Genomic DNA, 72,089 nt, shown 5'->3' on the forward strand with positions numbered 1-72,089 from the left:
TATGGCTTCTGTCCTAGGCAGTGTATTTCCAAAGCAAAGGTCATCTCAGGATTTGATGTTTACCTTCACACATTATCTATATTATGTATTGATTGCCCATAACTTGTTGTTTATAAAGACGTGCTTTCAATTACAAAATCAAATCAATCATACCCGGCGGAGACACCAATGACAGAAAATGTCAGGAGGGGCCTTGTACCTACTCTGCTGGAAAATGTTCAGAATCCGATATGCTCCCAGCCACAGAGAATTCATATGCTTGACAGAACTTGAAATATCACATTATTGTTTTTCTAACATTTTGCCACATTTGCCACTTCAAATTATTTCATTCTGAATCTCCTAAAAATAAGAACATATATAATCACCATAGCATTATAACCTTTAAGTTAACATGAATTTAACAATGTTTTTATAATTATGTATACCCGATATTTAAATTTTCCTAGGTGCTCCAAAGATGTTTTTTTTTCCCTAAAATTTTGTAATTCACGATCCAAATTCAGAGCATCATAGCAGATGCTTTGATATTCAGCTCAGTCCCTCTTTAAGTTTAAAACACAATGTCCCCAAGTTGCCAGAAATCCTCCCAGCAGAGAGCATAAGGTTTATGTCTCTCAAGTATATTAATCTTTCAGTTCCTTCAGCCTTCTTCCTGCTTTTATGGTATTCGTATTTTTAATGGTCCAGGCTGTTCCCTTTATAGTGTCCCATCTATGTCTGTAAGTCACGGGCGGGTTTGGAGGAGACACTCCCGAAAAAGCACTGCGTACTTAACAGCGCCCTTCAGGGGCACACCACGTGTCACCGCCCCATGACTGGTAATGCTGAATTGATCACGCTGGTTCAGATGGGCTGCATGGTGACCTGAAGAGCTTTCCACTTTAGTGACGCTACAGTGGACTGAGTGTTTGTGTCCCCTTGTCCCCACTCCCACAAATCCAGGTGGTGAAGCCCTAAGGCCCAATGTGGCTGTATTTGGAGATGGCACATTTGTCTAAGGAAGTAATTCAGGGAAATGTGGTCCTAAGGGTGAGGCCCTGAACCCATAGGCTTAGCATCCTTATAGAGGAGGTACCAGAGAACTCCCTTTTCTCTCTCTCTGTTTTTCTATCTTTATCCCTCTCCCTGCCATGTGCGGACATAGCAAGAGAGTAGCTGTCTGTACAACACGAGATCTTCCACCAGACCCTGACTTGCTGATATACCCTGATTACGGGCTTCCAGCTTCCAGAACAATGAGAAAATAAATTTCCAGTTTAAGCCTCCAATGTGTGACATTTTGTTATGATGGCCCAAGAGGACTCATACAGATGCATTTCCCTCCTCTGTAGTTAATCTGTGCAGCAATCGTCACCTGGAAAATGTGACGATTTACCTAGTTTTCAACAATTATTCATTCAACGGATTTACTTGTTTGAAATATGTAGTACTTTGAAGGAGTTGAAAAATAATGATTTTTCTGATACTGTCAATTTTTCTTCATTTAGAGGTGTTTTTCTGGTAATTAGAACTTCTCTTTGTTTTTCTCTCTCCCCCCTCTATATTACTATGTACTAGCTGATTGATTTTTCTTATTAATTTATTGTAACCCTTTAACAAAATTATTATTTTGTTGCTTCAATTGACCCGTGTATCAGTGTAGGAGAACCTCTCCAAGCCAGTACCTGTCATGCTGCTCTCAGCCATAACACGTCCTCCTGTGTTCACCTTGTACATTGAGCCTGGCATAAGCCATTTAAGGAAATCAGGCCTTATTATATTGTGAAATTTTAGTTCAAGTACATGACTTGATTTAGCATTTTTCTTGGCCTTTTAATTAGATATTACCAGGACTTAGAATTCTGATTAACATAAAATATTCCATGAATTTTCTGATTTTAGGTACTAGAAGAGTTTACCTGTGTGTGAATGATACATTGATGAAAATAGTTTGCCTTAATTTACTTTGTGGAAAGGATTTGCTTTATAAATTTAAATTATTTAGTGCTAATAAGCCATTATGATTTTTGATTTCTTTTTGTACATGGCTTTGAAAGTTGTTTTTTTCCTAGAAAAAAAGATATTAAAGTTTATTGGGGTGACAATTATTAGTAAAGTTCCATAGACTTCAGGTGTACAATTCTGTAATTCATCATCTATATCTCACATTATGTGTTCACCAATGGGAGAAGATTTTTGTGAACAACGTTTCTGATAAGAGGCTAATATGCAAAATATATAAGGAACTCATACACTCAACAACAAAACAAACAATCGTATTAAAAAATAGGCAGAGGACCTGAAGAGACATTTCTCCAAAGAGGACATATAAATGGCCAATAGACATATGAAAAAAAATTTGTATTGAAATTTTCAAATGTATTTATATGTTAGTTCTAATACTCTATTACTTTTTTTTTTTACCATTTCTGTTATATGAAGTGATACACCATTTCTCTTTTCTAGTTCTTTATGCAATTTTATTTTATTTTCTATCAGTTTATTTCTAGAATTAGAACAATTTCTTAGTTTTGTCAAAGAATAGTATTTCTGCCATTGTTGATACTCGTCATTGTATGTAGATTTACCCTCTTTAATATTTGTTTCTATTTTTAATATTTATCCTTTTTGATGGGTTTGATTTGCTATCTTTCTTCTAAAATTTTCAGTTGGATACTTAGAAATTAAAGGTTGGAAAATCAGTGACTAATGCATGCATTCAAGTCTTTAAGTTCTGATTAAGCATGGTATAAGTCAGCACCACACAAGTTTTGATACATTGTATTTTCACTAAAAATTTTATTATTATTGAACTTAAATGGTTTTGAATTTCTATTATGATTTCTAACTGACCTTTTGCATTATTTACAAGTCCATTACAAAATTTTGGGAATTTGGGGATTTCTTAATTGTGTTATTATTACTGAATTCTAGCTCAAGTACACTTTGGTCCAAAACCAGGTGATTTTAAAACTTTTGGGATTCACTGAGAGTTGCTTTATGGCTCAGCATGTAGTATATGCTGGCAAAGGGTCGTTGTGCTTGGAACCATTACATCTATCCTTTCTTCGGTGTATCGATGTATGTGAGGCAGTTAGGCCAGGTTTGCTTGTCATGTTCAAGTCTTCTATCTCTCTAATTACATTTGCTCTGCTTACGCGTAATTACCGAGTGAGGTGCATTAAATTACTACACCACAACGGTGACTTTATTTCTCCTTCCAATATTTCGGTTCTTGCTTTAAGTATTTTTATTTTATGTCATTCGCACATATCAAGTTGAGATTGTATTTCTTTTTCATTGAATCGCTTTCTCAGTCATCATAAAATATTCTTCTTTGCATTCGGTAAAACTTCTTACCTACAGTCCATGTTAGGTTTGAATAGCACATATATTGTTCTTCATCTTGCTTTCGAGATATGTGCACCCTTATATTTAAAATGTGTCCCTGTGACCACCATCCTATTTAGAGCTATTCTGCCTGACTTTATATTTAACTTGAGTATTGGGTTTATTTACATGTAGTGTGATTTTTAAATATTTATGGGTTTAGCTTACGTCTCTTATCATATGTGTTCTATTTGTCATCCGCATCTGTTTCTTTTTTCTTTGGGGCTGAAAATTCCTTGCTATTTAATATCCATGTTATATTTACTTGATTGTAACCCATTCTTTTCTTTCTTCAGTGGTAAGTGTAGAGTGTGTACTTCGGTGTATTGTAGCCTAAATCATTACGCTTTCCACTTTCTAGAAAATGCAAGGACCTTTGAATTTTTCAACTATACAGTTCCCCATCAAAAACTGTTCTCATATACTACCTGAGCTAACGGTTTAAAATTTTAATTTAACAAATATTTTAAGCACCACAGACATTGTCATTACTGTTTTAGATTTTTAATATTTACTAAAAAATATTCTCTGATTTACCTTTTCGAGTATTTATCATTTTTTCTTCCATTCCCATATTTCTAATTTTATTTATCATGCCATTTAGTCTTTCATCTACGTTTTTCTCTGAAACCACCTTTATTTAACCTTCATTTTCAAAGTGTATTTCATACCCTTTGTATAGAACACCAGGATGTCAAATTTCATTTTTCTTCCAGCACATAGTTTCCCATCCATTGTTGTCTGGTTTCCATCGTTTCTTTTAAAATGTCAGCTCTCCTTGAAGGTTATAAATCGTTTCCATTCGACTTCTTCTAAAGGATCTTTCAAATATGGAAAGAAACATAAGTTATAGGATTTTAAAATTTGTATGATTGGAGCCACAAAAGCAGTAGAGAGAAGGAACGTATAAAAAGCAATCTGGGAAGAGAAATTAACCAAGATTTTTCTAAACTGAGGACAGAGAGAGTCACGAAGCTCTGCAGGATGAAACAGGATAAAAAAAATGACATGTATAAAATGTGAATTTTCTTATGTAGCTTATGTAATATTTCTACTACACAGCACTGCTACTGTCACCGTTAGATTCTCATTATGTTAATTAACTCTGCTGAGCCCCGCCGTGAGTCCAGGGGGCTGATACCCTGTCCAGCACCATGCAGGAGATAAGACAGGAATGCTGCTGGCTTTGAGACCTGAGCATCCAGACTGCACAACCGGCCTGTGAAGGAGCCTGTGGGATATCCCAAACTCCTGCTGCGCTTACTACTCAGCTTGTCTAAATCTGTCCATTTTTCAATAGAATTGTAATACCTTAGTTCACACGACCGTCGTCCCCTCTTCATTCTCAGTGCATACTCACTTGGTCCTTTCAAATCTATTGGTCATGCTATCCAGGAGGCAAGCTTATCAAAAATTAAAGAAAAGAAAAAAAAAAAGAAGACTGAGGACATCATTAAGTATGCTGATTTTTACTTTAAAAGGAAGCCATCAAAATATTTTAATTATTCATGATGCTATTGTTCTGAGTCCACATGATTTCATGATTAAAATATAAGTTTAAGGAAGGCAGGGCCATCTTTATGTTGCTGCTGTGATGTGTCTGGCACCTAATACTTTAACCTGCAAAGGGAGGGTGCTTAATGCATATTTGGTGATTATATAAATAAATGAATTATAGCGTGATACAGCCATTAGGAACCTTTCAGCATAGCTTTGTAAATGTTTTCTTTTTGTTTTCTTGTTTATTCTTAGTTTCCAGAGCAAAACTGTCACATGAAAGCTCTGTATTACGTGCTATGTCAGCATTGTCTTAGTGTTTGCTGTGATCAGCATGATATGCCTTTCTTCCAGCCGTAGGACTACCTGGGGCCAATATACCCCATCTCCCAGCTTACCCCAACTGCACATTATTCATACTTTCCTGCACATTATTTATTGTACTTTACTTTGACAAAAGCATTATGACTTCAAGTGGTTGTTTAGTGGAAGAAGGCTGGTGTCACAACGGGACCAATTACCACTTTGTACACTTTCAGAGGTGAAACAGCTGCTTTACTCACGACTTTAATTTGAAATTTGTTCCCCCATAAAGATCTGTGACCTCTAAACTTGTACATGCTTTTGACAAAGTTAGATACAGGTGATTTTAAGGATGTGCACTTCGTTCTACAGATGATCATTTATGATGATAGTATCAAATTTAAAAATTAAAGGAAAATATTATGTCATGAACTATATTTGATTTTCTCATCTGAGGTGTTTCTAATCGATTCTAAAACACTTTCCATTTAGAATTGCCTTAAAATTATTTAGATTTATTATCAAAGTTTATTTAGATTTAGAATTGCCATGTAAGAAAATGGAAGTCAGATTACGGTAGCACTAATATTTTTTCCAACTCTGAAGTTATATGAGTCTAAGTTGTATAAATCCCATGGTAACTACAAATCCTTCTTATAAATAAAAATAGTGGGTCCTATTTCTATATGTACTACATTTTAATATGTCATAAAATAACTTCTCTGAATCTATCAAAGGTTTGGAGGGACTATAACTTTGAGTTTCTTGGCACCTGCAAAATGAAAATCATAGCACGAAACATACCCAGATATTATTTTATAATACTAACACAGGAAGAAAGAGTATTGTAACTTCTTTCTAGCATCTGATTTTTGGCAAATTATCCACAGGCATTGCTGTCTTTTAAATAATGAAATTAAAGTGTGAATTCTTTTAAGATTTTGAGAAAACTTGAATTATTTGGGGGAGATTAGATCATAATTATTGTTTTCACAAGGTACCTATTTAATGAATATAATTGAATATATCATAATATTTATTATTATAGAAGGCAATTAGATAAATGAAAGAAAAAGATGGATGAGTGATATTGTGAGTTATAAACAGTACAGCATAAATTACAATCACTATATTATTTAGTTAATACACTAATTAATTTACATTAAGATACTTTAAATTCTCTTCGTACATTTATAGCCTAATTTTTGCAACTGTACATAAAGGCATAAATAGAATTCCAGAACTGTTTAATTTTCAGTGTTCCTCACTGTGGCTTCACTCTTCCCATGTGTCTAGTTTGGGCCACCTCAAAAGATGGGTCTAGGTGGTTTGACTTTACATGTCACACACACGCCAACTGATTTCCAAGGACAAAGGTCATTTTGATGTATTTCTTCGTGCCTGGGTTTCGAAGTCACACAGCATGACTTCCACTGCAGGCACAGGGTCACCCAAATATAAAAGAAGAGGGCATATGCTCCAGCTCTCGAAATGAGGATTGGCATGTTGGTCAAGGGACGGATGGATGGTAGCTGTCATCTCTGGAGACTAACAAAGGCGAAACGTAATATTCGAGGGACACAAAGATGACTATATTTACTGAATAGGATAAAGGATGTGTGAGTAAAGAATGTTTGATAATAGAATGAAGTTTGCCAAGTATGATTTCTAGATGTAATACAGAAACTCAGGTTTTCAAATTGAGAAGCACACGTGTGACTTGTTCAGTTTTGAAGGACAGTCAAGGACATCTCCGGCTGATTGGTGGTTGTGCCACTGGCAGAAAGCCCTCAGTTGTTTAATCCCCTCAGGAAAACACCTTCGCTGAAGGGAACTATCTTGAAGAAGTTCAAATGCCTCCTAGAATACCCCACAAGAACCCATCAATGTGGGCATGTGAAAGCCAGATCCCTCATGATAAGGCGAGACAAGTCTGAAGGACCATCACAGCCTCAGATCTCCCTGCAGGTTTGATTGAAAAAGGCCCTGTTCCTCCATCTCGGCTCAGCTTCTTTCTCTGCAAGTCCTGCTTCCACAGGTACTAACCCTAAAAGCAGTCCGTATCTTCCTAATGTACACTGATCTCTGACTCCGAGTTGACTTCCGGAAACCCCAACCTGCTACAGATGGTACTAAAAGAGGTACAGAAAGCAGTTACTTAGGTGAGATTTTTTGGAATGAAGCCCCTAAATCCAGTGAGAGTTGGGGTCCAGACAGCTCTTGGCACAAGGATGGTTTTCCAGTAAAATATGTCACTGGTGTGATGCATCAGACTTTTGAAAATTATAGAGGGGATGGATGATATTGATCATGGCCTAGGAAAAAAGTTAACCTAAAAATGATTAATTGGCAATTAAATTTGTGTGAATGCCAGAGGGGCTCCATCATAACATAAAAAAAGAAACTTTCATTTCCTGCAAAGAGAAGGCAAAAAAACAAAACAAAACAAAACAAAACAAAAAACCACGAAAAAGCAACAAAAAAAAAAGCAACTGAGAACAGTCCCAAAAGTTCATCACCAAGCTCCAAATAACCTTATTTGCTATGGTAGAAAAGTAAATGGTACCCTGACAGGACAGGGACATCTGACATAATGTTTTTGTATATCTTGAGTCCCTAGACTCCCCAGCGCTCTCCAGAAGTGTCTCACACCACCTGTTAGATCTCCATAGACAACGTAGGCTGGAAAGCAACACTGACACCTTTCCCCTGCATGGAGGCACACAGCCCACCTCTCCTCTTGGAATGAAAGCCACTATCAGGGTTCATCACAGTATGAAAGGTCAGCCATATGCTGTGTCTGCTGTGGGGTGGCAGATGGGAATAGCCGGTGCTCACTGAAGGGAGCTGGGAGACCACCCAAGAAGCTGAGCTCTGGGTGATGGTCTAGTCGCCAGAACATAAGCTGAGGTCATGGAGAGAAGCAGCTGAGGAGCATGCTACTGAAATATATATATAGGTGTTGACCCAACAAGGACATCAGGAGACTGTGCAAACACTACGAGAATGGCTCTTGGAAGCATAACAACAACAGTGGCCGCAGTAAGAAGGGCTGGATAATGACTGTGACAGAAGGCAAAAGAAAGGATTAAAATCTCAGAGAAATGGACATGCTAGAAGGGGAGCAGTATGTAAGGCTGAGAAATACACCAGAACACAATAGTCTAGGGCGGGTTCAGATGATAAAATGTTTTACCGGGGCAAAAAGGAATGTGTTAGTAAAAGAAGCACCCACATCATTAAGAAACTCAGTGGCGACTCTTCCCTCTAGAGCAGAACTCAAGAGCAATGCTGTAGCGGAACTAGGCTGTGTGACATTGAGCATGATGACAGAACACTAACTAGACCAGTAGAACCCACCAGGCAGAGATGAACTGTCCAAAGCCCCGGATGGAATCATGATAACGCAAGGCCAGGTTAGAGGTACATCTTTTGGGCTGGGTGGGGGGAAGGCTGACCTGCTGTTATGGAAAGGATTATGGAAGGATCAATAGACCACAGTGCCACCAAGAATACAGGCAGGCGGCCAACAAGCCCACCGCTCCATTTGTGCCATCAAAAGAAATGAAGGAATACGGACCAGAAAGCTGAACAATCATTCCATTAGAACTTGAAGGAACTTGAAGGTGAAATAAGTGAATTCTAATTGAAGCAAATACTAGAGAAAAGTACAATTGTTCTAAAAATTAAGGGGGGGCGGGAACTATCATTGTCATCTTTTCCTCTGAAATTTTTGCCTTCATGGTCACAAGGTAGCTCATATTGTCCTGAAATCATACATTACTGGACTGTCAAAGACCTTGGATTGAGACAATTACATACTCTCTCAGGAGCCTATCACTGAGTGATAATGAGGTGTGAACACATTCCTCAGAAAGCACAGATTTGCCAAAAGGGCAAGTTAACACCTCTTCAAAAGATAGATGAGATATGAATTATTCATAATGAGCTAGGCCAGACTCCCTGTGCACCATCCTCCTTCATAACACTGATTGGAGTGACACAAACTCTTAGGTGGAATGTGTGTATCTGCTCCCCAGGCAAAGGGCACCATCTTTTATCTACTTAATACTTTTGCAGCAGGGGTGCTGAGAGTGCTCTCTCTCTCTCCTGTCTCAATTTCACTATTCCCTTTACCATTTCATCTAGGATTTTTGTGTGTGTCTACACCCATGTGGAATTCAGATATAAAGATGATATAGATATAGATGATATATATATATATAGACAGATAGATAGATAGATAGATAGATAGATAGATAGATAGATACAGATACAGATATAGATATAGATAGATATGGATATGGAATGGATATATATATATATATATATATACATATACTTTACTACTAATGACTAATACTCTGTACGTACTCCCTCCCCTCTCTACCCTGCTCTTCCTCCTGCCACCCACGTCTACCTGGGAGTAAAGGGACCAGAGCGGTATCTCTGGCACCACACTAGGGATTATCAGGTAATAAAAGCTTTACCTCCATGGAATAAAAAAAAAAAAAAAGACTAATGACTCTAAATGACTAATGACTTTACTCTACTAATGACTTTAAATTTGGGTGTTTTTTGAAAATAAGTTTGGTATCATGTAACAGCATTAAAATTTATAACAGTCTTAAAAATATATGTAACTTCATTTTTATACATTATTGAAGACAAGCTGTTTTGTTCAATGTGTATTTCAGAATCCCTGGAACAGTCATATCTGAGAAAGGGCAATGTCCTAAATGTTCATCCTACTGGTGTTGACATGGCTCCAGTACATATTCTAGCCTATTCATCAGGCCACGGGGGAAAACTGCGGGATACGATGAGTGTTTGATTGGGAGAGACAAGGGAATAGAACTTAACTCATAAATGATGGCATTTCACAAACTTATCAATGACATAAATGAATTCTTTCACGTCATTATCTAAAACTGAACTCTACTTGCAAAACAAGTATATATATCCATATATATCTATACAGTCTCCTGCATTTGAAGCCAAAGACTATCAAACGTTTTCTGTTTTGTCTTTCATCTTTCCAGTCTGACTCTTGCATCTCTTGCATATTTTTGTGTCAGGATATATATGTGTATATACATATATCCTGAGTCAAAGCACAACTTTCCATCTCCACCGGTGTGACTGGGTTATGTCGGGATCCATCCACTGGGCCAGGGAAGAGGCATTGATGGCTGAGAGACAGACGACTCTCTAAGACTGGGAAACACTTTCATGGTGTTGAGTCAGCTGATGATTATATGGCCTAAACCTACCTGCTCTAAACCAATGCTCATCAGACAGTTTCATGGACATGCAATGGTGCCATTCAAATTACGTTCCACAAATTGTTTTGCAAGTAGAGTTCAGTTTTAGATAATGACGTGAAAGAATTCATTTATGTCATTGATAAGTTTGTGAAATGCCATCATTTATGAGTTAAGTTCTATTCCCTTGTCTCTCCCAATCAAACACTCATCGTATCTCGCAGTTTTCCCCCGTGGACTGATGAATAGGCTAGAATATGTACTGGAGCCATGTCAACACCAGTAGGATGAACATTTAGGACATTGCCCTTTCTCAGATATGACTGTTCCAGGGATTCTGAAATACACATTGAACAAAACAGCTTGTCTTCAATAATGTATAAAAATGAAGTTACATATATTTTTAAGACTGTTATAAATTTTAATGCTGTTACATGATACCAAACTTATTTTCAAAAAACACCCAAATTTAAAGTCATTAGTAGAGTAAAGTCATTAGTTATTTAGAGTCATTAGTCTTTTTCTTTTTTGTTTTTTTCCATGGAGGTAAAGCTTTTATTACCTGATAATCCCTAGTGTGGTGCCAGAGATACCGCTCTGGTCCCTTTACTCCCAGGTGGATGTGGGTGGCAGGAGGCAGGGCAGGGTAGAGAGGGGAGGGAGTATGTACAGAGTATTAGTCATTAGTAGTAAAGTATTAGTAGAGTACATAGAAAATAAATGCAAAGAGAAGGAATGAAAGAAGAGTTTAGAGATCAGGAAGTGTCAAGCCACTGAGATGCAAGCACTCGAAATATGCCAAGAGCTGCCTTTCCACGAGCATCTGTGGATTTTTGCCCAGCTCCCATGTAAAAATCTGTTTCCTTTCATGAAATCATAATTCCATGAGTAGCCTGAGTAACTCCCTTCTTGAAATTACTCTGCTAACCAAACTCTGCAATGACTTCTGTTTGTCTCATATTTACTTTTGTTTGCATGTTCTCTTTTTCCTTAATTATAGTAGTGGTTTCATTTAAAGACACCATCAATTTTAAGGAAACCCATCATTTAAATAGTAAACTGGGGAGGGAACAATAAAGCTTTATCAATTAAATATACATATGTATCGTATGTCACCCCCAAGGTTTTAAAAACAAAATCTTCAGTGAAAAAAATATGCTTCTTGGAATTTACAATATAGAAATATTATGCTAGAGGTCTGACTATTTGAGAGGTTTTCAATTTCAAAAAGAAAAACATTGTGATAAATTTTCAATTATGTTCTTATTTTCTAAATTATTTTAAAGATAAGTCTTTCCTTTTTCAGCTGTCCTTGAATTTATTTGCTTTTTTTTTATCTTTTTAATTGGGGAATATTGGGGAACAGTGTGTTTTTCCAGGACCCATCAGCTCCAAGTCAAGCTGTTGTCTTCAATCTAGTTGTGGAGGGCACAGCTCACTGGGCCATGTGGGAATCGAACTGGTGACCTTGCTCTTAGGAGCACTGCGCTCTAACCACTGGGCAAACCGGCCGCCCATGGTTTGCTTTTTATCTGACTTCTCACATGGACTCTTTAGTGGATTAATTTGCATTAATTTTATTTAATTACACAGCTAAGGATAAATGCTTGTTCCCGAGTAAAATATTTCTTAGATTTGAAAGGTTATGTTATGTCATCTTTATTTAGATAAATTTGCTCATGCATTTATTTTGTTTTAAAAGGTGTCCACGTGGGAGGTCCTCTATAGGTGCTGAAATAAAGTGAGGAGCGAATATCAGATCTGACACTGACATTCTAGCAGGGTGCACAGCCATTAAACTATCACACAAAGATGTAAAAATGAAATGTGACAAGCGTTAAGAAGAAATGCGTGGTACTCAGGACCATTATGTATTAAATGGTGCCTATGGGGTTTTCATTTAAAGAGGTGACTGAGGGTTGACAGGGAGAAGCTAAAGCCATTGGAAAAGTATTTATGACCTACATTCCTTGAAGGAAGGGGGCCCTCCATGCCACGCAGAGCCTCATAGGGAAGCACCAGGTTCAGTCAACAGGCGACAGGGATGATGGGAAAACATGCCCCGGAAACTTTCTTGTGATTTCCATGGGACAGGCAAGACAGAGAGGGGGAGACCTTAGGACTGGCTGCTCTGACGAGTGCCAGCAGGCTGCCAGCTAAAGGACGGGCTCAATGGTCTGTTACCTGGCCCTGATTGGATTTACTGCAAGCATTTTTTTCTCTTTCTGAGCACATCCGTTTTATTTCTTTTGTACTGTTTCTCCCGATGGTTTCTTTAGATTTTGCAGTCCACAGTTGCAGCTAACCCAAGTGTGCTTTCATATCACGAGTAGTGTGAGCACCTTATAGCAAAATAATCACATTCTCCCTGTTGTGGCTTGTGCCATCTCTGTCACTCATCTCGCTCACATGGAGGCACACATTTCTGTAAGCTACATACACAATGGAATATATGGTTGATATTATTTGGAACAAACTGTTATCTGTAAGATCAATTAAAAATAAGAAACGTAAGGTTTGTTTTACCTTCATTCAGTTCTTTATACTGCCAATGTTTCAGTCTACCTTCTTACTTTCATTTGTGAAGAAAAGTCAGATTTAATTTGTATGTCTGTTCTTCTTTAGAGAAGTTGTTTTTCCCTCCTCTGGCTTCTCTCAGGATTTTCTTTTCTTTCTTTCTTTTTGATTTTCTATAATTTGAAAATGACATGCTTGTGTTGTTTGTTTGTTTTGCGTGTATCCTGCTCCTGTTCTCTGAGCTTAGTGGATCTGTGGTTTGGTGTCTGATATCAATTTGGAGGAAATTCTCAGTCATTATTGTCTCAAGTATTTTTTTTTTCTGTTTCCTGTTCTCTTTCTTCTTTTTTTCTTTCATAATCCCATTATGCATAGTTGTCCCATGGACCTTGGATAATCGCTCTCTCTCTCTTTCTTTTTCATTCTTTCCTTTTGTTTTCTTCTTTTTCTTTTCTTCTCCTCCCTGTTTGTTTTGGGGGGATTCTATTGATAGATCTTCTATCTCAGAGATTTTTTCCCTCAGCCATGTCTAGCCTGCTATTATGCCCGTCAGTGGCATTCTTCATTTCAATTACAGTTCTTTTCTGTTCTCCAGCAATTATTTTTCATTCTTAGGTTTTTATCTCTCTGTACACCACCCATCTGCTCTTGCGTGCTGTCCACTTTGTCCATTAGAGCCCTGAGTATATTAAGCACAGTGGCTTTGAATTCCTGGTCTGAGATTTCCAACACTCCTACCATGTCTGCTTCTGATGCTTCTTCTGTTTCTTCAAACATTTTTTTTTTCCTTTTGGTATGTCTTGTGAGGATGATTATGTTGATGATTTGATAGCCAGACCTGATGTAGAAGGAAGTGCTGTAAACAGGCCTTAGTAAAGTGATGAGGTGCGGGACAGGGAAGCGCTATGTAAAAGAATAGTTTTACAGTTAGGTCTGTCTTATGGAGCCTGTGCCTCTGGACTGGGAACTTCCCAGGAGCTTCTCAGGTTTTACCGCCACCCCCCAACCCCCCCTCCCATGTGGGACAGGATGAGTAGGGTGGCTGGAGTTGGGTATCTCTTTTCCTCAGGTCTTTTAGGTTCTGAGCATTCACTAGCAGGTTAGGCTCTGGTTCACTCCCTTTCCCTGATGGCTGACCTTGGTCAGAAGAACAGAGGGCTCTGATGTATTTATAAACGCTTCCTTTCCACACTCCTAGCCAGAAGCTCAGTGAGATTTTTATCTGATATTTGCTGTGGGAAGCTGCTCGAGTTCATGGAGGTAAATCTCATAACATTGTGGGGGTCCCCTATAACTGGGTCCCCATGGAGTTTTTAGCTCAAAGCGTCACACAGGAGCCCCTAGCTACTTGTCAGATGCAGTCCAGGATTTCCCAGCCCGGCACTGGTTCCTGCGGCGATTCCTGCTTGTGAGCCTGAGCCCAGTGAGCCATCTGTCTTTAGAGTCACATGTCTGTCTCTCCAGTGGACGTGGCCGTTTGTCCTGTGTTGATTTGTCAGTCTGTCAGCGTTTCGCTTGTTAGGGTGGAGCTGAGAGTCTGGGCTCCTTACACGTAGAATTGGAAACCCTATTGCCACTATTTACACAGGTTCTTCTTAATCATTATCATAGCATTGATTATAGCTGTTTAGTGTGTGTGAGGTGATTTCTCATTATGGTTTTGATTTGTATTTACTTACAGCAGATTTTTGTGTGTATATTGGCCATTTATATACTTCTTTGAAGAAATGTCTGTTTAGATCCTTTACCCATTACTTAACTGAGTTATTTAGAATTTTATTATTGAGTCGTTGAGTCTTGTTTATATATATCAGACATAAGTCCCTTATCAGATACATGGTTTGAAAATATTTTCTCCCATTATAGGTTATCATTTCACTTTTCTGAATGCATTGTTTACAGCACAAATATTTTAAATTTAGATTACATTCAAATTTTCTATTTTTTGTTGTTGTTGCTTATATGTGATGAAATATCGTAAAAGCCTTGCTCTATACCAACAATAGAATATTTACTTCTGCATTTTCTTGTAAGAGTTTTATAATTTTAGCTCTTACATTTGGGTCTGTGATCTCCTTTGAGTTAATATTTGCATATGGTTAAGGAACAGGTCTGTTTTTATACTTTTGCATGTGGCTATCCAGTTGTCCTACCACTTTTGCTAAAATCACTATTCTTTACCTATTGAGTCGTCTTGGCATCCTTGTTGAAAAGAAATAGGTGGGTCAATTTGGATTCCACAGGCAGAGCTCGAAGATTTCGCAGGTTTGGTTCCAAACCACTGCAATCAAGTGAATATAGCAATAAAGCGAGTCACATAAAGTTGTTGTTTTCCAGTGCATATAAAAGTTATGTGTATACTGTAATCTATTAAGTGTGCAATAACAGTATCTCTAAAACAACCGACATACCTTAATTTAAAAATACTCTATTGCTAAACAACGGTAACCATCATTTGAGCCTTCAGCGAGTCAGTCTTTTTGCGGGTGGAAGGTCTTACCTGGCTGTCGATTGTAGGGTGATGGTTGCTGAAGGTTGGGTGGCTGTGACAATTTCTTAAAATAAGACAGAAATGAAGTTTGCCTCATCAATTAACTCTTTCTTTCATGAATGATTTTTCTTTAGCATTAAATGCTCTCTGACAACATTTTAGTACCTCTTTTGAAATTATACCCGATCCTCTCAAACCTTGCTGCTGCTTTAGCAACTAAGTTTCTGGAATATTCTAAATTCTTTGTTGTCATTTTCACAGTCTTCACAGCATCTTCACCAGGAGAAGACTCGCTACTCTTCCTTTCACTTGAACACTTAGAGGCCGTTGTAGGGTTATTAACTGTCCTAATTTCAATATTGTTGTGTCTCAGGGAAAAGGAGGTCGGAGGAGAGCAAGAGCCATGGGGACAGCTGGTCAGTGGAGCTGTCAGAGCACACACAACATTTATGAATTAAGTTTGCTGTCTTTAGGTGTGATTTGTTGCACCCCAAACAATTACAATAGTTACATCAAAAGTCACAGATCACCACAACAAATATAATAATAATGAAAAAAATTTGAAATTTTGCAAGAATTGCTAAAATGTGATATAGAGACAAAAAATGAGCAAACGCTGTTGGAAAAATGGCACCAATAGACTTTCTCAACGTAGGGTTGCCCAAACCTTCAATTTATTAAAAACAAACAAACAAAAAAACACACAGTATCTGCAAAGCAATAAAATGGTGTATGCCTGGTGCTCTCTTAACAAAATTAAACATTCCAGCCAGTGAACATGGAATTTCTTCTCATCTATTTAATTCTTTAGTTCTTTCAACAATATTTTATAATTTTCAGAGTACAAATTTAACATTTCATTTGTTAAATTTATTTCTAATTGTTTTGCCATTTTTGATGCAATGTAATTGAAATTTTTTATTTAATTTTAAATTTTTTATTTATTTTTTTTGCTGAAGCACAGAAATTGAATTAATTCTTGTATATTCATCTTGTATCCTCTATCTCCCTGAATTTGTTGATCAGTTCTAATCATTTTCAGCAGGTTCCTTTTCTACATACAACTTCATGTGTTCTACAAATAGAGATAATTTTACTTCTTCTTTTCCAATCTAGATTCCCTTTAAAAAAAAAAAATGTCCATTTGCCCTGGGTAGAACTTGTAGTACAATTTTTGAATAGGAGTAGTGAGAGCAGACATCCTTTTCCTTTTCCTTATCTTGGGGAAAATAGTCAGTCTTTCATCATTATGTACAGGCACAAAGTTTGCTGTTTTTGGTTTGTTTTGTAGACACCACTTACAAAGTTAAAGAAGGTACCATCTATTCCTAGTTTACTAAGTGAGGTGTTTTTTGTTTTTTGTTTTTGATCATAGAGATATATTGGGTTTTGTCGAATGCCATTTGTCTTTGTCTCTTGAGATGGTCATGTGTGTTTGTTCTTTGTTCTCTTGATATGGTATGTAGCATTATTTGACTTTGGATGTTAAGCCATCCCTATGTATTGAATCAGCTAGCACTTACTGGAAGTGAACATTTGGGTGTGACAACAAAGAAGCAGACCAGTCAGAAGCTTAGCAGGGACATCAGGACAGACACAGCTAAAGGCAACATTTCAGGGAATGTCCACCTACATTCAGTGAATGTAGCAGCTCAGGACACCGCGCCCTCTGACACTGAACCAAGGCTGGTTTGTGTTGTTCGTTCTGATGGTGCTCCTCAGGGCATGCACTCTGGGCTTCTGCCCCACCACCCAGGGTACGCTGTGGTTTAGCTGATTTTCTTTGACGACTCGACTGTTTTCCTGCCCTGGGCATATAAATTCCCACAGTATTATGAATGAAAACCTGGCCACTTTGCAGAGGCATCTGTAATGCCAGCCTCTGTGCTTGCCCTGACCAAGGAGGGCTCCGCTCAGCCATCTCTTCTCAGCTTCCCCTGTTAGACTTCTCACCACTAACTCCTCCACTTGCTGGCTTTGTGGAGACAGCAGCTCTTTGAAATTGCTCCTCGCCATGATTTCAATTGACTTGGATCCTGCTTTTAGGAGTAAAGGTATCTGGACTCTGCCCAGTGTCAGTCCGCGAGGCGGGTCAGCAGAGCTCTCGTTATTCTTTCGTTAAATTGATTTTGAACATTGATTATATTGACATATGACTTTATGTAAAGTTAAGATTTACGTGTTCATTTGCTACATTTATATATAGTGTTACGGTCGCCATTGGAGCGATATTCAGTACCTCTATCACATTACATAACTGTAGTCAATATCTTCTATATTCATTATGCTGTCCATTTATCGCTATGTGTTATTTACTACTTGTTGCAAGTTTGTATCCTTAAACAGCATCAATCTTACTCCCCACCCATGGCCCCTGTGGACTTCTCCCCCCCCCCAGGTGATTCTGGCTTGTACCAGTGCTCCCAGGGGAGGTGGCAGGGACATCAGCCCCCTTCTCTTGGAGCGATGTTCCTGTTCTAGAAGGTGCTGAATGGGAATGGTGACTGTCTTCTCATGTCTCATTTGTCATCATGGAAATATCACCCAATTAGGGAGCTGGGGCAGGAGCAATGGGCCCCCGGACTGCCATGCTTGGGGCAGAGCTTCCATTCTACAAACGGAGACTGAGGGTGGGGTCAGAGCCCCCGATCTCCTGGCTCTTTTGCGTCCAGCTCCTGGGGACAGGAGCTCCTGGTGGCCTGCCCTGCCCTGGGAAAGACTCTAGCCTGGGACTTGGGAAGCTTTTCTGCTTGCACCACACTGGCCTGGGGGCAGCAGCGGGTCACAGCCATAGACTTTTGCTGTTCTTACTGAGGCTTAACAGATTTTCTTGAATAAATGTTATTCCACTTGCTCATTTGCTGTGTGCCCTTCGGGAAATATCTAGAGACTTTAAATGGTTGTCTTTTTATAATTTTCACAAGCTGTGACTGCTTCACTGGAGGGATGATTCATTGAACTCCTCACACTCTTATTCCAGACGAGCTTCCTCCTTTTGGTTTTGGTCTTTTTTTCTTTTCATCTGTAATCAGCATGCCCCTTTTTATTCCCCATTAAAACGCACTCTAATGAACCTTCTGCATTACTGGATTATTATGTAACTTAAAATTCTATGTCGTCTTGTCCTGGGGTATTGTATGTGCATGTCTTCAGACATTATTTGAATTGTGTTCATACACACGCAGATGTGCATACACATGTTTTTAACTCAACGCTATCTACTAAAGAGCTGTTTATGCAAATCTCTAAGTTTCCAGCTCACTCCTTCTAATAACTGAAAAATATCCCATAGTACTAATGAGATATGTGGAATTTAACAGTTCTTGGCACATAATAAACTCTCTATTTTATTCATGAGATTTCCTAGTGTGAACATGCAGTGCTTGCAAGTCTCCATTCCATGGCCAATTGTGCAGTGACATTCATGTCCAGACCTCCTGATGGATGTGAGCGGGAGTGTACAACCAGGCTCACGTCTATGTATGGGGCTGCTGAGCCCGTGTGAGCCTTTGCGTGTGTTTTCCTTCAGATCCACTGAGTGCTATGCAGAACGGCCCTAGAATGCCGTGTGTCTGTAAATCATGCAAAGTTTTCATGCACACATGGATCTGATAGTGAACTGTCTGTTCTATTCCATTTGGCCATCTGTCTTTGACTGGGTTAGTTCTACAGTATTTGTGTATTATTATATATTTTGTATTTATTATTATTATTATTGATTATTCCTACACCCCGTCCTTTTAGTATGTCTTGCTATCTGCTAAGACGCATTTATTCTCATTGCTCTTCATTTTCAAAATTGTGATAAGCTTTTCACCTTCATATATATTTGGGAAAGTATATATATGGAAATTTTGACACAAATTACATTGAAATAGTACATTAATGTGGAGAGGTTTGAAATTGACATTTTTCTTTAGTAGTATAATTCTCCAGTTAAGTATTTTCTTTTTTTCTTTGAATAGAAGTTTAATTTTCAACATAACAGTCGTCTACTTTTAATTTCTATTTATAGATTTTTAAAAATATTCATAAATGGTACTTTGACCTTGTAGTATATTTTCTGGTGTAAATAGCCAGCATTCATTTTTGTAAGGTGATCTTGTGTCAATTAGCCTTGCTAACTCCCTTTAATTCACAGTTTCCTTCTTGATTCTGTTGTCACTATAGATAATGATAACATTTAAAATGGAATCGTTATCCTATAGATAATGATAACATTTAAAATGGAATTGTTATTTTCCTTTTCAAACCTCTCATTTGTTTTCATTATACTGCATTGTATTGGTCAGAACCTTCAATTCTGTATTAAAAAATAACAATTATAGTAAATACACTTTAATCTTGTTTTCAAAAGATGTAAGTTATCATAAAGTGTTTATGAGATTGTATTTTTGTTATGATCTGGTATATAAGCTTTATCAAGTTACATTTCCTAATTTTGAGAGTTAAATCACAAAAATGTTGAATTTTATGAGGTGCTTTTGTATCTAGTAAGATAATCATGTAATTTATTAATATTTGCAATTTCATTGATACATTTCCTGATATTAAACTACTCTAGTATTTCTTGAATATATTTAACTATCTATTTCATCATCTGCTGTCAGATGAAAATATTCTAAATACAATGTTATTAATTTAAAGTTAAAAAGTAAAATGGAGCTATGATTTTCTCTTATTTTTAAAAAGCAATATAATACTATATAAGGTATAAAGAAATAAAATGAAGTATGCAACTAATTGTTAAATTTTTTGTAATACATTGTATTTTACAGGGGTTAATTTTTCTTTGTGAATTTGAAAACTGTAATCCTTAAGACATTGTGGTTTTTTGTGTGTGTGTGCGTGTGTGTGTAAATGAAGATATTTAGTATTTTAATTGCTTTTCAGATATTTTTTTCAATTAATATGTGTGAAATACATTGATGTAGAATTATTGTATTATTTTGGATATGTAATTTTTTTTGTAATTCTTAAACTTTAAAATTTTATGTTTCATTTATTTCTACATTCTCTGTTTTTTCTTAAATAGTATTTTCAGATGATTTTTTTCCTCAAAATAATCCAATTTTCAAATTTTTTTTAACCTTATCTATTGTGTTATCACTTTAGATCATAATGATGTTTCTTATTTAATTATTTTCATTGCTTTCTCCCCTCATCCTTATTATATCTTTGCTTCCTTCCTTGGGTTAATTATACAGTTCCTATTCTAGTTTTTATATTTATGTTTTACACACTCATGTTTTTTCATTCAATTTTTTGGAAAATTGTATTTAAAGTTACAAATTTCCTTTTATGTGCTGTTTCAGTACCACACTGTTGGTGCACTTCTACTTTATTCTAGTTTTACGTGTTTTATGAGTTTTTAATGATTTCTTTTTCATTCCGAGGGTTAGGTAAGTGGTATGTAATTGACTTTCTAGACAATGATTTTTAAAGCTTGGTTTTATTACTGATTTCAATAGTGAGAGAACATATTCTGTCCAATGATTCTTGAGATTTAGAGACATTGTTGGCTGCCCTATGTATCAAATTTGTCAATGTTCCACATACAGTCAAAAATAACATTATTCACTATTCATTATATTTAAAATTCTGTATAAATATGTGTACATACATGCATATATTAGGATAATATTTGTGTAAAATAAAATTTTAACTATATTGTTCACATTTTTATATGATTTTTAAAAAAATCATATAAAACCATATTAAAAAACCAGTTGATTTATCAGTTTCCTAAAGAATGTTTGAAAACCTTTAATTATCACTGGCAACTCCTCTGCTGTTCCATGTCCTGGAAACCAAAGGCCCCTCCCACTCGGGCTTTGTCGTACTTCGGGAGAGTCTGGTGGCACCACCATTGTCATAGGAGCTCTGTGGCCAACACAGAAGGGGGACGAGGCGCCGATCACCGTTTTGGGAAACAAAAGCCACGTATTTAAATGACATTTAGAAAAAAACTTTCAGAATTGTTGTGCTTTCCTTATTTCAATATTTCTGCCAATGATTTTATGAACAACTTTGACATTTGGATTTTTGACGAACTGAAAGGTCCCTGTAAGTCCCTTGTTTCCCATGAGTGACATGTGAGTACGTTTTCTGACTGTGTGCTTTCCTAAGTTATTCGCATAACCTTGAAGCGAGACAACTCTTGCATATGCACAGTAAACTAGAACCCCTTTCTGTTTTTCTCCATCACATCAAAGAGCTTCTGTGACACCTGTTCCTTATTTTTGTTATTGATTGTTACACAGTCATCTGCAACTCTGGTTTTATGTCGTTTGCAGGTAGCATTTTGGCGTCTGACTTCATAATTTAGGGTAATTTCTCTTTTGTTTTAAGTCAAATGTTTTTTGTTCTTTAAATGATTTGGAATGATTCCAGGACTGATTTCTTTCATCCCAATAGTAAGATTTTGGGTTTTCCTTGGTCTTGGTGACACCTGTGCTATTGCTTTAAATTCCTTGGACCTGCAAACACCAGGTGGCTGGGTGTACAAGTGTCTCCCGGCAGAGCTGTCAGCATTCCTACTAGGAGGCTCTCCCGGTCCCTTTGGAGAATTTCTGCTGTTGTGAAGTCTTTCTTCTCACCTGTGTCATCTGCTGTCATATTTGAGACTTCCACTATTGTAGTGCCTTTACACACATGAGAGAGACGGTCGTGAGGGTGCTTGATACGTGATCCAGGCTCAGCAGCTGTGCAAAGAAAGGTGATCACTAAGCTCTCTGCTTAGTAAAGAATAGTCACGATTTGGAAACAACTGAAATGCCCCTCAGTATAAACAAGTGGGTAAAGGACTTGTGGTACATATGTACAATGGAACATTACTTGGCCATGGAAAAGAATGACATCTTACCACTTGGGATGATATGGATGGACCTAGAGGGTATTGTGCTAAGTCAGACAAAGAAAGACAAGTACTGTATTATCTCATTTATATGTGGAATCTAAAGAACAAAATAAATGAACAACCAGAATAGAAACAGACTCATAGATACAGAGAACAAACTGATGGTTGCTACATGCGAGGGGATATTGGGGGTGGTGTGAGAAAGATGAAGGGATTAGGAAGTGCAAATTGGGAGTTACAAAATAGTCACAGGGATGTAACGAACAGTATGGGGAATATAACCAATAATATTGTAAAAACTGTAATGTCAGATGGATACTACACTTTTCGAAGAGGATCACTTCATAAATTATATAAATGTCTAACCTCTGTGCTGTACACCTGACACTAATATAAAATAATATTGAATGTCAACTCTAATTAAAAAATAGTCATGGGGATATATAGTACAGCATAGGGAATACAGTCAATAATACTTTAATACCTATGGACAGTGTCGGATGTGTAATGGACTTATTGGGGGGATCATTTTGTGTCTAACCCCTATGTTGTTTTGTGCATTGGAGACTAATAAAAAAGAATCTGGATGTGTACAGTAGAGGCGTGTATGTACCATCAAAGGGAGGAGCTAGAACATTTTCATCTCATTGTTGCTGAGCATGGCCTCTCTTTCACGACTTAAGTCCACAGGTTTATTTCCTTCTGTTTAGTTTCTGTAACTTTAAGAGAAAAGTTTCCTCACATGGCTGTGCAATGATTGGTCACTATTTGTGTTTAGCGTGTTTCCATTCTATTCTAAGTGCCCCATGCGTTTTAGTGAAGACGGGGTAGCTCTGGCATTTCCAACTCTGAGATACAAAAATATTGATTTAAATCATAACATTTTATATACCAGTTAGAGATAAATAATTCCCAGTTTTACCTCTCTCTTGCAGACAGGTGTTTTCAGATAAATTTATACAAGCAATGTTTCCCAAAATAACTGAGCACCTTGAAGACTAGGCACGGTTTTGAATTTAGTTTTCATGGTGGAACCTTGTTCGTGCCAGAGCCAATTAGAGAGAAACTTCATGTAGAATGGCTGCAGAGGCGCAGGAAATGAAGTACGTCTGATCAAAGAGGAGTTGATAGATCTGCCCGAGGCAACCCTCTTGAGAGGTCTTGTCAATAAGGAGCGACCAAGTGCTATGGTAGGTGTCCTGGCCTCCTCCGCTTCTGAAGATGGAGGACTCAGCTAGCACACTTGGGACTTCTGTCACACCCCAGCCCCATCTCTCTGGATTTCCTCTCAGGCCCCCAGTGTTTTGTCCTCAAAACAATGCTGTATGCTGAAGTATAAGATAAAATATTGAAGACACGATGTTAGCTGACTCAACCTGGGCCATAAGTAAAGGCATCAAATCTCTACAGAGGGTTGATTTTCCTCCGCCTGGAATAGTCGTCCTGTTTTAACCATCGCATTCTATTACTGAGTTTGTTTTTTGACCTTATAGAAGAGAATGACATTTTCAGTGCCTTGCTGCTCATTAGTCTCTCAGCAGATATTCTGTGTCCACAGAGACACCCAGATAGTAATCCAAGGTCGTATCTCAGGAAGTTCATAAAAGTAGGCAAACCTCTTTGTTTCAGTAATCAGGGCGGGGAAGGTTATACTCCAGAAGAAAGAACACATGTGATTCCGGAGTCTATTTCAGTAAGTGCTTTAAACACCCAGCTCCAGACTGGAACCAACTGCAGCTCCATTGGGAAACCCCAGAGAAAAACTCATGGGTCTGAGTGTATGCTGTTGGAGGAATCACCGTTACTTACCAAAAACATTTTGGATAGAAAACAAATTGAGAAGGTAGTGAGGGAGAAAGCAGAGTAATGTTTGCCATTTTCCCATCTGGAAAAGCACGTGCCCTGACTTCAGTCGTCTTTAAATAAGAATCAAATTAGAACCTCCTTTTTAGTTTTTTCCTTCACTAACACTTCACACAAGCTTTATTTAAAATCCGAATCACTGGTGAGATTAGCTTTTGACAAATATATGACTTTTTGAAACAAGGATTCACAATTGTTTTTCATTGTGGCTCTGCTATTCTCAGGACTGATTATTCTAAATAAAAATGAACTGATAGTCAGTTACTGTTACTGTAGGTTTGGGGGAATGCCACAGTGCATAGCAAGAAAAGAAATAAGAGAAATAGGGTTTTTCCTCTTTTTATTTATTTTTTAATATTTCAGATGTCGCCAGAAAATATTAATATTATTATATTATGGGTATTTTTCTTTTCTTTTTTTTTCAATGGCATTGGAAAGACTGTAATTAGAATGTGAACTATGTCTCATGGCTACCAGAAGGCACAGGAATTTAGATTGCTTTATGTGTATACACATTTAAAGGAAGCTTTCATGAGGAATCCTGCTGGGACATTGGGAGTGGCTCTCAGCTATTCAGCGTTGGCCCGGGTGGTGGTGTTTCTTCCCAGCACTTTCTATGCTCCTCCCACCATGTCAGTGTTTCCCTAAGATCCAGTACACATCACCTTCTGTTATCGAGATGGCTACTGAGATCAAGAGGAAATCTGAGGTGATGACCTGTGACACCATTTATGGTTCATAGTCCTTGAATCTAGTCGATTATATTGCTCCATTTAAAAAGAAAACACATAGTTATGTGTGTGCTTTTTAGTACAGATTTTTAAAAATTGGTATATAACCAAATTACAAATGAGTAGATATCATGTTCATAAAATATGAGTAAAATGACAAATACAGTGAAAGGAACTATTCTCCTGTTTCCACGAAAGGCCCTGGTAGTATACACCATCCAGTGACCACTAGCAATCATTTGTGGATGAATGGCTGAGCTAAAGTTCCTGCCACATTTCTTCTACAAGTGGCAGTGGAAAATGAAATGAAAAGTGGTCCTGGCACTGATGCGTAATCCGGAAATGTGTCCTTCAAGCAGATACATCTCAGTAGCTTTTGCTGGTCATCATTCTGGGACTAGATTTTCTCTGCCATGAAATGAGAAAGTTGCATGAGATGGTTTCTGATGCCTCTTCTCACTCTGGATTACATCGATTCTATTTAATATTCCCTGATTCCAAAGTTATTCAACTACAAAGAATGAACAGCTACATAGCAGTGTCTTCAATGTTCTCTTCAGGGAACTCAGTGCAATAGAATTTTGCTTTAACCGTGACTTCAGTTAGAGGGAGCAAATGAAATGGAGAACATTAGCTAAATGCCAAAGTAAGATTAAAATGAAGTGGAAACCGAGATTTTCCTTTATTGGATGTATTAGTTTGACTTTCTTTTGTTTTTGCGTTGTAGTAATGCTAATTGACATCAGTGCCTGGAAGTCGACTGAAAACAGTCTGACTCAGCTAAGTATCCGATTCTTGTTAAAGTCTGGAGAACTAGGAGAGGAAAGAAGAGAGGAAAGCAGTGCTTACCATTTCTAGATAGAAGAGCTAAATACCCAAAGTGTGCATTTCTATGAGTGTAACGCTAAACAGGAGAGTAAGTGCAGCTACCACCTTGATAGTTGTTGTCAGGCAGTAGAAGAGAGTAACCCAGGTCTCACAAAACACTCGTACAACAAATTCAAGATTCTGCGAATTTCACAAGTGGAAGTCTTACAAGACAAGGCCAGTAATGATGAAGCCAGACTGGGGCTATGACAGCAGTCCACAGTCGTGAGAGCTGATTGGACCCTCAACTAAGATTCTGACAATAGGCATAGTAAGAGCTGCCGTGCACCGAGTGTTGACTGCGTGCTTCGCACTTTCCTGTGTACTACACACGTGTCAGTTCATTTAATTCTCGCCAAACTCTGATTTGGGATCACAACCTCAGATGTAGAATTAGGGTACTGTCTGACTCCAGAACCTTTAACCCTCATTTTATTCTGCCTCTTCAAGTACAGAAGGTCAAAAAGAAACGTATTGGATGACTGATCAGATGCTGAAAACAGAAATTCTTGGGTTACATTTGGTGTGGCTTGCACCACAATGAGCAAGGTATGACGTCCCACAACACACACACACACCCTGGGGGCGCCAAAAATGTATACACATAACTTGTATTCATCTTTTGTTATCGGTATATATTGAGCATTACAATTTTAATAGTTTTTTCCTTTCTTAAAGTGTGTATACATTTTTTGGCACCCTCTGTATATGCACATTTATACTTTATTGGCCTCCATGTGATATCACACACAACTCAGCGATACTTGAAAGATTCTCTTGAGGTGTTAGCTAATACTGTGTTTTCAGAAATTGAGTGTCTGAGACATAGGTCAATTACCTAAATTCAAACAGATTCAGATTCCTCTTTTCCAGTCACAGGTCCACATTTTTTTCCATGGCATGACAGATCAATGAGGATTCAAGAAGATGAGTGAGGCGGCACCAGCCCTGTTAATGCATTTATTTTGCAAATAGGAATGCATCAGAGAGGTTTTCCTGTTTCTTGGGGGAGGTGAGGGGAAGGGGTCATAGTTCTCAGCCATGTAAATACTGGCCTGACTTAGGTGATGATATTGATGACTCAACTGAGTCACGAACCTTGATTTTTAGTAAATAATCATTGGAGTTCAGAGATGGACTTTTAAAAGTCATCCTGAAGTGCCCTGGATGTGGACAGTGTAACGTATTATATGACTATTCTGAAAATAGACTTATTTCTCCTGCTTTGGAAAGCGAGTCATACTGCCAGAGTTGTTCGTGTAAATAGGAATTCACAATTAGAAGTTTGACTCTCTTTGTTTGTCTCTGGAAAGAATAGTATGGAAAAGTCTCAGTCAACTATTAGATTTCACTAACTGGCTTAAAATGTCCTGTCATGTGGTAAAGTGGCCGTGGGTGGGGGGAGCTGAAAAAATTTAAATACCAAAGAAATGGGGAAGTGCATTAAAATTGTTTTATGTAAGAGAAGGAACGATTTGAGTCAGTCCTTGTAAGTAACTATGCTTTTAGCATATAAATCCAAAAGCCCTGGACAAGCGAAATAATTTAAAAACACTTTATTTTTGATTTAGGCATATGTCTGCTAATAATGCAACAACAGGATATCTCTTTTGAGTCTATACTAATATTAATAGCTAGAAATAAACATCAAGGCCCAGGTCCTACAGGTCATTCCATTTTTCTCCTTAATAAAAACAGTGCCCAAGTCTCTTGGGAGCTCAGCTGAGCTTACTGGCTCTGAGAGGTGAACAGCATATATTCAAACCTGACCGGTATGCAGGGGACAGAGCTATATTGGGGCACTAATGACATCTCTGGTTTTGTGATGCTGGCACAGGGACCTAGGCAAGGCAGAGCCAAAGAGGGAAGGAGTCAGAAATGAGTCAGGGTTCAAGGAAGTAACCTTTAGATTCAAAGACATTTTGGGACCATTTGGTGCAACACAAATATTCACAGTTGTACACAGTTTTCAGCAGACAACTGAAGGCAGCTTTGAAATGGCACATCAGTGGATAGTTGAAGTAAAATAGTAGCCACGGAGTGCCAGGTGAGGTCAACGCCATAAAACCCATATGAGGTGTCAGTAGGGCTTCACAACTTGTTCTGTGTTTTTCCATCTTGCTAGTTTTCCACCGGAACTGAACTGGCTGCATTGGTTTGCACTTCTCCCCATGGTGGGCGTAGTGGTGCATGTGGGGGAGGGGATTTTGTTTCTGCCTGAATCGCATCCTAGAACTCCCATGGTTGACTCCAGTATTCGTAGTTATTTTTTGCATGATTTGCCAAAGGGGGGTTATGAACAACAATGTGGAATTGGGTTTCATGTCAACCACGTACCTGGGTTCTTACAATGCTAGGCCCTTTCTTCATGTCGGGTGCTTATCAGGTTAGGAATGGAGAGTTCAAGTTCATGATTTATTATCCATAGGCCTAGAGCACTTATATGGCAAAAAATCTGGTTTTGCATTCAATATCAAGAGAACATTGACTACTTCAATATTTATTCAAACATCTTTATTTTGTACATTGGCTGTATTGGAAAAATCAAAAGCAGAGAATATATAATTGGTATTTCTATATCTTATTTCTTTATTTGTCCAAATCACTTATATTTCCCAAGGATAGTATCGTTGGAAATCAGAATTTTACTATGCATTTCAAATATGAGCTTTCTTTAAACTTTCTTTGAAAAAACAACAACCTTATTTTAACATAGCTGAAAGCGCACTGTGTTCCATATAGTAGGTGATCAATAAACATAGTGAATGAATGAATGACTGAATGAATGACTAGACACTTGATAACCCCTAGTTGTTTTTTTTTAATTAATTAATTTATTTATTAGTTTCAGGTGTACAAAACAAGGTAATACTTAGACGTTCATCATTTATATCCCTCATACTGTGAACCCCCCTCCCCCCATCCACTATCCCTCCGACCTCACACTGAACCATCACATTATATATATACAATTATAGTTGGCATTCATTAATGTTTAGCTTCTGGTGTACAATGCCATGATCAGGTATCCACAGTATCCCTGAGGTGGTCTCCCAAATAGGACGCATGTCCATCGGATACCCAACAAAATCTTTACAACATTATATAATACCTTCCCCAAATTAATTTTCAAAAAAAACCCTGAGGCCATCTTGTGGTTACCAGCTGCTTCCAAATCCCCTAGTTGTTTTTAAACTACGTGGTTGGAAAAAGTGGGAGGAGAATGTTACAGAAATAGTTTTTATCAGTGCATTTCCAAACTATGCTCATGGTGGTTACTTAAATATTTTTGTAGCACTAACTTTGTCATCTTTTTAAGTAATACAGGAACTTTGTGTTTCAGGCCTCTGACAAGACATTTGTTCCTTAGCTTCTCACCGTCCACCCATATGTTGCAATGTCACTTTGATGGAGATGACAGGAAGATGAAAACTCACAGTGATGAAGTGAATTTTAGACTTAATCTCACTTCTGATATCTCTCTCTCTCTCTCTCTCTCCTCTTTTAGTAATTCAGAGGTCCATAAGCAGCTTCTACATATAGGTAAACAGAAGACTTATTTTCTACTTTGTCTAGGTTGACAAAACTAACACTGCACTAGTTGGTAGAAATGGTTGATACCTTAAGTGCTGAGTGTGTACTGTAGGGAGATTTGACCTAATGAGAAATTAAATGAGACTTCTTAGAAAACTCTGATTAGAAAACTCTGACTTGTACTAGGAAGAGAAAACTACTCGTTCAAATGTTCTAAAACAGAAGAGAGAGGGGCCTGTGTTATGGCATGGGCAGATGTGAGTGAGAACACGTGGTTGAGGAAAGAATGGACTCAGCAATACCACCTGGGAGGCCTTGGCATATATTGATTGACAGATAGGAATTAGGAGGCAGCAAGAGAACGACATTATGGTGTTTTCTACTAACATATCTGTGGCAGAGATGGATTGAAGGTGTTCATTTTGGAGACTTTACTAAGTAAAATGTGAGATACCTTGAGATCTAAGCAGCGATCTAAGGAAGGCAGGTAGGTGTATGGGTCTGAGAGTAGGGGAGAACTTGCAGATGCTCGATGAGCGGGGGCCTCGTACGATTGCTTTTCTAACACCTAGAGCACTGCCTGGCACATAACAACTGCTCAGTATGTAATTCCTGATTTAATACGTGAACAGTGTGTATGTTGTATGTAGGCGATAATTCTGGCCATGGGTTCCGATGAGTGTGCAGGAGAGAGGTTATAGACTGCAGTGAACCTTCCAGGGCCTCATTATTTAACAACTGAGAGAGGAGGGTACACTTGAAATGAAACAAGGAGTGAGTAGAAAGGGAGTGCTTCATGGTGGTGATAACGGCTACAAAGCAAATGAGATAAAACTGGATATTGTCCAAAGAACCTTCCTAGAGGGAGGAAATATACCCGGGGTGCCAAAGAAATGTACACCTTTTAAGAGACATTCTCTATGTATTACTTTTCAAAGTTGAATTAAATTACGGTAGCGATGTGTAGTGTGATGTTTGCTCCAAAGTGACATTAATGAAATGAATGCTGGCATCATTTATTGTATTACAATTGTAACACAGTGTTTTTTTTTTCCTTTCGTCAAACGTGTGTACATATTTTGGGCACCTTCTGTATCATAGCAAATGACAGCAGCCATTGAAACCACATTGGACGGGTTGAGCATTGAGGGGAAGTTGAGAAATGGAGAAAAAGAACTGCGGATGAAATGGGATATGAAGGAGAGAAGGTGTCAAGACCCAAGGGGGATCAAGAGAAAGGTATTTTTAAAATGGTAATTGGAGACACTCGAGCAGATTAAGAAGCTCATGAGAAGAATAGGACTGACATGAAGAACTTAAGTATTCAAGAAAAATGGTGACTGCTAGTGTCATGTTCCAGACCAAGTAAAATAGAAACCTTTCATTGCTACCAAGAGATAAATGCTTTCATGAGACTTGTGAGAACTTAGCAGGCTGAAGGCAAGGTTTATGAACCTGCATTTGCTATTTTACTTTTTTAAACTGCATTTGAGTGTGTGTGTATGAGAGAGAGAGAGGAAGAGAGAGAGAGAGGGAGAGAGAGAGAGAGAGAACAAGAAAGCGTGCACATCATAAGTATGAGCACTGATGCTCTGCGACCTCCATAAAACTCCATGCACACATAGATTCTAGCACCGTGATTTTTCCTCTTTTGTCTCTTCCATTTCTGCTTTGCTGCCTAAAATGCTTTAAGAAGTGTATTATGCCTTTCTAAATAACATCAGCATCGAGACCAAAATTCTCCATTTTCAAGTCTGAAAAACCTGCTTAACTTTGCCCCGTATTGCAGCACTCTATAAACAGCCATATTTGGTCCTCAGATGTTCCCCAGAGGCTACTTGGAACTTTTCTGTAATTACTTTTGGCTCTCAAGGGACCTATAAAAAACAATGAAATTGTTGCTTACTTCAGGCATTGTCTGGGGGCATTGAGATTCTTCTCTGTGGTGTTGAAAATATTTTCCTCACTCCTTGCAGAGAAAAGTAGCTTGGCTGACATCTGAGTGATTTTCCACAGAATGTGTAGAGTCACAAAGTTTAGCTCATGTTCACACGTGGCTAACCGGAAAACACGGGATGCGGAATTACCCTGACCCAACTCCACTGGTTTTGCATTCCATCAACTTGGTGCCATTAATTAGGTTAGGGGTTGCATTATATTGCACTTGGAGATGAATATATGGAATTTTCATGACAAAAAAAGATGTCAGTAATTAGAGTGAGTGTTGGTTGTGAGGTGAAAGTTCCATTTAATTGCCAGATGAAACGGTACACTTTTTCTGCTGTAGAGATGCAGTATAATTGGGGATATAATTTAACAAAAAGAGCTTTGACTCTGATGCTGCCTTGAAAAATGCAGCTTAAGTCAGAACTAACAGAATAAATATTGATTTTTGGAGGCTAAAAGTAAAGAAAAAAATAACAACTTTGTAAAATTAGAACATTTTTTTCCCCAGACAAAACCTGACCTGCTTGATTTATATCATACATTTCTATGAGAGAATTTTTTCACTTTTATTTTGAGATAATTTTAGATTTACAGAAAATTATCAAAAATAACACAGAGTTCACATAGCCTTTTCATGCAGTTTTTGTGGGTGTTTCACATCTGTTGGTTCACAAACTGGCCCCGTCCACAGAGGCCGAGGAGACTGAAGAAAGAGGCCAGCGCTCCAGACAGGTTGGCAGATATGATGAGGAAGGGGACTGATACACAAGGTTTGTCTCGAGTGCCATAGGATAAGTGAGGCTCCACGCCTGCCCGCCGGAATCTGAAAGCTCCTGGAGAAGCTTTCACTGGGCTCAGTCAGATGTACCGCTCAGAAGTCTCAGCACTAACTCAAGGCTGCATCCTTGGGCAGCTTCTCGAGCAAGGAAGACAAGAGGATGCCATACCAAGGGCAGGGGCCTCTGATTGCCCAGGTCCAGCTGGCAGGCCAACGAGTGGTCACCACCCCTTAATGATCTCCTGCAACAATGTCTTACCTAACCATGCGAGAGTAATCAAAAGTCAAGAAACTGTCAGTACAATTTACTCAGATTTCAGCAGATTTCCCTTAGTGTACTTTTTCTGTTCCACGATCCAATTCAGGATCCCACATTATATTTAGTTGTCACCAAAGTCTTCTCCCATGCGTGACAAGCCTTCCACCTTTATGAAATTGTTTGGTCTGGGGGTTGGGGTTGGGCTTTCTTTTATGGCCGTGACATTTTGAAGAGTACTGGTCTGTTATTCTGTAGAAAGTCCCTTAATGGGTGTTTACTAATGATTTGATGGTTATGAAATTTGATAAGAATATCACAATAGTGATGTGCTTTCTTGAGGTGTCATCTCAGAGTGCGTAATATGAATACGTTTTATTGTTGGTAATGAAAGTGTTCCCTTGGTTACAGTGACATTGCTAGGTTCTTCTGCTATAAAGCTATTATTTTTCATTTTTGAATTAATACCTATCTTGGGAGAGAGATCGTTAGATTCTGTTTCTACTTTCCTAATTCTTAAAAAAATATATTCTTTTAAATTATTCCATTATCAGTTTGGATGCATGGCTGTTTATTGCATTCTGTGGATAACAATTCAGTGTTTTTATTTTTGTTATTTAATGTGTTGCTCAAATTGTTCCAGTTTTGATCACTGAAGTTCTTTCCAGTTGTTTTCCTGATTCCCTTTCCACATTCTTCTGCCCTTTCTGAGCAATTCCTTATGTTGTAACACTACGAGATATTTCAGACTCACCTTGTATTACAATTGATTCTTGAGACGCTCAGGCTGCTGTGCTTCTGTATCTGTACTAATATCCTGAACACGTATTTTCGGAGAAGTTGGGACATAAAGTTTAAATTGCTTTAAGACATAAAATTTAAAGTTTAAATGTTTCCCCCCTCCAGACGTTGTAAGACGAGAGCATTGGCAACTTACTTATCATTGATAATAACTGAGGGACATTTATTCCAAGGCTATGGAAGTAGCTAGGCAGAAGAACCAGCAGTGATTCTTCCCTTTCACAAGAAGTAAACAAAATAGAGCTGCTGATTGTCCCAGATTCCAGAGTATCTGAAAATCCTTGTGCAGTGAAAGCGAAAATTAATCATTCACCCATTCGTTTATACAACTGATTGGCACATTGAACAGAGGGGGTCAGAGAGAGAAAACAGGTGCCTGATCTCAGCAAGACTGAAGTGTAAAGGCAGAGCACATCAATGGAATTTTCATAAAACATAATTACAAACTCTAAAAGCAAGCAATTACAGTCAGAGATGGACATTTAAAAGCAACGCCATTAGGAATTGAAATATTTCAATGACTTATAACTGAAAACAACCTAACTTTGCATGGAGAACTCAAAGAAAACCTAAATAAATGGATAAGTATACAGTGTTCATGGGTCAGAAGGCAAAATATAATTCAGAAATCAGTTTTTCCCAATTCGAGCTATAAATTCAACGTGATCTCAAGCAATATTATGGCAGGGGTTTTGTTGTTGTTGTTGTTGTTGTTTTTTGTAAAAACTGGCAAACTAATTCTAAAATTTATATGGAAATTCAGAGAACCTAGAATAGCCAAACCATCTTTGAAAAAGAAGAACAAAGTAGGAGGACTACCTAAAATTACCTATTTTTTTAATTAATTAAATTTATTGGGGTGACAATTGTTAGTAAATTTACATAGATTTCAGGTGTACAATTCTGTATTATATCATCTATAAATCCCATTGTGTGTTCACCACCCAGAGTCAGTTCCCCTTCCATCACCATATATTTGATCCCCCTTACCCTCATCACCCACAAAACTACCTAATTTTAAGACTTATTATAAAGCTGAATTACTCAAGTTACTGTGGTATTCTTGTAAAGATAAACAAAATAGAGAAATGAAGCAGAAGAAAAATTCCAGGAATGGACCTAGATGTACGTAGACAACTGATATTTGAAAAAAACATACAAAGGTAATTTAGTGGGGGGAAGAGTCTTTTCCACAAATGGTGCTGGATATCCTTATGCAAACATAAAAATTTCAGTCCTTGACACCATACAAAAAATGCTAACTCAAATGGATCACAGAACTGAGTTTAAAATTGTGAAACTTCTAGAAACAAACATAGGAGAATATATTTATGACCTTGATTTAAACAGATGTTTGTTAGATATAAAACCAAAAGAAAGATCCATAAATACACAATTTGACAAATTGAGTTTCACAGGCATTAAGAACACCTGCTCTTCCCAGAATGCTGTTGAGAGAAGGAAGGAAAAGACTCAGGCTAGGAAATACTTTTTAAAAACCATACATTTAAGAATAGGTTTAAGAAATTATAATGAATTATCGAAATTCAATAATAAGAAAACAACCTATTGAGAAAAACCGGGCAAATAATTTAAAAGACACTGTCTCCCATAAGAATTATATAATTTTCAGGAAAAATAATAATTTAGTTTTAAATTCTACCTAAAGGTATATTAATAAGTCTATTAATATATTGTTTCTGGGCCAAAGAGCAGGGACATTGTCAGTCCTGTTCTTGCAACAAGAAAAAAGCCAAAAGAAACTGAAAATCAACAACTTTTCTTAGATCCATCAGAGAATTGGGGTCACAGGGCAAATTATCTCCCTGATAATTCCTAAAGACACAGATAGGTGAACACTTTGAATTATCTTTACTGAAGTAGTAAGTATTACATTGGATTTTCTCTTTAGTTAAACCAGTCTGAATAATGTAATTATAAAATTAAAAAACAAACAAACATCTTTATTATTAGGCATGATCCAAGCATACATGGAAATAAATACTCCTTTCTTCCATTCCCTAGCCAACTTAAGACTCCTGGAAACTGCACACCAGCTTGCTTCAAACACTGCTTACAGCGTGTGTAGACTCTTCAATTAAGTTCATATTCTGGGCTGAATGATTTCCCCCCAAATTCCTATGTGGAAGTCCTAACCTCCAGTATCTCAGCACACGACTTCTCTCATCCCAACCATTCAGGGTTCTGCAGTGTGAGGTATGCTATTCTCTTCGTTCATCTGCTGAACAGCGCTCCATTTGATTCATATTTCATTAGCTGTTGGGAATAAATACAGGCAAATAATATATGATGACAGTTGTGACAGCGATAAATGAGGAGTATAGTACAAGCAGAGGAGGAAGACTTCCATCTTTCTTAGGTTTGAGAGTAGGTAGCATGTAAGCTTAGGCTTAGAGAATGGTTGACAAACTGGGAAGGACATTTGAGAATAAAATGCTCAAAAATATAGTGGTGCAGTTCATTCATTCACTCATTTATTTGCTCATTTAACAGATACTTGTTAATCCTTTGGCCAAGTATTCATGAGGTAAGAAATTCTAAGGCATTAGGGATGAAAATTAAATGAACCCTTATTTCCACTCTCAGTGAATGCATAGTCGGTTGGGCAGAGAGAGGAGTGAATAGAAAGCAGAGTATTCTAAGTGATTTAGTGGTAGTTTGTCTGGGGCTCTTTTAGAGCATTCCAGAAGAGTGACTAATAAGCCCTCAGAAAATCTGCATTTCTTCATACAAGGGTGAAGTTAGGTGGAGAAGGAAAAGTATGGTATCTCAATTTTCGAGTATTAATTGTAATTGCATCAGAGTATAGTAGCTGAGATGAGCTCATTTTTTTCCAAAATTAGACTCACACATTTTCAAGGGCTCAAACACAATCTGAGAGCTCTACTTGACAGACAGTTACCTATCTGTCTCAGAGCGATATGGACCCAGGCTCCCTCCATGTCGTAGCTCTGACATCCTCTGAGATTTTGCCACCATCTTTGCACGCAGCTGACAGAACGAGAAGCACCACAATGGCTGTGGTTCTTGTGAGCGAAGCCCAGCTGGGCCCCAGCGCTGTTGCTCGCATTTTCTAGAAATCAGTGACGTGGCTACATGTAACTGTCCCGGAGAGCAAGGGATGTAGTGTAGCTGGTCCAGGGAGAAGAAGAAATGGGTTTGGCTGAACAACTAGCTGTTTCAGCCACAATAAATTTAAAAGACTTTAAAATTTACCAAGTAAGGTATGTTTAAGGCATAGAGAATGAGAGGAAAGAAAGGATACTGAGTATACTGTTCTGTGCAAATGCATGGAGTTGGAAGTAAGAATCCAAAACAACAATTTTCTTAATTACAGTGTATCAGTTTGTTGGGCAAGCTGTTCAACGCATAAATTTGTTAGTACAGTGATAGGTTATGAGTTAAGCGTAAAGAATAATTAATTAACATGTTGTAGGCTAATGAGTTATTGTTGGCCTTAGTAGAAATCTCATGAATAAAATTATACTTGATAACCAATTACAGGATAGTTGTCATTTTATAGAGTAGACACCCTGACCGAGAATGTGTATGTCCTTCACGGGTGAACCGAGAACAAGCATGGTAAGCGATGTCCCTAAATTCATGTATCATGTTGCGAGGTACTGGCAGGTGTGGGAGATAAACTCACATCTCTTGAGCTCCGATATGTTTCCTTCTAGTATCTTTGAAGTTGCAGGGTAATGGGCATTACAGAACCCCCAAAAACTCGAGACAAAAGGGCACTAACTCTGCTTTTCCCCACAGTTCTTAGCCCAGTTGGTGCTGAGTTTTGCTCAGTAGTCAGGGGTTTCTGATATTTGTAAAATTTTCCTTAAATCAAGAGGCATATATTGTTAGGAGAAGTTGTTCCAGCAAAGTAACAAAAAACCCATGTTTAAAAGTCTCTGGTCTTTTGTAACCTGTGGCAATATTGTGGTTGCGCATCTGAAGAGGAAGCTGCGTAATACTGAATGTCAGCTATAATTTAATATATATGTGGTCACAGGATGTGGAGGACAGCATAGGGAATAGACTCACTGGGATTGTAACAGCTACATATGATGTCAGAGGAGTAGTGGATGGGGGAGGTGGCTTATCACTCTGTGAGGGGTGTAAATGTCTTAACTATTATACTGTTTTGTACACCTGAAACTAATGCTAATAACAAAAAAGTCTCTGGTGTAGAAATGGGTTTTCTAGGTCTAGTGAGGCTGTACCACAAATCATATAATTGGCAGCCGATTCCCATTTGGTCTTGCGGGACCCAGGCACAGCTGTAGGCTGGCACCAGCTCCCATCGTAAGGCAGCTGAAGATTCTGAGAAAATTTTGATTTCTTGGCCACTTAAAAAGTACTTTAAATAGAACCTTTCTTGGGTATGTGTGGAATCTTTATCATACGAGGAAGCCCACTAGAAATGCTGTACGAGCATACCATACATGGCTGTTTATTTCTCCAAGTGTTTTCTCTGTGGTCAATGTAAAACGATAAGTAGCAGTAGACACTTGCATTTGTCCGTCAGCATCTACACTTGCTCCTGTGTTCACTAAAGGGATTTTACGTATGTTCAGAAAGGTGATGTAACCAGCGTTAAACAAAAAACAAGCAAACAAACAAAGGAAAAAAAACTTGATTTTGGAGGCCCTTTAGATTTTTGAAGCACATTCTTACGTAGTTTATATGGAAAAAAAGAATCTGTCCCTGGGGTCAGTGGGGATCTCCTGAGTAGGTGTATTGGGAAGGCATCTGGGGAACAACCATCTGCTCATCAGGTATCACTCTCCTGCCTTTCCTTTTATCTTTCTTCTTTCCTGGGCTTTAGCAGTGACGCTTCAGTCTTGAGACTATGGGGACACGGACCTCATGGTGAGGACGTTAGAATAATTTATTGATAATGTCATTAAGCCTCTGTGCTGTTGTTTAATTCTCTCCTCATGACATCTTGTCACTGATGAAAGTAACCCCTACGTGGTTACATCTTACTAGTTGATTCTCTGTTGCGTGTGTCAATACTTGGGCAATGTACATAAGTAATACTTTTCTATTGCCTTGTGACGAAAAGAGCTTTTAATTTCTTTCATGAGTAAAGTTAGTTAAGAGACTCAGGAGCTTTATTTTCTAGGCAATTATATTTTATTTTTTTAATGTTAAATAGTTTGAGACTTACACAAAAAATGTGAAGGTAAAACAGAGTTCCCACATATCCCACAGCCAGTTTCCCGTCACTAACACTATACATCAGTAAGGTACATTTGTCAGGATGAATAAACCTATGTTAAAAGGTTATTATTAACTAAAGTCCATGATTTATTCAGATTTCCTTTAATTTTACTCTTACCTAATATCATTTTTCCATTCCAGGATCCCACACAGTTTTCCATATTACATTACATACATAGTCGTCATGTCTCCTCGGTCTCTTGTCTGTGACAACTTTTGAGTTTCCTTGTTGTTGGTGGCGGACAGTTTGGAGGAGCGCCTCAGCATGTGTACACGGTCCAACGATTGAGATGTACCTCTCATGATTAAACAGTGGGGATTCTGAATTCTGGGGGAGGATCACGGGTAAGGTGCCATGCCCATCACATAGTCTTGGGGTAAATCCTGTGAACCTCACTGTTGATGGTGACCTTGGTCACCTAGGGGAGGCCGAGTTGGTCCGTTTTCTTCACTATAAAATTATTCCTTCCCCCCCCAGTTTCCAGTATTGTTCTCTTTGGAAGGAAGTCATTCCGCAAAGCCCATCCTCAAAGGGTAGAGAGTTATAGTGGCATTGTGATGGTGACAAAGCTCTATAAACTGTGCGATTCTTCTGCAGGGGAGAATTTTCTATTACCCCCTAGTTAAAAAATACTTAGTAATTTATATCAGTGTAGTTTTATAGATATTTATTTTGTAATTTGGTTTGTAATCCAGTACTACTTGATTTATTTTGTGGGTCTAACTATTCCAGCTTTGGCTATTCAGATTTTGTTCAGTTGTCTCCCATGTCTCTCAGCCCGCGTGTGTGTTTGTGTTTTTGTGTGTATGTATGTGCATGTGTGTGTCCTCGTTTTGAGCATTTCCTTACTTTTGGGCACTATCAGATGTTCCAGGCTCATTTGTATGTTTCCCGTTGTATCCCCAGCATGAGGTACTTCTCCGAGGAGCCCCGGTTCCTTTCATTGGAGAAGGCAAGATCTCAGTGCTAGTACTGCTTGTTGTTGCTGGGGGTGTGCTATTTCTGGACTGTCTCATCTGACAGCAAGAAAACATATGTTTGTATATTAAGATTGGCATATACACATATTGAGAAATATTTCTGTATGCAGCCATCTCTGTGTTACGCTATATATGAGTTCATACTGATGTCTGTAACTCTAATCCATTGACGTATGTGTCTGGTAGCCTTCTGTCATTGCTTTACTGAATGCTGCCCCTCCAACAAAAAGAATCCAGACTCACCATCCATCACCCATTTAATTAATTTTTCAATTCATTTATGTATATATATATATATATACACATATATGTATATATATATGAATATATATGTGTGTGTATATATAATCTATATATCTATATCTATATCTATATCTATATCTATATCTATATATGTATCTATATATAGATATCTATATCATTATATATTTGTTAATCTACACTTCCCATGAGGAAAACAATTACATTTTAAAATTTAAATAATTTAAGTTTTATTCTCTACTCTGTAAATTTCGATGGGTTTTGACAAACGCGTAGCATCACGCACCCACTATTATATTATCATACAGAATAGTTTCATTGTCCAAAAAATGTCCTTATACTTCACTCAGCAAACCCTCCGCCCCACACAAAAGTAAAACCCTGGCAACCCTAATCTGTTTACTATGTCTATAGTTTGCTTTTTCTAGAATGTCATTTTCATGTGCTGGATGTTTGTGCCCCTTCAAAATTCATACGCTGAAATCCTAACCCACGGAGCGGTGGTGTTGGAAGGTGGGACCTTTGTGAGGTGATGAGGTCATGAAGGTGGAGCTCTCGTGAATGGGATTATTGCCCTAACCCTAAACAGACAATCCTGGTCCTAGGAACAGACACGAAGCTTGATTGCTCTCTGCTCTCTGCCCTGTGAGGGTGCACAGAGAAGTGGGCCAGTCAGTCGGCTCTCATCGGATACTGAATCTGCCAGCATTTCAATCTTGGACTTCCCAGCCTCCAGAACCGTGGTCCATAAATGCCTACTATTTAAGCCACCCAGTCTATAGCACCCCAAATATAAATGCAGCGGGTAGCATTTCCAACTACCTTAGCTATATGCATAAAGACTCACCCATGTCTTGCTGGGGCTGGAGAGCTCCTTCTTTCTCATTGTTCAGTAGTATTCCATTGTACAAAGAAGTTCAGTTTGCTTATTCTTTCACCCATTGGGGAGAATCTTGGTTGCTTCCAGTTTTGTCAATTAAGATAAAACTGCTAGCAACATTCATGTGCTGGTTTTTATGGAGACATCATTTTTCAAGTAAGTTGATAAATACCCCAAAATGTGATTTCTGTATTGCATGGTAAGAGTGCACAGGTTTGTAAGCCGTTGCTGACATATCTTCCAATAGGGTTGTACCATTTTGTATCTCCACCAGGAATGAATGAGAGTCTCTGTTTATCATTGCCAGCAATGTCTATTGTCATTTTCAGTTTAAATGCATTCTAATAGGTGTGTAATAGAACCTTATTGTACTAATTTCCATTTCCCTCATGGCAAATGATGTTGAGCTCTTTTTCATATGTCTATTTACTATCTCTCTATATTCTTTGGTGAGGTATCCATTTAGGTCTTTGTCTATTTCTTAATTGAGGTTGTTTTTTTTTGTCTTATGTTTTAATTTTAAAATTTATTTGTGTACGTTAGATACAATCTTTTATTAGATACGTGTTTTAAAAATATTTCTCCCAGTTCACAGATTCTGTTTTGATTTTCTTGACAGTGCCTTTTGCAGAGAATAAGTTTTTATTTTAATAAATCCCAGCCCTTCAATTTTTCCTTTCATTATTGCACTTTTGGTATTGTATCTACAAACTCATCACCAAATCCAAGACAAGTATGTCTCCTCCTATATTTTCTTCTAGAACTTTTATGTGTTTGCGTTTTATATTTACTTCTATGACGTACATGGGGTTAATTTTTGTGAAAGACAGCAGATCTCATTTTAGGTTCATTTTTTTTTAATATAGACATACATTTTCCAACATTATTTTCTGAAAAATCCTTTCTGTCTTCACTGAATTGCTTTTGTGCCTTTTTTCAAAGATCAGTGGACTGTATTTTGTGGGTCTATTTTTGGACCACCTTTTGTGTTCTATTGATCTATGTCTCTACTCATTTACTGCTACTGTACTGTCTTGATTAATATAGCTTCATAGTAAGTCTTGAAATTTGATAGTGTCAGTCCTCCAGCTTTGTTCTTCTTCACTACTATGTCTGTAATTCTAGAGTTTTGCCTCTGCACATAAACTTTAGTGTCAGTTTGTCAATATCTACAAAATAGCTTTCTGGGATTGTGGTTGAGATCGCATTGGATTTGTAGATTAATTTAGGGGACAAATTAATAATATCGAATCTTTCGATCCATAGCCATGGAATATCTTTCCATATATTTACATCATCTTTGCAGATGACCGTGATCTATTTCCGGGATGGGTATTGTTTCAAAGAAGACTCAAAGAGTCACAGCAATTCTTGACTTAGGACTTTTGCTCCAAGGTTACAAGGGTCCCACCTTTGGGTGGCTTATGGAAGGGAGAAAAGTGAGGCATTTATCTGCCTAAGATGTTCCCATATGTGTTTCTTCTCCTGTGGGATCACTGAGGATCTATTTCTTAGCTTACATTCAGCTAGCCTGGGGACAAAATTTTTCATGGATTCCAGGAGAGCACAGAAGAAAAACAAGCTCTCCTAGTCTTTGCAAATGGGCCGTGTGTAGGTCTTCACCACTTGGCGAGACTTGCACCGAGCCTGAGGATGTGCCCAAGGTGAGAACTCAAGGACTTCTTAGGCTTTCCTCAGCATGCACCTTGCCCTGGGCGGCATTTGTGACTTTTTAAATCCCCTCTCAGGATATACTGCTTCTGAATGCCCTAATTTCTTCTAGGTTCTTTCTCCCAGGGCTTAGTCTCGAGACGTGTGTGTCTCCACTGTAATCTTTTCTCCCAGGTCCGTGGGCTGTTCACAAGTTCACAACATTTTCAGTTAATGTCCTTTGCTTTTCTGGCCCAGGGAAGTTCCAAGTTAGGCCAAACAGAGGAGCACCTTACATGGAACCTTCTAATAGCTCTCGGACAGAACAGTGATTAGTGACTAAGGTCTGCTTTGCTCCCTTTGGAGTCTGGGACCAGGACCCCACCCTGGGAACTGGTCTTCAGTCTGCAAGCTGACAGCTGAGCCATAGGAAGTGGGACTGGGTCCAGAAAACGGGCCGCAAAGCTTTGCTACCATCGTGTTTTCCTCGATGCAGCGTCTATTTGATTGCTATAACCTTCGACTGTGTGTCAGAGTTCTGACAAAGTGTGTCCTGACAGTTTCTGCTTGTTATGAATTTTTTTTTGGGGGGGACAAGAGGTTGGAGATGCCTCTTCCACCACTTTGCTGATATCACTCTTCAGTTACAATTCATTTTTAAATTCTGTCCACTTTAATGACAACCAACCTTTATGTTATAAAGTTATTATGTAGATAGAACAAAAGATGATTAACAAAAACTATGATTTTCTCCTAAAATGAAATCAAAACTGAGCATATTGAGTGCTCATCCAGAGATCCAAAACAACATTATATTCAGTTCCATTATCGGCTTTTGTGTCACTTTAACTAATTTCTTTCTAGATAGCTTATGTGATATTTTAGTGTCCCATTTCTGGTAAGGATTATAATTTAATAAGATAAAATTTTCATTTTATAATGTAAATTTATGACTATGTATTATATTTTATATGATGTTATCTAATTTAAATTTTATTAATATTTTCTTACTGCTTGAAATTAGTATTTTTCACAATGTTTTAGATGCAGCATTTTTAGTGATCTTCATTGATCAAACACTGTTGACAATTATTTAAAAAAAGTTAGACATGAGGGAAATATCTTAAAATTGTGAGTACATTAAAAATATGATAAATAAACCATTGGGGAGTTCTGTCTCTCACACCCACCTTCCAACTTCAGGCTATTTATTTTCCTGATAATAAGGTATTGGTTTGATGCAGTACAACTTTCTAAAATATGAGAAGAATACAAAGAAAAACTTCATGATTAAAAATGAAGGATAAAAAAACAGAAGCACTTCTTTTTCTCTCAGAATTAACCATAAGCAGTGAGAGTGGCTGTGTTTATGCTTCTTGGGAACACTACAGCACAGGCCAGGTGAGTTTGAGAGAAGCAGGTAACCATGGTCCCTGGTTATCACCCAGAGAAATCCAGAGAAGAGCAGGATTTCTACAGAGCAAGCCCACAGTGCTGTGTTTTGGTCATGGGGAAAAGGAATGGTTAAATATCTCACATAACCTGCTTCTTGCATGCGGATCTGGCCTGTGCTGCTCTAGCATCCCTTCCAGAAATTGAAGTGAAATAAGATTTCTCTAGCCAGACACGCAGCCCTGCCCTGTTCCCTCACCCGTATCTTTTTTGGTAAATAGCTCATTCAAGAAATACTAGGAAAGAAATGAAAAAGGAGCTAGCCTCCATCACTACATAGAAAAGACCATGTTGAGGAGGAAAGAAATAGGGAAAAGAAAAAAAACACAAGAAAACAAAGAGCACTCTGTCAGCAGTTCTTGCCAGAAAGGAGACGACAATTGGGCCCAAATGTGTTCCCATGAATGAAGGTCATAAAAGTTTAATGAAGCAATCACTTTTATAAAGTAAAACAAAGATCCCCAATGCAAAAGTTGAGCCATGACGTGGTACGGAAATGAAACTGAGACGTGAACTGGCAGAGCTCAGCAAGAGGTAGCAGGAATAAAACAGTAATTGAAATGAAAGTCACATCAAAAACTAAACAGTAGAGCAACACTGCTGGGAACACAGTGCATGATAAATAGGAAAGAGTTCAGAAACATGAGTATAACAAATTAAAAATAAGCCGATAGTTAACAAATACTGTGAATAAATTATACGAAGAGGAGACAGGCCAAGGACATTCATTATGTACATATTTGATGTCCACTGAGTAGAGATTTAAAGCCATAGCAAAATACCTGCAATGACATTTTAAAAGTTCTTTTTAAGAAATATAAGAATTTACGTTGAAAAGAGATGTTACATTATACTTTGAAAAGAGAACAATGCAAAGATATTCTAGTAAAGTTCCTATGGCTCAGAGTCAAAGAAAAAAGTTCATTGGTCATCAAGTCAAAAAGAATAAACACCTGTAAGGGGAAAAAATAGCAGTCAGGCTTTGTATTTTTGGCAGGAATCTTCAATGCTTGAAGAGTAATGCTGCTTACAAGAACATCAAGAAAAGTGTCACTCAGTAATTTTATAGCTAACTAAACTGTCGTTCACTTAAAAGACCAATCCAAACATATTGAAAGAATTCTGGGAATATAGTTGTAAGAAGCTTTTTCTGTATAAAATACCAGATGGAAAACCTTGCTAAGAAATAAGTGGAACATGATTTTGGGTCATTACCAGCATTTAACTGTAGGATTACAAATAATAGAAATGGACATTCATGTTACAGTGTAGAATGCAAATATTGCAAAAGCAAAATAGTGTAAAAATGGTATAAGTAACATATGAGATGAAGAAGGAAAGGAGTTGGAAGTAGCCAGGGTCATAGACCTGTATCTTAAAAAGGAAAGCACTGAGAAAAACAAAATTATATAATTGACATAGTGGACGGCAGAGAGAAAAAAAGACATAGAAATATGTGCAGGCCTGCATTACTTACAAAAGTGAATCTATTGATACTGATCGATCAAGAGATACAATGGAAATATAAAGAATTCATATAATTATATAAAATCTATATCACAGAACTAATTATAACAAAAGCAAATGTTCTATAGTTAGAACATCAGAACAGAAAACAAAGCTAACATGAAATCAAAATTAACCCAAACATGGATCATGCAGTAAAAAGTCTTAAAAGTAAAATAAAAAGAAAAAAAAAATAAGAAAGTATTATAAAATTAACACGAACTGTGTATCCAATGTGTAAAAATAAACTGCCTAGATTTCCCTATCAGAAGTAAAAAATTCCCATACTACATTCCTAAGTAAAATTCAGCTATCCACTCTGATTTATGAGTGTTGGTAATAAACAAGAAAAATGCAGACTCAGGAAGCGCAAACGAAAAGAAAACAGAGAACACAATCTTAATACCATAAAAGGTTGAATTAAGGAGAAAAAGAAATCAAGAGATCAAGAAAGGCCACTTAAAAATTCTAAAATCCATATTTAATGTAAAAACTTAAGATTTTTAGATGGCTAAGTACCAAATAACATGACATTAATTGTCATATAGTAAAAAAATATTAACATTTTTGGATAGCTAAATACCAAATAACATGACATTACTTGTCATGAGGCAAAAGCAAGAGGAAATATATGGATAAAACTATGAGAAAACAGTAATTTACAGTAGGAATCGACAAACTTCTGACCACAGGCCAGTGCATTCTGCCATCTGGTTTTGTAAAGGCAGTCTTACTGGAACATAACTGTGTCCTTAAATAACATTGGATGGACTGGAAAGTTGAAATGGAATATTATTGGATATCTAGAGGGTAACAATAATCAAAAAACCATGTATGAGAACCTGTGTGGCCAAGCTACAGAAGGGCCAAGAGAAAAATAGCTAGTCTCACATACTTAAGTACTAAGAAAGAAAATAAACATAAAAGAACTCAATGCCTGGGTAATTGTGGTTAAAAACTCATTCTATGAAATACAGAGACGTGCAGCTCTAGTAACATTTTTCTGGTAACCTGGGGCACATTTGAACAAATGCGGAATGATTTGCAGTCCTTGAATTCTTTCTCGGTTTGGAGGAGCTAGGTACCATGTGGCGGCCCCTCTGGATCCTTTAGGCGTCAATAGACCAGATTTGGAAATGCTGCTTTGGTCACTGGTTCTTGAGGATCCTGAGAAGGTGGGGGCTTTCCTTTGGGTCCAGAGCCTGGAGAGAGCCTCTGGGTGGTGGGCTCATTCCTCTTGGCTCCGTAACGTCCTGGATTCTGGTCCTTTCCAGGCTACACTTCCAGCTTCCCGTTAGTCATGGGAGCTGCCCTGAAAGCTAAGGTGGCCACCGTCCATTCCTGGTACAGGCTGCAGTCTAGAACCATGGGGAAGCCTGCTCTGGAGGGCTTCCAGTCTTTTCTTTTTGTTGTTTTGTTTGTTTGTTGTTTAGGTCGAGGAGGCAACAGAAACGAAAGTGCTTGACTGTCCCTGGAGTGTTACAGAACACGTCGTTGAGTAGATGACATGAATGTGGAGTCTTGGGTAGGAAGAGATGTTTGGTAGTTAGGAAAGAGGACAGTGGGGAAAGCATGTGAAAGAATCTTTTGATGCCGTTTCTCAGTGACATTATAAGCATCTTGAGGACAGAGGACATAGTTGATAGGGGTTTATATCCTGCAGACAGCACCGTGTGGACAGACGATGTCGCCCAGGAAAGTGAAGGCCAGTGGTGCTTAACCAAAATGGAAGTTGGTGTTATAGTGTTCATTTCCTTTTGTGTTTTAATATGTTTCTTGTACAAGTGGATATTTTAGTATATTTTTTTTTAATTTTTTTTCTGGCAATAGTTTATGTAACCCAATAGTTCCCATTCCTAACTTTGTATTAAAAATCAATTAAAGATCTTGAAAAACTACAGGTTTTCAGGACCAACTTTGGATCTATTAAATCAAAATCTCAGATCCAAGAAATGCAAGATTCTGTATTTGAAAAGAGTTTCCCTGGGCTTGTGATACGCAGACTCACTGCACTCTACAATCAGTAATAATTTGAGCTCTATAATTTGACATACAATTTAGATAGATGTAGTAAGTAGATAGATTAATTTGCACTGGCAATCTTAATGCAATTATCAGTACAGTAACTTTGTTGTTTCCAGGTGTTAGCAAACTTTCATTCACTCATCTTGTTTTTCCATGTTAATCATGTTATTTTTTGAATTTTAATGTGAATAATTTAGTGATCTTACCTGAAATATTTGAGGGGGCATGACAAAGCCTTTAAGTATACTCCAAAAATTACTATATATATGTAGTTCTTATTATTAGTTTAGTGCAAAAGTAATTGCAGTTTTCATAGTTTTTAACCTTTTAAACTGCAGTTACTTTCGCACCAACCTAATATTTGTGATAAGTATATTAGCAATTATATTTATAGTTATTCTCATTGAACTATCCATTATTGTATTAGCATTCAGTTAACACTTTGAGGTGTATATTAATATACTTATCTATGCATATGTCCTAACATATAGATATATTGACATACATATATCTAAACTATATCATCTATAATTATATGTATATGAATATGCCTATAGTCTTTGTCTCTAAACACCTTGGACTTTATTTACTGTTTCTTGATTGAAGTCTAAGTTTATAAAAATGATGCTACTCAATGAACTATCTATCCGTTCAGGTCTACAGGCCCAGTATCATATGACGTCAAATCAGCAACAGCTAAATATAAAACTTTGAAATAGCTGCCTGAGCTTTGCATTCATATAACAACTATTTTTTAAAAGGAATAAACTCTCTAAGTGCAAAATTTGAGTGGCTTTTTACTCATATTATAGTTATTGTAGTAAAAAAAAAAGAATCTTGCATTAAAGAACTCTATAAGACTATTAAATGTTAATGAGGTATAATACATTTTCATGGTTACATTAAAGATTTATAAACTACTTTATATCTGCACCAGGCCTTAGTAGCCCCTCTAGGTTCACACACAAACATATGTTACCCTTTCTTATTGGAGAAACTACAGGATGGGATTTTCATCTGAATAAAAGTCAAAATGCATGACCAGATTCATATTTTGAGTATCCTAATTGCATGATCTAGTTCAGACTCTTTATGTAAAACACTAAAAAACAGTATATGCCATTTCTGGTACCTACTCTGGTTTATTTTATTTTTCAAATGACCATACAATTGACATTCAATATTATTTTATATTAGTTTCAGGTTGTGATTAGACATTTATATGATTTATGAAGTGACCACCCCTGTTAGTCTGGTACCCACCAGTCATTATAATGGTTATTACAATATTATTGACTGTATTCCCTATCCTTTACTTTACATCCCCATGACTACTTTGTAACTCCCAATTTGGACTTCTTAATCCCATCCCCTTTGTCACTCAGCCTCCCAAGCCCCCTCCCATCTGGCAATCAGCAGTTGAGTCTATTTCTGTTTTGATTTTTTTTGGTTGTTCTTCTTCTTTAGATTCCACATACGAGTACAAGTGAAGTCATGTGGTGTTTGTCTCTTTTTGTCAAGACTTATTTCAGTTAGCATAATACCCTCTAGGTCCATTTATGTTGTTGCAAATGGTAAGATTTCACTCCTTTATTTGGCTGAATAATATTCCATTATATATATGCACCGCAATTTATTTACCCATTTGTCTATTGATGGGTATTTAAGTTGTTCCCATATATTGGATATTGTGAATAGTGCTGCAGTGAACATAGGGGTGTAGACACCTTTTTGAATTAGTGATTTGCATTTCTTTGGATAAATACCCAGAAGTGGAGTTGCTGAGTCATGAGGTAGTTCTATTTTTTTGAGGAACCTTCAAACTCTTTTCCATAGAGGCTGCACCATCTGCAGTCTGTCCAACAGTGCACGAGGGTTCCCTTTTCTCTGCACCCTCACCAACACTTGTTGTTTGTTGATTTACTGATGATAGCCATTTTGACTGGAATGAGGTGGTTATCTTATTGTGGTTTCTGTTTTCATTTCTCTGATAATTAGTGATGTTGAGCATCTCTTTATATATTTATTGACCATCTGTATGTCCTCTTTGGAGAAATATTTATTCAGGTCCTCTGCCCATTTTTTAATGGAATTGTTTGATTGTGTGTGTGTGTGTGTGTGTGTGTGTGTGTGTGTGTGTGTGTGTGTTGAGCTGTATGAGTTTTATATAAATTTTGGATATCAACCCCTTATCAGATGTATCATTATCAAATATCTTCTCCCATTCAGTAGGTGGTCTTGTTGATAATTTCCTTTGTTGTGAAAATACTTTTTATTTTGATATACCCCCTTTTGTTCATTTTTTCTTTTGTTTCCCTGGTCCAACAAGATATATCAGAAAAAGTATATATTACTAAGAGCAATGTCAGAGCATTTACTTCCTATGTTTTCTTCTAGGGGTTTTATGGTTCGGGGCATTACATTAAGGTCTTTAATCCATTTTGAGTTTATTTTTGTATCTAGCATAAGAAGGTGGTCCAGTTTTATATTTTTGCATATATCCGTCCAGTTTTCCCAACATCATTCATTAAATAGATTGTCTTTACCGTATTTTATATTCTTGCCTCCTTTGTCATACATTAAATGACCAAATAGGCGTGGGTTTATTTCTGGGCTCTAGATTCTGTTCTGTTGATCTATGTATCTGTTTTTATGTCAGTACTATACTGCTTTGATTAGTATGAACTTGTAGTATAATTTGATAAGTTTTATGATACCTCCAGCTTTGTTCTTCTTTCTCGAAGTTGCCATGGCTATTTGGAATCCTTTATGGTTCCATATAAATTTTAGGATTATTTGTTCTAGTTCTGTGAAAAATGCCATTGGTATTTTGGTAGGGATTACATTGGATCTGTACATTGCTTTGGGCAGTACGGACATTGTAACTATGCTAATTTTTCCTGTCCATGAGCACAATCTTTATTTGTGTCTTCTTAATTTCTTTCTTCGATGTCTTATAATTTTCCAAGTACACATCTTTTACCTCCTTGGTTTTATACACACACACACACACACACACATATAGACACATATACACACACAAATATATACATACACACACATACACATACACGAGTATGTGCACATATATTTTGACATATTGTAAATGGGATTGTTTTCTTAATTTTTCTTTCTGATAGTTCATTATTGGTATATAAAATGCAACCAATTTCTGAGTATTAATTTTGTATCCTGCTACTTTAGTGAATTCATTTACCAGTTCTAATAGTCTTTTGGTGGAATCTTTGGGTTCTCTATATACAGTATCATGTCATCTGCAAATAATAATAGTTTTGCTGCTTCCTTTTCAATTTGGATGTCTTTTATTTCTTTTTCTCTTTTGATTGTTGAGGCTAGGCTTTCCTCTGGTACATGCTTTAACAAGATAGAAAAATAAACATGATGTACTTCAGTTTCACCTAAATTAGTTCAGGATGTGGATCTTGAGAACAGTTTTAGAAAATTGCCTAAAGCTTTTTTTTTTTTTTTTTTATCGGAGTTGGATAACATATGTTATTTTCTAATGGGGAACTAAAATTCCCGTAGGCCATAAATGACATAGGGAAAAATCATAGATTCGTTGAGAAGGCCCCCAGAGAGTCTTGAAGAAGTGAAAGTAAATATTAAGTTTCTTATTTTTCAATAATTTAAAAATGCTTTATCTTTGTTTATCTTCAAAACACATTTTCCAGAAAGTAAGCATTCATTTGTCTCATTAATTTAAATTAAGTGACTCACCCAAGTTCTATATAGAATATAAGAAAACATAACAACTCTAGAAGCCAAGATTCTTGAAATTAAATAAGTGCTTTTCCAAATTATTTCATTTTGTCCATTTGGGAGAAAAATAAAACTGAAATCAAGGTGGACAGTGCAAGGGCCAGTCTTTCTCCGGGTCTTAATAGAGTTTGGGCATTTTAAAGATGCAAATTTCTGGAAAGTAGTCAGCCACAAAGTGTGGTGTCTACAGGCAAAAGCATGAGACCGTGAAGAACTTTACATGCCTTAAACCTTGTGAAAACAAAATGGTTGGTCTGAAGACAGAATAAACAGTCAAAATGGATGACAGTGCTTGTTCTATAATGGTAAGAACCCTAGGCTTCCTCCCCTACATTCAACCATTTGTCTACACTTAAAAATTACATGTTTAAAAACTCTAGGAAGAAACTTCAGAAAGATAGATTCAAACACTTCTTATAGCCTCGTTCACCTTAAGCTAATCATTTCTCTTCTTTCCCATTCAGAGAACCCTTGATCTTAGGGTTCTCCCCCTTATCCATTTCCCTCCCACTAGCTTGATTCCAGCCTTACCTCACCTAGCATAAGAAAGCACCTGTGAAGTTACTGTAGAAAGTACAAGGCGGAAGACGTTTTGTACCTGTCTGCTAAAGCCAAATAAGTGAGATTCTATTAAAACCAAATCGATTCCCTTATAGATGGGAGAAAAAGAATGGAATTAAAATGTTTTCTTCCTCAGTGAACACAGTGGTAAATTTATAGTTGCAACCTTCTCACTTTCATGAACAGAATAACAGAAAACTGACCCTAAGAAAGGGACATATCTCTGACATTCATTGTATTTCGTGGTTAATTGATTTTCTAAAACACTCTTGTTTAAATCTGCTCTGTCTGCATCTCTTTGTCCCAAGAATCATGTAACGCTCTAGTCTCAGCCCTCTTTTCTCTTTGCTTTACGAACTCTCTTAAGATCAGCTTGTCATTCACAACACTTAACAATCATCAGCTTTCGGGGTTCTTCTAACTTAAAGACTATCATCTCCAGTTGCCCAAAAGGTAGACCCATATGAATTCATACACTCTATTGTCTGAATCCACCTCAGTTTCTTTCTCCTGTCTGGCACTCAGCAATTGCCACCAATCTCAGGTAATGGCACCATATCCCTCTCGTTAATCAAGACCCCAGAATCATCAATCCTTTCTCCTTTTTATCCTATAACTTCTAGGGTACTCACTTTTTCCAGTTCCATGACAATAATGAAGGAGCTTAAAATGAAAACGCATACAGTGAAATGGACATATTTTAGTGGGGGTGCAAACAGCAAAAGTGAGCCAGGAAATGGTGGCTGACATATTACCACAGGGCTCAGGGATTATAGGGAGGAGTGAAGACTCTGGAAACCGGAAGCCACAAAGCATCCAATTGTTCCCATTAGGAAATGAGAGTTCACTCTTGCTTTATTCACACTTCCCTGCCATCACCTTTCTTAAAACGAAGATTCTGGAAGCCAAGTTTTTAAGGGGACTATCTTAATACTGAAATAGTGACAACTATTGGGGAAAACAAAACAAAAGAAAACCCTTGTGTGGACCAAAGAACATCTCAGGGAGATGCGTGGGCACCACAGTGTTTCTTCTGCCCCCTTCTCTTCTTCCATGGCTCTGGTTTCACACTTCAGTCACTCATGTCTGCAGCCCTCCCTTCAGCCCTTCTTTCTCCATTCTCATGCTTTCTTATTGCTGCCAATTACTTACTTAACACAGGTTTTGTCATCTCGGTCCTCCTTCTAATGTCCTGTGGCTTCTGATTGTCTACAAATGAATTCCAAATTGCTTATCTCACAGCTAGAATTCTCCTATGACCAAACTTCATCTTCAGAAGCCTGGCCCATCGCCCCAATTACCCATTTACTGACAACTCCATGCGATGCCACGCCCACCTATCTTGCTTTCTGTCTTTCACTCAGTGTGAAACACCCTTTTTTCTTTCACAACCAAATCTCCACTCATTTCCCTGTGCTTCCTTCTCTTGGAAGTCATCTTGGATTGATACCTCATAACCAGGAAGATTTTTAAAAATTGGTTAGAGGTCTATCTACTTGTGTCCATAATAACAATGTGTATCGATATATCACTTTACTGGTAGAGTTGCTAAATTAATCATATCTTATAATTTTATTGTGGTTTATAATTTGCACAGTGCACTTTCGTGTGTAATGGCGGTGGGTCCTCACAACTACCCCATCAAGGTCACGCAGAATCAGGTGTTAAGTGGAAGAAATTAAAATGGCTTGTCTGTGACCCTCAGTGAGAGCGAGGAGGAGAACCCAGTCTGCTGACTGCTGCGACACTACAAGAAATGGAATTAAGGAAAAGAGTCAGTACTCTGGGAGTCTCTTTACAATTGAATTGAATATATGAAAACTCAGTTTTCAGCCTGAAATCTAGAGAATAATCGTGGACAATGACACAGGTCACTGCTGATAGGTGTTGAGATTCAAAAGAGGCCAAGATGTACAGGGCTGAGGCAAGGGAGATTGATTAAGAGAAGTTCCTGGAAGACAGTAATTTGCAATAGAATCACCTCTTAATTATTCATTCTTGCATTTAACAAATATTTATTGAAACCCTGCCATACTCAAGGCCCTGGGCTAGGTACTGTGTGTGCTAATGGGTGTGCTCTAGCTTGGATAATCCAAATTGGCATTTAATCAAAACATCAATTAGAACTAAAAATGAAGTCTATGAATTTAAGTTCCATTGGATGCATTACTTCACACTTGAGAGCAAAATCCTGCTGTATAGTGTCTGGAGTTCCTGAAGCTTTCGGGGGCTCACTGCCCTCCTGTGTCTCCTTCTCTGGGGTGCAGAGGCCTCATCGGTGTGACATGCACCTCTCAAGTCCATCTTGTAGGAATAAATAATGCACTGAGATAAGATACTCAAATGAACACCCCATTTTCAAACAAAACAATTCAAGAGCATAAGCCCGGTCTTTAAATACCATAGGCCTACAAGAGTTGTGTGATCCTCAGCCTTTCCCCACCATATGACTGTACCTGTGATATCTACAGCTGGCACCACTGCCTTCCATCCATCCAGCTTCATCACCTACCCAGGCTTCAAGGCTCTGCTCCAGTTTCCCCTCGTCCATGAGGGACTTCCCAGTTCATTTGGCCCACACTGATCCCTCCACCTCATTCCTGCTGTGCTACAAATATTGGTATTCAGAAGGGGTTTCTATGCTAATAATTCCTTGGAAACAGTGTGTCATTGATTCATGTATTACAATAATACTAGCAATTATTATAAAATTTGTAAAATCATGCAATCTTCTATGAAAGAATTATGATCATTTCACATTTGACTTATTCCTCAGTAGAAAGCCACAAACTTCCCATAGATCTTGTATTCCCAGAGTATCTGTCGTATGGGAAAGGGAGAGTGTTCCACAGCAGACACTCTGGTTGTGAAGAGATCAAATCCACAGTGTCTATAAGATGTAATGAGGTGATAAGGATTAGAGAAACTCAATAATCTGAACAAAACCCCACAGATACTAAATCATATAACTGGGATTCAGTCTGTATCCACCTGTCTCCTTCTTAATAGATATTTGTGTTGAACCTATTATTACTATGTTTGTTGTGGCTATGTAATAACCATGTTCATAATTATTATTAATTTTGGGTGTCCTGTATAGTCACTTGTTTCATTTATATTTTAATAATCGATGGATTGTTAAATTTCCATGAATCCTACAGAAAAGAAAGTAAAAATCTCATTCCAAAAATTGCATATCTGATATTCTTGAAACCTACTTCTCCTTATCTCATTTCATAATGATAAAATATTAATCTTTGGAGAAGAAACAATTGAGTAAAGTGTATCTTGAAATGTAATAATATCTCTGTGGAGTAGAAAACAGCTCAAGGAAAGGGAATTAGACTTAAAACATTATGATAGTGATAACCATTTACAGGACACCTAAGAAATTTGGGTGTCTTATAAGTTATGCTCCCAACTGCTCAATTCTCTGAGTGTAGAGTATGTAAGTATTTGACTAATCATGTCACCGATTGCTATTTCTGTTGTTAAGGATTTGTTCAAGTCAAACATATCCATTTTAAAGAATAGTTTTCATAAACATATGTTATTACTGGTTTTCTTTACTACCCAAATCCTATAACAATTGAATGAAAATCAAAATAATTAGAATGTTACATGCCTCCCACTGATGAAAATGGTACTTACTTTGGTGGTCTTCCTGTCAGAAACCCATAATTCCCATCTAATAATTGGGGGGGGAGGGGAAGAGAGACAAATCCTATTCAAAGTCCAGACAAATCCCAACATTCTTCAAATCACCTGACCAGTTCTCTTCAAACCAGCCCAGGTCAATGAAACTCAGAAACTATCACAGCAAAGAGAATGCTGAGACAATGACCACTTAATGTGGTATCTTGAATGAGATCAGCATCAGAAAGTGGGCAGTACTTAAAAACTAAGAATATCTGAATAAAATGTTGACTTTTCCCATACTGATACAAATGATAATAAACAACAAGCTGGAAACAGAATACATACTATAACAATAGAAAGAGGATTCAAAGGAAGAAAATGAATATTTCAGTTTATGGGGCTTATTTTTACCCCATAAAGAAGGTATAAAGTGAATTTGCACTAGTATTTGTATTTCCTCTGGAAGGCAAAGACTTTAGAAACATTTAAATATCATCCTCATAATCCCAGTGAGTATGTCGTCTTCTGTATGAAATGCACATGTTGCTTGGAAAGTAATAAGTAATTCATGAAGATACAATGAATGAACAAGGGTGTTTATATAGTTTTCAGGTAAATTTTAGTAACTTTCAACTCTTTGCCTTCTGCTTAAAACACTATTTCCAGTGTGTCTATGGAAGTAAATGTCCTTTCCATGATTTGAAGCATCTTGATGGTTATTGTTAAACTTGATAAGATAAATACAGTTTCCAATGAAAAAATAAGAAAATGACAGTTGTCCACCAAGCAGTCGCTTATCATTCTGTCAAGAGACAGAGTTAACTTCTGCCATTGTACCAAGCACTGGGTTCCTTCTTTCACAGCCTGGACTTAATGATGGCATTGATCAAAATGCTAATTTATGTGGATTTATCAAGACACAATGATTGTGGTGAGAAGCCTTCATGATTGGTGCTTCCAAAGTAAATGTACTGAGACGATAAATCTGGGTCTCCCTGGCCACAGAAATGGATTTTGCTCTGCAGCTAATATGTCATAAAACCCAACTTCATTAGGCAGAACTCAGCTCAGGACATCATGAATCTGTTTCATTGTATTAAATTGCATTAATTAGGGAAGTGTGCTGAATGTTGATTGTGAAGAAATATACTCTTTGTCTTGATTCCAAGGAATAAGAAAAACACAAGGTAATTGGATTAATTTGTTCTTCCTTGTTTTTTAAACCTCCATTAACCAGGAAAGTGCAGATTCTTTCTCCTCGCGAAAGCATGAGCAGCTTTATGTTAGCATGACTCTCATTAGCCGACTTAATTGCAGGAATTTGAAGTGACAGTTCTTCTGGACCTGTGCCAGGCTCTGAGAACCATATTAATCACTGTATCCCCAGGGGTTCCACATTAGATGATAAAAGCCCGAGGTTTCCTACAGTGGTCAAAAAAGTACAGAGGGCTTTTTTTTTTTTTTTCATGATCATATAAATTATTTATGTTTGGTCTGTTGTTTTGCCCCTCTGCCCCCTAAAGCTCAGAATCGTATCGTGTCCTTGGAGTTTTGTTCTTGATAACAGTGCACTGCAGAGTACATACGATTTGTGGTGATCTGTGCAAGTTGCTTAAAATACTGTTACTCTCTGCCTTTAATTAGAGGGGTTATCCCAACAGTTGAAAACCACATCACGTGCACGTACTTACGGGTGTTCACTAGATTGGAGGGGACAGGTAGCTTTCTGTAATGAGAGAACGTGGCTCTTTCCTATTCTTTTTCCCTGCAGGACTTTGTCCCTTTCCCTTGGGAAAACACATTCTGTGAATACTGCCACAAAAGGCCCAGCCAGCAGTCCTGTAGTCAGGCCCAGTGCCTCCCCGGTGGGATGGTGGGCCAGTGGGGCAAGAATCACATCACAGCCTTAGAAGCAAGTAGGTCCTGGGACCAAAGCTGGGGACATCTTCCCGCTTCAGCTCTGAGTGACCATAGAAGAGATTTTGCTTTAAACTCAGGGCTGATAATTCATGCACATGAATGACGTATTCAGAGGTAAGACAAGCAAATTAAACAGGCGTTTCCATAGAAAACTATTCAAAAGTGTGTGTGTGTGTGTGTGTGTGTGTGTAGTATATATAGTTAACTGTCAGAAAAGAATGGCTAGTCTGTCTCTTTCTCTCTCTCTCTCTCTCTCTCTCTCTCTCTCTCTCTCTCTCTCTCTCTCTCTCTCTCTCTCTCTGCTATTTTAAGGGAAAGAGTTTAGTAGGCATATGAAAAAATATCTTTTAAAGAAAAACTGCATGCCTACCTTTCAATTTTAATGTGGAGAATGCATTGGATCCCTAAATACCTCTACCACTAACTAAGGAAACTCACAGTCTTCTCTCTAGAACTCAGTTGGCTCATCTGTAAAATACCTCATTCCCATCCCAATAGTCTGCGCCCCTGTGATTTAAAAAAATAATCCCTTCCTACCATTTTGTTCATCTTGAATCAACTGTATAAACAGTGCTTTATTACTACTTCAATAATGTCGATTCATCAGGCTTTATGAAAAATGAACGACATTCGACATTCAGTTGCTCAATATCTACTGGTTTTCTAAATGAAAATAATATTCTTCTAGTAATTTTAGAGAAAGAAGCTATATGTGCCAGAGACAGAAGGAAAGCCAGACAGAATCCAAACACTTCCTCACTTCACTTTCACATGGGCAAAGAAGAGACAGTGCTGTGATCACATGTAATGACAGTAAACAGTGACAGGGTAGTGTTTAAATTACTGAATGTAGAGCTTTTTCTGTTACTCCCTCAACTTCCTGACATATAAAGCAATATGAGGTAATCTGACTGTAAAGCTGTATGAAGATAATAAACAGACTGAAGTCACTCATTTGTTTTCTTTTCAAATTGTTTTAGAATACTTCTATATTTACAGAAATACGAGAGGATAAAGCATAGAGATTCAATACACTGCATGCTCAGTTATTGCCATTATGAGCTTCTTCTATTAGTATAATGCATTGTTTTGTAATTAATGATCGAATATTGATGCATTGTTATTAGCAAAAGCCCACACTTCACTCCGATTTCTTTGTCTTAACTATTTCTGTTCCAGGATCTCAGCCAGGAAACCACATTGCACTTAGTCCACATGTCTCCTAGGGATATGGTCTCAGACAGTGTCTCAGAGTTTCCTTATTTTGGGCAATTTTAAACATTTTGAGGCAGATTGATGAATATTTTATAGCATGTCCCTCATTTGGATCTGTCTGGTATTTTTCTCATGATTAGACGGGGTGATAGGTCCTCAGGGGAAAGACCGCAAGAGATGAAGTACCATATTTGTCACATCTTACCAAGAGTGCCTACTGTCACGGTGACTTCTCATTGTTGACGTTGCCCTTCATCACCTGGCTGAGGTCATGTTTGTATAGTTATTCTTTTTTCCACTTCCCATTTTGTTTAGTTTCGTGAGGAGTCAATCTGTGCAATCTCTGTTTAAGGAATGTGGTGATATGCCCTGCCTCCTGGAGGGCATAATATATATTACATAATTTGGAATTCTGCATAAGAGACTCATCTATTCTCTCCTGTTCATTTATGCATTAATTTATTTATCTATTTATTTTTATTATCATTTATTTATATTGGTGCAGAGTCTTGGTTATTTTATAATTTGAGGTATAATCCGATACTACATTATTTAATTTGCTTTATATTTAATTAATTTTCTTGCTCCAATTATTCCATTTTTGGCCATTAGGAACTCTTTCTGTTGGCTCCTGTGTGCCTTTGACATTCTTCCAACAACTGAGACTGTTTTTTTAGCACTTTCTGCACGAGAGGCTCCAGGCTCATGAGGTGTACGCCCTGTCCCAAGCACTCAAATTAGCCATTTCTGCCAAGAATGCTGGTTCCCTTTATGGGACAGTGGCGTTTGAAACCAAAACCTGAGCACTCAGTGTCCTCATCACTAGTGTGGTATTGTTGCTTCTGTTTCTTTCACCAGGACAACACTGTCTTGAGTAATGGACCTTTATGATAAGCCTTGAATTCAGGTAGTATGGATCTTCCAGCTGTTGTGTTGTAGTAATATTTTGGCTATTCTAGTGCTTTGGACTTTCCATATAAACTTTAGAATAAGTTTGCCAATATCTACAGATCCCAACAGAATAGTCTGTTGGGATCTTGAGTGGGATTGGATTGAATCTATAGATGAAATTGAGTATAAGTGACAATAAAATTGACTTTTCCAAAATGTGAACATGGAATCTCTATTTAGAATTTATTTGATTTCTTTCATGAGAGATTTGTAGTTTTCTAAGTATAGATCTTGTATGTGTTTTGTTATATTTATACCTAAATATTTCTATCTTTTTTTGGTGTGATTGTCAATAGCAATTTTTGTTAAATTTTAAATTCCAGTAGTTCATTGCTGCTCTGTGGAAAAGCAATTGACTTTTGCAGATTAACTTTGTATATCTTGTGACATTGCTATTGTTTCATATTAGTTCCAGGAATTATTTCATCAACCATTTGGAATTTTCAATGTAGACAGTCATGTCATCTGCAAAAAACAAAAAAACAAAAAACAAACGAACAAACAAACCAAAAAACCCCACAAAAAACAAAAAACAGATTTTTATTTCTTCATTTCCAATCTGTATAACTTTATTTCCTTTTATTTTCTATTATGATAGGTAGGACTTCCAGCAGATGTTGAATTGGGGCAGTGAGAGTGGACATATTTGTCATGTTTCAGATAATGCTAAAGTGTTCAGTTTCTCACTATTAGTTTTGATGTTAGCTGTAGATATATGATGGATGTTCTGTAAGTTGGAGAAGTCCCTCTGTATTCCTAATTTACTGGGAGATTTTTTAGTATGAATGACTGTGGAATTTTGTGAAATGCTTTTCCCAAATTGATGGATACAACCATATAAATTTTCTTCTGTAGCCTGTTCATGTGGTATAATGTTGACTAATTTTTGATGGATGAGCCAGCATTGGATATCTTGTCATGGTGGATAATTGTTTTTATACATTGTTTTATTTTATTTGCTAATATTTGGCTGAGTATTTTGCATCTGTGTTCGTGAGAGATATAGTCATATAATTTTCCTGTCTAAGAAACTTGGTTTGATAATAGTACAAGCTGGATCTCAAAGTTCGAATGTGTTTCTAATTTCTGGTAGATACTGTGGAAAATTTGGTATTCTTTCTTTCTTTCTTAAATATATGGTAGAATTCATCAATGAAACTCTCTGGTCTCATGCTTTCTTTGTTGATATCTTTAATAGGTATAAATATTAAGATTATTCCTTTTTTCTTGTATGATTTATGGTAGTTTGGTCCACTTTATCTAAACAATAAAATGTATGAGTATGACTTTGTTCATAATATTTTTAAAATTATTTTTCTATGTACATGGGATCAGTAGAAAGATCCTTTTATTTGTAATATGTTCCATGTTCTCTGTTTCTTGGTTAGTGTGGTTAGAGGTTTCTTAATTTTACTGATGTTTGCAATGAAAAACATTATTGATGTTGATATTTTCTATTGTTTTTATGATTTTAATTCATTTATTTCTTCTTTAATTTTTATTATTTTTCTTCTGTTTCATTTAAGCATAAATCGCTCTCATTTCTCTAATTTTCAGAAAAGGATGCTTACATTATTGATATTAGATTTTTTTTCTTTTTTTAACATATACAGTATTGCTATAAATTTTCTTCTACACTTTGCTTTTAAAGCACCCTACATTTTTTGATAAGTTGTGTTTTCATTTTTATCTATTACAACATATTTTAATTGTTCTTGGGACTTCTCTGAGCCACATATTATTTAGAATTGTATTGCTTAATATCCACATATTTCAAAATTTTCGTGGTCTCTTTATGCTATTATTTTCTATATTAATCCCACTGCCGTATGAGAACATATTTTGTATGATTTCTACTCTTTTAAATGTGTTAAGGTGTGTTTTATAGCCTTCAATTGTGTGTCTCTTAATGAATGGTCTATGTGATCCTAAGGAACAGGTATTCTGTTGTTGGATAAAGTATTCTGTGAATATCGTTTATATCAGGTTGAACGATACAGCTCTTCAGGTCATCTATATTCTTATTGATTTTTTTTGGCCTGCTTTTCTATCAATTCTTAAAGAAGGCTATTCAAGCCTCCTATGATGGTATCTTCTATTTCTCCTTTCAGTTCTATAAGGTTTTGCCTCACTTCATAGACACTCTGTTGTTAGGTGCATATATGTTTTGGATTGCCACATATTCTTGGCTAATTGATCTTCTTTGTAATATATAATGCTCTTCTTTATCCCAAATGTCTCCTTTTTGTAACATTAATGTAAGTACTCCATGTCACTTCAGGTTAATATTAGCATGATATATCTTTTTACTATTTACCTGTATTTTACTATTCATCTATTGAGTATTTATATTTATAATGGGTTTCTTGTAGACATTTATTTGTGTCTATTTTTTTATATTCCACTTTCACAAAGCTCTGTTTTTTTCACTGCTGTATTTAGACTATTCACATTTATAGTGATTATTTGTATGTTTGTATTGATACCTATCATGTTTGCAACCGTTTTCTGTTCTATTCATTGCATTTTTAATTTGTTCCTTTCTTTTTCCTTAATTGTCTGCCTTCTCTGAATTTAATTGAGCGTTTTGTATGATTCGCTTTTTTCTTCTCAGTTATAATTCTTTTTAAAATCATTCTATTGGTTCATCCATATACCTTTGTGACTAATCTAAGTCCACCTCAAAATAAGTCTATACTGCTTCATGGATAGGGCAGGTATCTTACAACACTGCTAACCCCACTCTCTGGTCTCTTTTGGCATTGTTTCATTCATTTCATTTATCTATATACTATAACTTTCCAATATCTTTTTATTATTATTATTTTCAAACAGTTGTCTTTTAGAACAATTAAGAATAAGAAAAATAAAAGGTTAAATTGTACCTTTATTGATTGTTTCTCTAATATACTTCCCCGTTGGTATGGTGGTATGACGTAGGGCAGGGGAGGCATTTTATAATCCTATGACTATAGTCATGTCTTGTAGGAGGCCTGCGTCTTGGGGTTATGATCTTTACAAGGATTTCTTCAGTGGCATAGCTTTTCATTTTTAATACCTTTGGTTATATAGGAAATCTTGAGAGGTAAATTGGGAGCAATACCCTTTTCTCAGCTCTAATAAAATCACGTCACCTACTGAGTAGACATTGTTTATGAAGAAGGCTCTGGGTGATTTCCATTAGGGTTACTCACCCTGATAGAACCAGGAGGGTGTATTTCTTTGATCTTCACCATGAGATCATGATGATTTTCCTGGAGCTGAGCCCCACAAAAGTGTACATTTTAAGACTATAGCCACTAGACATTTCTCTCTCTCATGATGGTACAAATGCAGCCTGAAGAAATTAATCTGAGTTACCATTTGGCACTTCCTACCAGTTTGTGGTTCCAGAAGCATGTGCTCTAGTTAAACACATTATCTGCTGTAACCCTCTGGATTCACCTGCCCTTCTGGATTTGGGGTTTAGTTCCCTGATGCACTTGAGAATAGCCATGGATGGACAGTTTATTTGTATGTTGCTTATTGTAAGAATGCGAGTGATAGCGTCCAAGTTGTTAACATATCCGAGCTTTAACCCGAAGTCTGAATAGTTTATTTTTAAAATCTTTCCCCACCATTCTTCCTTAGACTTCCCTCTGTTCAGATTTTCTTACTGTGTAATATGATATTTATGTAGATGCATTTCTTCAAAGATGCTTCCTGAAGATTCTATGTTAGAATCTTGAAGTAAAGAGAGTAAATATCGGAGGAAAGTTATAACATAGTACCGGGCATTTCTGTACTACTGACTACATCATTTCCACGCATATTCACACCGTTCTGCCCTCAGGGCTGAGCTTGTATGTATCTCGACTGGACCCTTCTCCTCCTCTGCTGTGTTGTGCCCTGATTTCCTGCCTCCTGGTACCATTTCTGGACTTATGAGCAACACCATAGCACAGGGCACCAAATCTGTCTTCCCAGGCAGTTCCCAAGACCTAGGTGATGGAAACTGGAAATGCATTAAAACTTTGAATATCGGGAGATACCCCAAAAGACCAAGTCTGACAGAGAAACTTCCTTTCCTTCCTCCATCCAATAGACTGCTCAAAGGAATGATTTCTCACCCCCCCCCATGACTGCCCCCAGGCAAACCTCCTCCCCGCAGTTTATCCGGAGACCTCAGGGGACCAGGCAGAAAGCACCAGCTGTGTGATAAACTGTCTTTGTGTGGATCACTGGAGTGCACCTCAAATTGCACCCTAACTGCCTTTTTCATTTCTTTCCCTCATTAACAATGCCCTAGGATTATAGCTCCAAAATACAGATTCAGCAGTTAACACCTATTTGTCTCAGTCTTGGTAGAGAACCTGAGTTACAACAACCATTGATGAGATTAATTGTGGTTGGTTTGCCGATCTTAGGAGAAAGGCAAATGATACCAGCATGGAGGCGGGTAGCGGGGAGCTTCCTTAATAGTATTTTGATTTTTATCCCTTGTTATTTTATGCTATTTTATATTTATATTATTTAATCCTTGAACAACCATTTCCCTTCATTCTTGGCCATTTTCAATTCTGGTTCATATTTGGCCATTAGTAATCCTAGAATAGTCTTTTACAATTTTAATATCCATAAAAGAGCTCTATGAAAACCTGGCCTTTGGATTACTTGACCTTCCTGCCAATGGTTGTGTTCTCCATGCTTCTGTAGCTATTTGTTCCTGTGGTCATAACAGGCCTTCCATAAGAGTAAACATCATTTCCTTTTAAATGTCCGTTTAAAACGTAGACTGAGCAACACTACATTTGCGGTTTCATTTGTTTGACTCCAACAATTTTTCAATATCTTCTGCCCCTGTAATCTATTAATTCTACCAATTTCTCACAGTCTCCAGTTGGGATCACTGTCTTGCTGTTTTCCTGGTTCCTTTTTCCTGCTTGTGCTTCAACTGCAACTTTGGTTTCCTGCAAATATCTGCGTCCCCCACAGGCACCTACACAGGGTTGGGAGCGATTTTCCACCACGCTCATTAGAGTGACCCTAAACCATGACCACTAACCACAGTCAGCTCTTAACTATGAACTTGGGGTCCATTTCCTCGGAACTTTCATTCTCTGTGTTTGTAGATCACTATTTCCTCGATACACCTTTCCCTTTATCTATCCATCTTACTTCTGCCATCTTAAAAACAGAAGCAAAAACAAAATGAAACAATAGTTTCTGTCCAGACAATACATCTTTCTCTAGCTACTGCACCATTTCTCTGTTGTCCTTGTACCAAACTACTTGAAAATTGATGAGTTATTTCTGGTTCTAATACCTGTCCTCCTAGTCTCTCTTGAACCTAAATGAGCATCTCACCCTTTTCCTCTTGTTAAATAGATCTTGTAAAGATTGTCAAGAGAAACGTAGACTTTATCATTTACATCTTGATACTTTTAGTATATAAGGGGTGCTAACATAATGCATTGGCCTTACTGCATCTTCTCTGAGCACACATCAGATCCATTACAACAAACTAGTAGCTGGCCACCCTAACCTCATTTCCATGTGACTAAATCCAAGGCATGTTAGCCCCCATATTAATTGACCGAATAGTGTCTTCTGACTCATTTCTTCTTAAAACAATTTCTTCACTTACCTTCTGAGACACTCACACTGTCTGTGACTTAATCCTTCTTTTCTAGACTGACCCATCTTCCTTGGTCTCTCTGGTTGTTTCTCTTTATCTTTTTATATTCCCAAGTTACACTGTCCAAAATAAATTTTTACATCGAAGAACATGCCTGTGGTGTGTGTTGCCCCCTATGGTATGACTAGTGAGTCATTGAATTGTGACCAATATGGCTGAGGAATTGAATTTTTAATTTTATCTAATTTTACTCGACTTAAATTTAATGAAGTACATGTGTGGTGGGTAGGGTATTGGGCAGTGAGACTCTGAGTGATGAGGCTCTCTAGGGCACGGTCCCTGGTAGGTCCTTTTCTCTTTCTTCACTGCCCAGGTCTCCCTCTTATGGGGCTTGAAATATCCTTTGGACGATTTCTCCCACCACCTTGTTTTCAAAACTTCAGCCATAATTGTTCCCCTGTAGTTGAGATTTGTGTAAGTGGTATCTCCCCTCAGAAGTCAGGTAAAAATCTCAAACTTGACATGCTCAGAATTACCTCTTACCCCCACCTCAACTTACCCTCTCATCAATTCTCATTAATAAACTGGTAACTCAGTCTTTCTGGATATGCAAGGGGAAGACCTTGGGGTCATCCTGGATTGCTTTTTCTCTCACACCCACATCCAATCTATCCGGGAGCCCAGTGGGCTTTATTTTCTGTTTTACCTCCTCCCTACATATCCTGCTGAGTGCAAGCCTGTCAACTTTTGCCTTTAATCCCCAAATTTTCTAATAGAAACTCCCTTCCTTTGCTGTTAGTCTCCTCAGACCTTTTCCAAAACAGTAGCCAGAGTGATCTTTTCGTAACAGGCCAGAGAATGTCACTCCTCAGCTCCCTCTTAGTTTTAATTTTATCACAATTTCAAGAATCTCTGTTGAGATGAGTGTCAAGGAACACAACATTTGGGGAAAAACCATATAAAAATGAGAATGAGAATAACTATTGATAGGCATGACAATAAATGTTGAGAGGACACATGTCTTTTGAGAATTAGGTGTGACATGTTTTAATTTCAATTGATGCCCCCCTTCAACCGAATTGTTGTTTGTTATTGTGGTTTGTAATGGAGTTGTGAAAATTGTTCGTTCCAGAGATGCCACAATTATGTGGAGGAAAGAAGCTGAGATTGACATCATGTTACCCATGTTTGAGATCTGTCTCTGCCATTGCCAGCTGTCTTAGGATGCCAGCCATCTGTGTTAAAGCAGGATAATGCCAGTCTCCTTCCAGAGTTGTGGTGAAGATAAATTACGTTGCTGCAGACGCTGGGGCCATAGCGCCTGGAAGGATCTGTTACCATGGGCGCAGTGTTGGCCAGGTCGTGCAAAGTCTCTGTTCCTCTGATTAAAAATAAATAAATAAATAAATAACGTTTATAATGGTGCCTATGCCAGCTAACTGGTGCAAAGTGCTCAGAATAGCACCACCAAACCACTAATAACCCGTGTTATCATTACCGCTTAGCAGATCATTAAAGATGTTATATAAGTTGATTTGAAACTAGTCCATTCAGAATATCTAAAACTTCCTGTTAAATATCCTTTGCTTTAGGGTTCTAATAAGAAAGTGAGAAGGGTCTCTAGTCACACAGACTTTGTTTCAATATTTTAAGCACAGAGCTGGCATTCTCTTGCCTGTTGGAGCGAGTTTTCAATGTTATCACATCGTCCTCTACAGAGCATACCGGGAGCGCTTACTATGTGCTGGGTTTGGTCCTGCTTGAAACATGGCTTCCAGTAGCATTAAACGAGCCATTTAGCAACAGAATTTTCTGACTCTGGATGAGTAAATTCTATGCTACAAGCAGTGAGAATTAGCACTCAATAGTGGATAGAGTAATTGTCCCTAATGTTTTAATTGCCTTGCGTGCAAAGCTAATGGAGAGCCCCATTTCCATAACCACAGGGGAGGTAGCCTGTGCACTGACACCAGACCGAAATTCAAGGGAGCCGCGTTTCTCAGAATATGTCAGCCTTTGCATGTTCCGGTTGGCCCAGCGGTGGGCGCAGCTGACAGCTGAGGGTTCAGAAGTGCCAGCCAGCCCTGCTGACGGAGCCTGCGGCCGTGCAGTGAGTGCCTGACCGCCAGCTGCTCTGCGCCCCCTTGGCTGGGTCCTGTTGGCAGGTGTAGACTGCTGCCACCTATCTGCTTCCCGGGAGGGGCTGCTTTTCAAACAAGGCCATCTTGATGCTGCACCACATCCCTCACCTTGTTTCCAAATGTTACTTTAAAAATCATTGGAGGTGGAGTTTACTCTGCTTTTCATTCCTGCATTGCCATCCTCAGCTGTATCAATGTCCTACCTTGCCCATAAGTCAAGTGACAAAGCTAGCTCTAGAGATACTACTAATAATTTCCAAGCCCTCTTTTTACTTCTCTTCCCTTACCAACCCCCAAGCACATCATCGTGTCTTCTAACCAAGACTTGTGCGGCGCCCTTTTAGGACCTCAGTGGAAGGCAGCTTCTGTACTGAAAAGACCCTGGGATTGGAGCTAGATGACCTGGGTAGATAGAAATGTCACCCGCCTCTGCCACGAAGTCGCCAGTTCATGAGTTTAGAGAATTATCATTTCTCTAAACGTTTTCTGTAAAATAAATGCACTATTATTGCCTTCTTAATTTCTGTAAGGATTAGTTGATATAAATAATGTGAACGTGCTTTACAAATATAAGTTATCAACAGTGTTCATTTGCAATTGATAATACCCCCAAATACTTCCTCTTATCAACGATTTTCATTTGAAGTGAAATCAAGCCTTTAGTCTAAATGGAAGAGGCACTAAAATTGTTTGTGGGGGATACAAATATCATACGGTAGGGACATTGCTGTTTCCCTGGCACCTCTTAATGAAGGAGGAATATTTTCCTGTGAGTCCCCAAATGATGTAGATGATGTTGGATCTGCCGGCAGTTTCTGGGTGTGGGCCGGGATCGTGTCTCGTGAGACCAAATAATGGAAACACGGACCCAGGAGAGGCAAGGAGATGTACAGGAAGATAGTTTATTAGACGCTGGAGAAGAGGTTGCAGCTTCCGAGCAGGAGGGGGTCCCAAATGGGGGTGCCCAGTGACTGAGGCAAAAGATCTTCTATACTTTCCCCTGCCTGCTTGGGGCAGGGGGCTGGAGGCTTCTAATGGAATTCATCTATCAGTTTTTTCCTGTTTGCGTATCCAGAAGGGATTAACAAAATAACCCATTCCTATCTATCAGATCTGCTCCTTTGTCCGGCCAGAAGGGATCTGAGATTATCTATTAACATCAAGACTTCGTATTCTCATGTCCCTGTCCTGGAGTGAAGGAGACATTCCAAGACCTGGAGTTTCAGGATATGGCTGCTTTTTTGTTTATTCCACCAGGGGCCCCCCTGTCTACCTAGCAATCATACTAACTAATCTTTGTATCTCTAGAGATCATTATAGCATGATCTCTAGAGAACAAGAAATGGCCTCAAGCAGAACTCATGTGTCATTCCTGGAGGTGTGGAGAGTCAGGGGGACTTGACTCGAGGACAGAAGGATCATGCATCCCAGGGGTGATGGCACTTAGGTGTTTGTTCTCTGGTGAAATCATCATGTGCCTGGCACTTTCCATTTCACCAACGTGTCCTCGTTTACAGAGAATACTAGGTTTGCAGCTTCTGGAATGAGGAAAGAGAGCTGGTGTGTTGCCTATGTGTTTGTCTGCCCTTTCTGGCTATTGTGGGTCCTTCCTGTTCAGTCTGAAAGGCCTAATGCACCAGAGTGGAGCATACACGGGGTTAATCTGAGTAATTTTCCAGGGTTTTTTGGTTGTTGTCGCTATGCCTTTGTGACATAAATGGATCCCTATTATGTTATTATGGTTTGCTTTTGAGCCAGAATCCCGTACGGTAGAGGAAATCACAGTCCTCCACCATGCTCGTTCAAATAGCAGGATGCAGTTGATAGAGAGTCGCACACTTTGCACACAATTCAGAGACGTTACACAATAGGGGTGGAAGGCCTGGCCCCAGGGAACATTTGTGCTGAGGCTGCCTCTACTCCCTGCCCCGTCCCTGCTCAGCGGGAAGCTTTCTGTTGTTCCAGAAAGTTAGACCATTTTACAAAAGAACAGCCTCACAGTTTTCCAGGAGTTACAGCATTTTCCAGATGTACTTTATATTAAGTGAAAGAGGGTCTTGAAGGAATGCCTCCGCGTGCACCCCTTCCTCTCCTGTGTATGTTAAGTGTGGGTCTGCAGGGCCGTGCTTACTGTCACTAATGTTGGAGGGGACCCCCGAGCTGGAATTCAGGGTTGTCAGGGATTTAAGAGGGGTGTCATTGCTGTCTTAGGAAATACCATTTTGGGAAGCCGTCACATAGCCTCCATCTGAGCTCAGCTCACCGTGTCTTAGGAAAGACCGTGACTTCTGTTTCGTGACCACTCCCACAACAAGGCAGCCCACAGGGGTAGGTGATGCCGTGAAGGCTACAGGTAATTAGAAAGCATCTCAGACGCGGGACGTAGGTGAAGGCTGCTGAAGAAACAGACTTCTCTTTTTCTAAGTATGTATGTGAGCATTGATGGAGGAGGAGAGGAAATCAGGTAAGAAAAGGATGTGTGTGTTCATTGCCACTAAAATCTGAAGAGAGTGACAATTTGTCAAAAGTTGCATAAGCAGTCAGTACTGGCTGTTAATAAAATGTTTCTTCCCAACCACACAGTTTTATTCTTAATTATTAAACATGAAGTCATTTCCCTGATTTTGGAATATCGGCATCAGGTACTCATCTCAGAAGTTCATGAAGCATGCCATCGAGTTCTCGGCATGCATTCAATTATATGAGCACACGTGAACGCATGCTTGGGGGAGGTGAGGGCATTATGGGCAAAGTGCTGAGCTGGCTTCTCAGCATGCACACCTGAGCAGGTGCACGCCTGCTCTGACAAAGTGCCGATGGAGGAACAAAATGGACCTGGGCAAACCCTCGGTTCTCTGAAAGGATACTTGGGTGTGTGCACAGGGCCCGGGGTGTGGCTGTGTAAGTTTCCTCCGAGATACTAGATGCAGCCGCACCATGCAGGGGACATTCAAGTCCTTAGATGTGGGTGTGGGTCAGCTGGAGAATGGGTCTACACGTAGGTCACGGCTCATGTGAACATTTGGCGCCATGGAAGGAACGGAAGTGTATTTGGTTCTTTCTACGTTTGTAACTCTGCGAGAAAGGAAACAGTGAACTTTTTTCTCAGTATTCTTAGTCCCCAGCTTGTGTGAACTTATTTTAACAAGGGAGTTAGTTAATTTTCTCTCTGTTGTCAGTCTAAATCAGGGGTGTCCAAACTTTTTTCAACGTTTTTCACCAAGGGCCATATGCGGTAAAATACACAAACAGCCGGGCCACTCCCTTGAGGTGAAGTACGGATTGCCTCACCTGGTTTATTTAAGTGAACTAAATATATTTTTGGAATTTGCTGCGGGCCAATTAACAATGGCTTGCGGGCCGCAGTTTGGACAGCCCTGGTCTAAGCTGACATAAATTCAGACTCCTCAAATAGGCAGTCGCTGGTATCTGTCCTATTAAGGAATGCTGTGTAAAATGGATGCGTGTGGAACTGTGTAATACTCTGAGGTGTCATTAAATAGTACTTTGCGATTACACTTTGCTTCTTTCTTGCACTCCAAGGGAAACATAGAAAATAATCAAAAGTGGGGTTTGTAAAATTCATATTTAATCTACATTTTTAAAAAGTAGATGCATTTTTTATGAAAAAAAATGAACTCCAGACACATTTTTTATGAAAAAAAAATTAACTCCAAAGCACGCCTTTACCTGTTACTCTATTTCTTTCTTAGTCTTCACCTTTCTCTCCCTCTAGTCTCCCTTCCCTCCCCACCCTTTCCTTCTCCTCATCTCCTTCTTTTTTTTTATCCTCTCACTTTCCTTTCTCCTGAACAATTCAGTCAAAAACTATGAGCTAGGACAGAGCAAGGCAAGTGTTCATTGGTAGGAAAGGCATGCTGAAATGTTAGGGCTTGATGGGACACATTCTGTAATCTCGAGAAAGAAACTAAGTAGGCAATTCAGTAAATTGAACCAATAAAATGGCTGAATATTTTAAACCTAAAAAAACACTACAGCATGAAGGGAAACATAGAAACTAAATTCACAGAGTGACGAGTGTCGTATTCAAGTTATTATAGTGGCCTATGTCACGGCCCCTTTATCTAGCCCAGGTCGGTCAGAATCTGGTCTGCAGAAGTGAATTTGAAACTCACAGATGACACGTGACTCTCTCCTGGTTAGACAATGGGTGGATGATATCAGAGGCATAAGGCATATAAGTACTTAGGCTTGGAAACTGCAACACAGTAAGCAGCATGTTTACAATATAGGCTGGTGAGGGTTAGCTTCTAGATACCTGATTCCAAACTTTCATGCAAAAAATCCTGGATGGCCTTATAAGATCATATCTGGAAGGCTGATACTCTCTTTTTGTCTTTAATTTAGCTACAATATCTCCAGCTTTTCTATAATTGAAACTCCATGCCCTGGAGCTACATTTTTTTCCTTGGCTCTCTTACTGCCAGAATCTCCAGCTCCTAAGGGTCCTAAGTATCCCCTGGCTCCTTTTCTGTGAAAAGGTCCCAGTGTGTAAATTTTATTTAACCTGCATTAAAGTACATGCCACAGTCAGAGGGTGTGAATGGGTTTCAGCCACCTGGATTTGAAACACTGAAACATGTTGTCAGCCAGCCTTGCAGCTAAGTGTGAAGGCACAGTTTTAAAATTCTGTTAGGTTGCTGCAAATGCAGTTGAGGTTTAAGAGGTTAAAATAATTGCAAAAGCCGCAATTGCTTTTGCACCAACCTAAAACAAACGATTTGTAATGTATCTATGTGCCTCATGATTGCAACACATGCTTTTCTATATGAGTTCAAAATATATTTCTTGAAAAATTATACTATATTGATAAAAGCTGGCATTTCCTGAGTTTTTACAATATGCTCCTTGTTTTGCGTGAACTATCTCAATTTCATGTTTAAATATTTAATGCCCATCTATTATTATACTCATTAGCCACCGAGAATACTGAGACTCAGAAAGCATTCACTTTTGCAAGTCATAAAAACACTGTTAAGCAAATAAAACAAACTTAAAGGTTCATCGCAGTAGCAGACAGCCTGACAAGGTCTGGTATGTGTATTGTATACTCTAGGTACAGCTGTACAAGCCGACCAGGCAGCGCTGCACGTGCCGCAAATCCGGCCACTGTGGTGCTCCTAGGAAAATGTGATGTGAGTTCAGTACCTTTATGAACTCATACAATT

This window comes from Rhinolophus hipposideros (genome assembly GCF_964194185.1).
Source record: "Rhinolophus hipposideros genome assembly, chromosome: 4".
Classification (NCBI taxonomy): Eukaryota; Metazoa; Chordata; class Mammalia; order Chiroptera; family Rhinolophidae; genus Rhinolophus; species Rhinolophus hipposideros.